The 71,608-nt window shown below is 45.6% G+C and overlaps 1 protein-coding gene across 3 annotated transcripts; it reads left to right on the top strand.

The window, feature by feature from the left end:
• The first annotated feature begins 19,926 nt into the window (after positions 1-19,926).
• C2H10orf143 (chromosome 2 C10orf143 homolog) lies at positions 19,927-42,295 on the top strand. Of its 3 annotated transcripts, none has more exons than XM_031957039.1 (4): positions 19,927-20,055; positions 34,043-34,210; positions 34,307-34,369; positions 41,723-42,295. In XM_031957039.1, the coding sequence occupies exons 1-4, from the start codon at positions 19,981-19,983 to the stop codon at positions 41,750-41,752; spliced, it is 336 nt and encodes a 111-aa protein (XP_031812899.1). In that variant the 5' UTR covers positions 19,927-19,980; the 3' UTR covers positions 41,753-42,295. The 3 variants fall into 3 exon arrangements, 2 of the variants coding, with proteins under 2 accessions (XP_031812899.1, XP_031812900.1); XR_001121416.3 differs by lacking the exon at positions 19,927-20,055 and adding an exon at positions 21,167-21,583; XM_031957040.1 differs by lacking the exon at positions 34,307-34,369.
• Positions 42,296-71,608: the final 29,313 nt, after the last annotated feature.

Raw genomic sequence — 71,608 nt, 5'->3', positions numbered from 1 at the left:
AGAAGAATTACATATCCAGTAAACTAAATAAGGCTTACTGTTTATTGGGGATGTCTGACAGCCCCTCAGAAAGTGAAAAAATTTTTCAAAGCAGTGAATGGAAAATTTATGTGCAAGTTTATTTGTAAAACAGATTTCAGGACATACTTCATCTTGGCATCCTTCTCGCCAATGAAAAAGATTCCATTTCCTTTCTGAAGAAGAGCATTGTATCTGGTGGCTTTATGGGGACCCAGATACCCTGTTCCTGAAACGAATCCAGGTAGATAGATGCTTTCCCAAATGGTCTGGGGCATAATGAGATAAAGCAAACGAGAAACTCCCCAGAATGGTACAGAATAGTACAGCCAGGCTGGCGCTGGCAGATTTTGATTTATCGCTTTGTAACTCAATTGCCGCACTCCAGGGGGTAAAGATCCTCCTCGAGGATCATTTTAGGGCACGTATTTTTAGTATTTAAGTTGGCCAGCTCGAGGGCTGGTATTCTCTGATCCTGCGATATGGCCCCTACTCCAAGGCTGCCAGCGGGGATTGTAGAGAAAGCTTCTAGTCTGTAGATGGCGTCCGCAGCTTCTTCAGGCAGAGAGGGAAGCATCCTTTGTTGAATCCTCTTTATTACATCTAAGACAAGCTGCAATTCCAAATTCACAGAAACCCAGGCCTTTCCTAATCTCTTGAAAACATCCACCTTGGATTTTTTTTTTCCTGTCGAAAAAGCTAATGTTCTTTTCAAGGCAGAGAACAAGTGTTGGAGCCGACGGGGTATCAGTGGACTAGGGTTTCTGTTTGCTTTGGGATTTTTCTTCTTAAAGTGAACCTTCCTGCCATCTAGAGAAAGCTCTTCCGGCTCCTCTCGTTCCATCCACAGGGCACTGATCTTGTCACCGCCTGCACTAGCCGCACCCTCCCTCTGCCAGAAGGAGAGGGTCCTTGGGGGCTCCCTGACAGCTATGGGAAGGCTTGGGTTCAAATTTCTCATTACAGTCTAAGTGACCTCAGCACATCGCAGTCCCTTGGTGAACCTCAGTTTCTTCATCTGTTAAAAAAAAAAAAAAAAAAAAAAAAAAGACTTAGAGCTGCACTCAGCTGCCCTGAAGGTCTGCTCCAGTCTCTGGCCTACAACCATGGAGGGTTAGGCCCAGCTCCCAGTTTGACTGTAAACTACAGAAGGCGCGTAGGAAGCCGGACTGGGGGGAGGGGGGAATGTCATGGTCTTGTTCCGTGGAAGCCAATATGGTGCCTTCTCCCTGAGAAGCCCAGGGAGAGGAAATATTAACCACGCACTGGTTCTCTGTCTCTGGGCCTGGTCCCCTTCCTCCACCGTAAGCGCCACGGAAGGCAAAGACTGTGTACTCTGCACACAGGAAAAATAAGTCACTGCCATTGGCAGCAGCCAGAGACCTGGAGGCAGGAGGTTCCCCCTCAAATGTAGCCTCAGGCTCGGACTAGCTGTGTGAACCTGGGCAAGTCACTTAGCCTCTGACCTGGCTCAGTTTCCCCAACTGTATCATGGGGAAAATTCCAGCCCCTCCATCCCAGGATTGTTGGGAGGAGCAGATGATGGCATATTTATCTTTTTTTTTTTTTTTTTTTAATAGCCTTTTAATTTACAGGATATATACATGGTAATTTACAGCATTAAAATTGCCAAACCTCTTGTTCCAATTTTACCTCTTACCACCCTCCCCTAAATGGCAGGATGACCAGTAGATGTTAAATATATTAAAATATAACTTAGATACACAATAAGTATACATGACAAAAATTATTTTGCTGTACAAAAAAGAATCAGACTCTGAATTATTGTACAATTAACTTGTGAAGGAAGTCAAAGATGCAGGTGTGCATAAATATAGGGACTGGGAATTCAATGTAATGGTTTTTAGTCATCTCCCAGAGTTCTTTTTCTGGGTATAGCTAGTTCAGTTCATTACTGCTCCATTAGAAATGATTTGGTTGATCTCGTTGCTGAGGATGGCCTGGTCCATCAGGACTGGTCATCATCTAGTATTGTTGTTGAAGTATATAATGATCTCCTGGTCCTGCTCATTTCACTTAGCATCAGTTCGTGTAAGTCTCTCTCCAGGCCTTTCTGAAATCATCCTGTTGGTCATTTCTTACAGAACAGTAATATTCCATAATTTTCATATACCACAATTTATTCAGCCATTCTCCAACTGATGGACATCCATTCAGTTTCCAGTTTCTAGCCACTACAAAAAGGGCTGCCACAAACATTCGTGCACATACAGGTCCCTTTCCCTTCTTTATAATCTCTTTGGGATATAAATCCCAGTAGTAACACTGCTGGATAAGGGTATGCACAGTTTGATAACTTTTGAGCATAGTTCCAAACTACTTCCAAAATGGTTGGATTCGTTCACAACCCACCAACAATGAATCAATGTCCCAGTTTTCCCACATCCCTCCAACAATCATCATTATTTTTCCTGTCATCTTAGCCAATCTGACAGGTGTGTAGTGGTATCTTAGAGTTGTCTTAATTTGCATTTCTCTGATTAATAATGACTTGGAGCATCTTTTTCATATGACTAGAAATAGTTTCCAATTTCTTCATCTGAGAATTTCTGTTCATATCCTTTGACCATTTTCAATTGGAGAATGGCTTGATTTTATAAATTAGAGTTAATTCTCTATATTTTGGAAATGAGGGCCTTTATCAGAACCTTTGACTGTAAAAAATATTTTCCCAGTTTATTGCTTCCCTTCTAATCTTGTCTGCATTAGTTTTGTTTGTACAAAAACTTTTCAGTTTGGTATAATCGAAATTTTCTATTTTGTGATCAGTAATGATCTCTAGTTCTGCTTTGGTCATAAAACCTTCCCTTCACAGGTCTGAGAGGTAAACTATCCTATGTTCCTCTAATTTATTAATAATTTCATTTTTATGCCAGGTCATGAACCCATTTTGACCTTATCTTGGTGTACGTTAAGTATGGATCAATGCCTAGTTTCTGCCATATTAGTTTCAATTTTCCCAGCAATTTTTATCAAACAGTAAGTTCTTATCCCAAAAGTGATCTTTGGGTTTGTCAAGATAGTTGCTATATTTGTTGACTGTTTTATCCTTGAACCTAATCTATTCCACTGATCAACTAATCTATTCCTTTAGCCAATACCAAATAGTTTTGGTAACTGCTGCTCTATAGTATAGTTTTAGATCTGGTACAGCTAAGCCACCATCATTTGATTTTTTTTTATTAATTTTGAAATTTTGACCTTTTGTTTTCCATATGAACTTTGTTGTTATTTTTCTAGGTCATTAAAATAGTTTTTGGAGTCTGATTGGTATAGCGCTAAATAAATAGATTAGTTTAGGTAATTGTTATCTTTATTATATTTGCTCGCCCTATCCAAGAGCATTTAATATTTTTCCAATTGGTTAGATAGACTTAATTTGTGTGAAAAGTGGTCTGTAATTTTGCTCATAAAGTTTGATTTTCCCTTGGCAGATAGATTCCTAAATATTTTATATTATCAGTAGTTACTTTAAATGGAATTTCTCTTTGTAACTCTGACTGTTGGATTTTGTTAGTGATATATAAGAATCTTGATGACTTATGTGGGTTTATTTTATAAATCCAGCAACTTTATAAAGTTGTGGATTATTTCTAATAACTTTTAGCAGAATCTCTGGGGTTCTCTAAGTATACCATCATGTCATGGAAAGAGTGATAATTCGGCTTCCTCATTTATTCTTATTCTTAATCTTTCTCAGCTCTTATTGCTATAGCTAGCGTTTCTAATACAATATTAAATAGTAACGGTGATAGTGGGCAACCTTGTTTCACTCCAGATCTTATTGGGAATGGTTGCAGTTTGTCTCCATTACATATGATGCTTACTGATGGCGGACGGAGCCAAGATGGCAGAGAAGACACACGCGTCTTTCTAAGCTCTTCTCTTACCCTCTTTATCAATATTATATCGAGCCTCAAAAATAGTCTTGACTGCAATTCGTAAAGATAAGAAGTAGAACAACTCACCGGGCAAGAAAATCTGCAGTCTCGCCAAAAAGGTTGGTTCGGGGCCAGGGGAGTCGGGCAGACGGGAGAGAAATTAGGTTCCGAGGAGAGTCTCAAACCGAGGGTGAAGGCACAGATCTCAGCACAAGCGCGCAGCCCCAACCCGAGAAGGGCTTTTCCTTGGGTTGTGGATCCTGCAGGCAGGAGGACACAGGCCTGGTTAGCCTCCAATCTGCGCAGGGGAGCTCGGCTTGGGCCATAGAGCTTTTCCAGGGCGATTTGCTTCAGGCAGAGACGCTGGGCAGAGTTTGTGGCTGTCTGCATTCTGCGGTCTGCGCCAGCTGCTAAACTCACAGTCCCACAAGAGGCTCCGCCTGGGCGGTGACACTTCACCACTTAGCCAGCCGAGGGCAATCGATAATCCACTCAGCCCTACTAAGCAGTTTGATAGCTCGGCCAGTGCTGAATCCACTTCCTGTTGGGGAAGGGAAAACTTCTACCCAGAGACTCCCATACCTCGGAGCCGGAAATCGGTTTACATCTTTCCCTGCTCTGCAGAGGAAGCTGGTAAACCCCTTGCAGGAGACCTACCCTAAAGGCTTTAAAACATGAATAAAAAGATGAAAAGAACAATCGACAGTCTATGCAGAAAAAGAGCAGGTCAGCAAACCTGAAGAGACCTCAAACAGCAAAATGCATCAGACTGTCCTCCTTTACATGATGTTTCCTCATAGAAGAGACCATTAAAAGTCCTAAAAGAGAGTTAGAAGATAAATGGGGAAAGGAAAGAGAAGCCTTAAAAGAGAGCAACAACTTCCTGAAATACGAATTGGAAAAGTTAAAAATTCCAGGAAGTGCAGGAAACAAAATTGGTAATTGGAAAAATAAAAAATCTCAGGAAAGTAAGAATTGTGGAATTGGAAAATAAAGAATTCACTAGAAGTAGGATCTGTGAATTGAAAAGACAAAGAACTCAAGAAAGTAGGATCCGTGAATTGAAAAGACAAAGAACACGCAAGAAAGTAGGATCTGTGAATTGAAAAGAAAATAATTCACTAAAAAAAATTAGTGAAATGGAAAAATTTCAGACCAAACAATACATTCAAAAACTCAATTGGACATATACAGAAAGAAGAAAAAAGCTATTGAAGAAAATAATTTTTAAAAATTAGAACTGAACAAATTGAAAACTAATGATTCATTGAGACAGCAAGAATCAGTCAACAAAAAAAAAATGACAAACTGGAAAAACCAGAATTATCTACTTGCAAAAACGACAGACTTGGAAAATAGATCTAGGAGAGATAATCTTGGATTATTGGACTTTCTGAAAACTAAGATGAAAAAAAGAGCCAGATACTATTTTCAAGAAATCATCAAAGAGAACTGCCCAGATGTAATAGAATCAGAAGGTAAAATAGGCATTGAAAGAATTCATCGAACACCTTCTGAAAGAAACCCTAAAATAAAAACCCCAAGGAATATTGTGGCAAAATTTCAGAACTATCAGATAAAGGAAAAAATTTTACAAGCAGCCAAAAAAAGATGGCATATTTATCAAAAGCGCTCAGCACAGTGCCCGCACACAGGAGGCCCTAGAGAGTGACTCCTTCTCTTCCCTTCCCATCATTCTTATATTATCACATGTAATCCTCAAAAAAGGCCCAGGTCTCCCTCCGCACCCGGGCCACCTCCAGTCGTCCTGGTCTCTGTCTCGCCAGGACCCAGATGGCTCTGGAGGGGAAAGTGAGGCACAACCTTCCCCCACTTCCGTCTAATTCACTAACAAGCTCCAGTGCCATAGACCTTCAAGAATGAAGGACAGACAAGAACACACAATCCTCGCAACAGCCTAGGGCATTATCGTACCCAATCTGCAGATGAAGAAACTGAGATTTGGGGGCCTTCTCTTGATCCCCAGAAGTGGGATCTGGTCCCCCCAGGTCTCTCCTAGTTCCAATTCCTTCCTTTCTTCATTATTGCCACCCGAGGCCCACACAAAATGGGCACTTTCCTAACCCCCTCTTTAAAGTGGGGATTACAAGCACTTTCCTTGCAGGCTGGTGGTGAGGCTGCAGGGAGGCAGTCTGTGTGAATAAAGTGCTTTGTAAACCTTAAAGCCTCAGTCAAGCAGCCAGTTTTTATTGTTGTTAATAACGATCCTTTGGAAAATTAATGTTGAACCGTGGCTCCCCCAGCATCCACCCAACACACCTTGAAGAGCAGTTCAGTTGTCCACACTAACTCTAGGGATAAGCAGGCCACCAGGAAAACCAAGCAGGGCCTAAATCCCAGGGTTCCCAAGAATCTAGACTCCTGAGGGCAGAGACCGCGTCAGTCTTTGCGTTGGCATTCCTGGTGCCCAGTGTAGGGCCTGGCACAAGCCGGGCCTCCCCTACTGCCTTCCTGTCCCCACAGAGAGGGGAGCTGGACGGTAATCGTTTGGCCACATCGTCACTTATTTTTACAAGAGTCACCCTGAGCCATAGCAAAGGATCCTAACCCTTTCCATAATTGCGCAGTGACTAGAGCCAGCTCTGACAGGATTTCCAAACTGACGGCCCATTGCCAAGTCCCGTGGCTGAGGCGGATGCTTCCCCTGGAATCGCCCTGGTCAGCAAACAAGCCTCCAAAGACTGCTCCGTGCCCTCAAACTCGGCCCGGGCCCCCAAAGTCCCCGTTCCTTGGGGGCTCCCACTTCCGAATCTCTGGAGCCTGGGCTTCTTGGAGAAGGAGGCAAAGCCCAGTGGGACCCAATTCTGCGTTACTCAGTTTCCTAAACTCACTTGGGTTTGGCTGTTTCATGGGGGAGGGGTTCTCATTGAGGATTTACATCAATTTCATCAACTTTAGTAGTTTTTTTTAATCTGCTGATGGGATGAAGAATTAAACAAAAGGACTCCCTGCAGCTGCAGCTCAGCTCCCGGGCCTGACCTTCCACAAAAGGAGCACAGATCTGAGCCCTGGGGTCCCAGCCCCCATCATTCTGGCACAGAGCCTAAGGGGCAGGTTTCTGCCCCTGGGACAAGTGGCCCCGAGGGGTAGGAAGTTGGGAGAAGAGACTTGGTGGCTAGAAAACAGCTCCTTGAAGCCACAGGAAGCAGCAGAGCAGGGGGACTCTTTTCTAGTTCAGTGAAGTCATGTAACTAACGATATGCCAGCCGGTTAGAGTGTGTGAGGAAGATGCTCCCAATTTCGGCAGCTTGGGGCTTAGCACTGGCTGCCTTACCCTGGTTACAGATTCGTAGTGGAGGAAAGAAAAGGGTGCTCTGGGTCAGAGCCTACTTAAAGCAACATAACGCCCTCCCCCCTCTCCCCCCCATCTGTGGTCCTGACCTTGGGAAGGGAGGTCTTAGCTTCATGCTCTGGAGGTCAGAGTGGATTTCCACTTCCCAGAACTTCCTTGGCCCCAGGGCAGCCTAGGATCCTCCCAGAAGACAGGAAACACTTCTGACTTTTTAGTCTCCTCCAGGTCTGAAGTGCCCAGTGAGGATCCATGCTGGATGGGAGCCAGCGGTCCCAGAAATCCCAAGAGGGCTCTGGAAGAAGAAGACCAAACCACCATATCCCACCAGAAACCAGTTTCTGAAGCAAGGTCACTTCTCTGGACACCATCATTCTAGATCTCTTCATTCTTTTCCGGCTAAAGGCCTAGAGAAAGCCATCGAATCTAGACACCTGCATTTCCTTTCCTCCCACTCTAAAATTCTCTGAAGTCCAGCTTTTGAATTCATCATTCAACTGAAACTGGCCTCAAAGCTACTCACCAACCCTAATGGCTTTTTCTTTATCCTTCTTGGTCTCTAGGTGCCTTGGACAGCAGTCAATCACCACCTTCTTCCAGCCCAGAAAAGGATGGCAGCCTAGCCAACCCCTCCAAGGCTCATCTCCAGGTAAACTGATAGCTAATAGCATGACACTGGTAGGCCACCCAGGGAAGGCTTTTTTGGCCCTTCTGAAGACTAAGGAGTGAAGATGTTGAGATCAGAACCAGAGGAAGGAATAGTTAGAGATCCTTGAAGGAGCAAAAGACAACTTCAGGTGGTCCTTTTAACTCCTTTCCTTTCTTCCTGCTGTTGAAAACACTGACATGCTTGCCTGTCTCATAAAGCCTTTTGTTTCCCATAGATAAATTCCTATAAACTCCAATTTAATTTTTTCTTGGTTGTGCCTTATGGCACGGTGGAGAGTGACCCTAATTTGAGGAGCTAGATCCAAACCTGATTCTGCCCTGCTTGAGTCTAAATTTTTTCTCTCTAATAAGAGCCCATTGGACTCAAAGGCCTCTGAAGACTGTCTCCAGTCTGATTTGATGGCCCTATGTTTTGTGGCTCCTTGGCAAGAACTTAGCTCTTGGTGGACATAACTACTTTGGCACTACCCAGTGATGCTGTTATGGGGCATTCAATGACACCCTGCTGGAACGGCTGGTCACAAACCCAGCCTGGGAACAAGTGGGCTGGGCCCAAGCTAGAAACCAAAGCTAAACCCTAACTTTGTTTTCCCTGAACCATCATTTTTTTCCTTTATCATTTTTTTTTTTCATTAAAAACATCACCCGTCTTGAACATTTCCTTTATTCCTTCAAGTTTCTGTTCATCTGCCACTGCTCCAAGCTCACAAGTTGCTAGCATGTATGTACGTCTGTTTTATAATTCAGACAGCCTCAATGTCGTACTTGCCGGCTATCAATTTATTTTGATTGATAAAAAGGGGTTAATAAAAAACACCTTAGAAATAAAAACCAGGTGACGAACAATATATCTATCATGATGCCTTCTTTAGGCTGTGCATAAAGAGAGCGAGCTTTTTTTACTTCTCCTCGATAAGTCTTCTTATTTTCTATACCTAGTGTGTCATTTATAATCCTTTTTATTTCCCACCCCCACACTAATGCAGCATCAGTCATATTTCCACATGGTATTTCCCCCTTACTCTGTGGTGAGAGCTGAGAGGCTCGAGATTCCGACTATAATTTATATGAAAATACATGCAAAAAAATGGATTAAAATAACATGCCCAACCTGGCTTCAGACTCCTGGAAATAAAGGCTTAAATGAGAGATAAAACCTCATGCTAAAAGTGCTCTTTTGCTCAGTGTATGATGTGGACACTGGACATTGGGGATGTAGACAAAGTAGTCACAATCAATATTTGACTATGGCAATGAAAAGAGGAGCTGAGAGTTCATTTTAGAGACACAGCTTGACTTTTTGTTTGGTTGGTTGATTGTTTTGTTTTTAGTTTTTAGTTTTTTTGTTTTTTTGTTTTTTTTTTAACAATGACTGTTAGAAAGTATATGAAAGAGAGCACACTGCACAATCCTTGGGTTTTCTAAGCACTGAAGCATTTTCAGCTTGAAGTTAACAATTTAGACAGTGCAAGGGTGCTGGTTCAGCATGGAGGCATAATCCCTTGTGCAGTCTTGTCAAAATCTCCAGCGGGCATCACAAAACGTGCCAAAATCTAATAACTCTGTGTCTTTGCTAATTCCTAAGAGCTCCTTAAACACAACAGTAAGAAACAGAGTAACCCAGGAAGCTTGGCTTGAAATGACAAAGACAGGGAGCTTCTTGCTTTGAATTTCCCAGTGGCATCTCCCAACTGAAAAGATTTACCTTAACCTAACTAAGCATCACAGTTCAGGAAATCCTACACTAGTTTATGTCATTAAAAATGCACAATCTGAAATTGTTTTGCAAGAAGTTGCCGATTCTTGCCACATATGTGGTTTGCCATCTCCAGTGGCAAATCTTCAACTTTGAATTCTCCTGGGCTAAAATCATCTGCTCTAGTCATGGTTGGTTGGTCGCTATCCCTGTTAGAGTTGAGCTACAGCGTGTCTAACTGTGGCTGACCAGACCAATATGGGCTCGGAATGCTCTGCACAGACTGGACACAAATAGTCCATGTGAACAATTGGGGTGGATTCTCTAACCTTGCACATCTCGCATTTCTTCTAGGCTACTTCAATTCTGCTTTGCTCTTAGATCACAGGGCCTTCTCTGATGAGGGCGCGTCATGCTGGGCGATGCGGTGTCTGTGTCTCCCATATCATAAAATGAATTCTAAAGTTCTTAAGAGAGACTTTGAAAGTGTCCTTGTATCGCTTTTTCAGGCCACCTTGTCAGCGCTCGCTCTGTGTGAGTTCTCCATAAAATGATCTTTTTGACAAGTGTACATGTCGCATGCAAATAAGATGGTCAGCCCAATGGAGTTGTGCTCTCTGCAGTAGAGATGGAATGCTTGACAGTTCAGTTCGAGAAAAGACCTCAGGGTCTGGTATCTTATCCTGCCAAGTGATCTTCAAAATCTCTTCATAATTACATATCCTATTCATAATTACCTAAGTCCAGAGCCAGGATCAAAAGGGAGAAAAGTAGCCAAGGAGCCATTTTAGGCTTATTGTCCTAGCAATGAGAGAGGTCTCAATGTGGTATGGCTGCCTTGGGAGAGAGCAGCTTCTCCATCCTTGGAGTTCTTCAAGTAGATGTTAGATAAGGAGGATCCTTTTCCCATGTAAGTTAAACTAAGCCCCAGAGACGCTGCTTCCAACTCCCAAATTCTATTGTTCCACTTGTATCCACAGTAGTGATATGGCATTGTATCCTAGCACTGATAAGCCTCTATTAACATTTGTTGATCAGGTGAATGATACGGTCAGATATAGAAAGGTCTATTTGGCATCTGTGTGAAGAATGACTGGAAGGGGGAGATGTTTGAGGTAAGGAATTCTAACAGGAAACTTCTACAATCACTCAAGCAAGAGGAGATGAGGGCCTAAATTAGGGCAGTGGATATGTGAGCAATGAGGAGACAATTATTGGAGATGTTGCGGTGATAGAACTGATGAGTAGATTTGTGAAATGAGCAAGAAGGAGGAGTTGAGAATAACAGTGAATAACAATAAATTGAGTGGTAGAAAGGAGGGTTGTGACATCAACCAAAACTGGAAAGTGTGAAAGAATAGTGTGGGTTTTTTTTTTGAGGCAATTGGGGTTAAGTGACTTGCCCAGGGTCACACAGTAGGAAGTGTTAGTTGTCTGAAGCCAAATTGGGACTCAGGTTCTCCTAACTTCAAGGCTGGTGTTCTATCCACTGCGCCACCTAGCTGCCCCAAATAGTGTGTTTTTTAAGAGACATTTTTAATTCTGATTTCCAAATTCGCTTTCTTTCTGGTCCCTCCTTCATCCACTGAAAAGGCAGATAATATGATACCCATTATACATATGAAGTCATGTGAAACATTTCTAGATTATCCATATTGTAAAGACAAACACAAGGCAAAGAAAGTTTGAAAAAATATGTTTCAATCGGTACTCTGAATTCATCAGTTTTTCTCTAGAGGTGATTAGCATTTTTCATTATAAGTCTTCGAGTTGTCTTACTTAGATCATTGTATAGATCAGAAAAGCCAAGTCTTTCACAGTTGATCATCATAACAATATTGCTATTTCTGTGTACAATGTTCTCCTAGTTCTGCTCATTTCACTTTGTATTAGTTCATATAAGTCATCCCATGTTTTTCTGAAAGCATATTCCTTGCCATTTCTTATAGCATAATAGTATTTCATCACAATCATATCCCACAATTTATTCAGCCATTTCCTGTTTGTGGACAACCTCTCCATTTCTAATTCTTTGCTCCTACACAAAAAGGTGATATATATATATATATATATATATATATATATATATATATATATTTGTGTGTGTGTGTGTGTGTGTGTGTGTATATATATATATATATATATATATATATATATACATACATATATATATCCTTTTCCTTTTTTCTTTGATCTCTTTGGGTAGTATTGTAGGATAAAAGGCTAGGTACAGTTTTATAGTCCATTGGGCTTCATTTCAAATTGTTCTCCCTAATGCTTGGACCACTTCACAAATTGACCAATAGTACATGTATTGTTAAGTCATTTCTGTCACGTCTGACTCTCCATGACTGGTTTGTTTTTGTTTTTTTTTAGCAAAGGTACTAAAGTGGTTTGCAATTTCCTTTCCCAACTCATTTTAAAGATGAGGAACTAAGGTAAACAGGGTTAAAGGACTTGACCAAGGTCATACAACTAGAAAACATCTGAGACCAGATTTGAACTCAAGGTCCTTCTGACTCCAGGCCTGGCACTCTATCCACTGTGCTACCTAGCTGTCTTTACAGTGCATTAATGGCCTTATTTTTCCACATTCCCTACAGCATTTGTCATTTTTCTTTTTTGTCATTTTATCCAATCTGATAGTTATTAGGTAGTACCTCAGAGTTGTTTCAATTTTCATTTATCTACTTATTGGTAACGTAGAACATTTTTTTTTCATATGACTAGTGATAGGTTTGATTTCTTCTTCTGAAAACTGTCTGTTCATATTCTTTGACCATTTATCAATTTGGAACAGCTCATTTTTATAAATATGGTTCAGTTCCCTATTTATTTGAAAAATGAAACCTTTATCAGAGAAATTTGCTGTAAAATGTTTTTCCCCATTTCCCTACTTTCCTTCTAATCTTGGCTATATTTTTATATACAAAGCTTTTAGTTTTATGTAATCAAAATTATCCATTTTATTTGTTGTGGTTCTTCCTACCGCCTTATTTGGTCATAAATTCTTCATTCAGAGATCTCACAGTGAATTTTTTCTATATTCCTCTGCTTTGTTTATGACATCACTTGATGCTAAATCATGTGCAATGTGAGAGAAACTGAGGCAAGATAGAGATTAGAGAGTTTTTAATATTTTATTAATTGGAGAGTATAATTGCTGGACAGGACTCTCGTCTCAAAGTATCCAGCGATGAATGGGAGAATCCCAAATCTTTTTATACCTTTCCAAACAAAGAAGGGGAAAGAAGCGGGAAACTTCTTTACAGAGCCATTTGGTTCTGTCAGGATGGGGAGAGGCTATAAATTCTTACTAAAAGCCAGAGTCAAGATGTCTGAATAACCAGAAGTAAAGATGTCAATGAGGTATCCAGGATAGTCTTATCTTTTGGAATATTTTAGTGGGGGTAGTGTCATAAATTCTTGAGGGCAGAAGGAGTTAGGAGTCAGGAAGTCTGATCTCCCCCTCTTGTTGAGTCTCACATTGACAATTTATAATCTTAGAGCAAATGGTACTCAGTCTTAATGGACCAGAGTGGGGTTTTACAACTAAGGGGATTAAGGCAGAACAGTTAAGGAAACTGAGATAGAATAATTCAGGGAAACTCACTTAGGACAATAAGGGAAACCAGTGCAGGGAAACTGAGGTAGAACAGTTCAAAGAGACTGTGGCATAGCACATGCACTCATTTTGACTTTATCTTGGCATATGGTGAGAAATGTTGGGCTATATCAAATTTCTGCCAGATTGCTTTCTATTTTTTCCAGCAGTTTTTATTGAATAGTGAGTTCTTGTCCTGAAAGTTTGGATTTGGGGGTTTACTAAACACTGGAATACTATGGTCATTTACTTTGTATAATTATGTACTTAATCCATTGAGCTACCACTCTATTTCTTAACCAGTACCAAATTGTTTTGATGATTTGTAATATAGTTTTGAGATCTCGTTAACTGAATACCTTGATACTCTTGATCTCTTGTCCTTCCAGATAAATTTTATTATTGTTTCTGCTAGCTTTAGAAAATAATTCTTTTAAATTCTTTTTTGAGTTCTTCTATAAATTCTCTCTGAGCAGGGAATCACTTCACATTATTCTTTGGAATAGAAGTTTTTTGTTTGTTTGTTTGTTTGTTTTACTTCAGTATCCTCCTCTGAAGATGAACTCTGGTCTTCCCTCAACTGTTCCCTCTCAGAACTTGATAAATACAACCAAAAAATAAACAAGAAAGAAAATAAGGAGGTAAATAGAATATTAAATACCATAAGCAAGTTAGAAGAGCAAGAAATAGTCTACCTGAGACTATGGGATCTATGGGAAGGAGGAAAACTGACGACCAAACGAGAAAGAAAGCATTACAAAATGCAAAATAGATAATTTTGGTAATATTGAATTAAAAAGCCTTTGTTCAAACAAAATCAATGCAACCAAGATTAGAAGGAAAACAGAAAGCTGGGAAACAAACTTTATAGCAATATGTAGAGAACCGAGTCGAAAATATAAGAATACAAACCATTCCCTAAATGATAAATGGTCATTTTCAGATGAAAAAATCAAAGCTACCTAAAGGCATACAAAGAAGTGATCTAAATCATTTTTGATTAGAGAAATGCAAATTGAAATGATTCTAAGATATCACCTCACATATATCAGATTGACCAATATGACAAAAAAGAAAAGTGATAAATGTTGTAGGGGATGTGGGAAAACTAGGACACTAATGCATTGTTGGTGGAGTTGTGACCTGATCCAACCATTCTGGAGAGCAATTTGAAACTATGTCCAAAGGACAACCAACCTGTTCATACTCTCTGATCCAGCAATGCTACTACTAAATCTGCATATAATACATATAATTTTACCATTTATTAAAGATAAGAGATAAAAGCATGCTAATATCATGGATGTGCCTATTTATTTTTCCATTAAGAATTAAATTTTGGCAGAATATTTAATACCTTTTACTGTTGCCAAATTGTTATGACCCTCTCACCTTCAGCTACACAAATCCCTATGAGGTCATGACCCACATTTTAAGAAGCTTTATACTATATGAGTGTAATGTAATATTATTGTACAATAAGAAATAAAAGGGCAGATTTCAGGAAAACCTGGAAAGACTTGTACAAACTGATGCAAAGTGAAATGAACAGAACCAGGAGAACATTGTATAGAGTATCAGCAACATTGTGTGATGATCAGCTGTGATTGATTCAGCTCTTCTCAGCAATACAAGTTATCCAAAACAAGTACAAAAGATTCACCAAGGAAATTGCTATCTATAATTGGATAAAAGAACTGATGGACTCGGATTTCAGATCAAAGCAGATCTTTTTCACTTATTCTTTCTTGTGTTTTTTTTTCTTTCGATCCAATTTTTCTTTCATAACTGTGATTAATATTGAAATATGTTTTACAAGATAGCACATGTATAATATCAAAATGCCTATCATCTTTGGAAGAGGGGACAGGAAGTGGGAGGGAGAAAATTTGGAGTTCAAAAACTTGTAAAAATGAATGCTAAAAATTTTCTTGATACATATATCTGAGGGAAAACAAAATATTATTTTAAAATTTTTTAAAATACAGCACGGTGTAAAGCTGAAAAAAAAATACTTAAAGAAGTCTCCTGGGAAGGTGTCATGTCTATCTACTGCTTGGTGCCAAAGGCAGAATCTGGAACAAGGTATGAGAGCTGCAAGGGGGCTGGTTGAGGTTGGGCAGATGCTACTGATGTAAAAGAAACTTCCTAACCGTGATACTGATGCCAGTCTCCATCTGCCCCTGTATTTGAAACATCCTCAACTCAAGATCCCCTACCTTGATCTTGCCCTATAGAACTTGAAAAGACTCCTAGAGAGCACAGGCTGCCTTGGTTTCCTACTTGGTGCCCAGTGCTTGGCACATGGGGTTTAATAAAGGTTGTTTATTCATTCATTCATTCATTTATTCAAGGAACCACATTCTCCTCCTAAAAGGCTTTTAATGGACTATTTCTCTGGCAGAAGATGTATCATGAAGGCAGATTTTCTTTTGTCTTTCTACCTCCAGAATCTAGCACAAGGCTTAGCACACAGTAGAAAATTAATGTTTATAATCTTTTAAGTTATTTGGTTATTATTAAGTTTAAGTTATAATCTTTTAAGTTATTGGAATAATAACAATAATATTGAATAAAGTCTGATGAAGTCCGAAATCCAGCAATTTTAAGTACGAGTTCTCTGGAGGTGAAGGGAATACTGGAAAACATCTCATTTGGTGCCAAGGTAAAGGGATTGGGTGGGATTTGAACTCAGGCTCTTTCCACTGGACCACATTGAGTCCAGATTCAAACTGGTGACCCAGCAAAGTAGTCACAAAGTCATTTTGAAAGTACAGCACTGAGGAAGAAACCACCCAGGACTCCAGAAACCAAGTTATCTCAAAGCACCTCAGGAAGAGTGTCTGAGCACTGTCTACCTCCGGTGGATTAGAGGTGGCCTACTTGTTTGACCAAAGCTAATCAAACCCTTCTGGGCCCTTTCTCCTGAGTTCTGTCACGTTGCCCTGGTTTTTCCTCATTCTAAAATGAGGCACAGAAATAGCAATTGAATCAAATTTAAAAAGTCCTGGTAATTAATACCAAATATTAATATTAAAAACAAAAATGAAATAAAACTCTCAAAAAGCTTACCTTCTACTGCTAATCAATCACTAGTTATTAAGTGTCTAGACTAGTCGTGGGATCATGGGCAAGTCATTTAATTCTATTTGCCTCAGTTTCCTCATCCATAAAATGGCCTGGAGAAGGAAATAGTAAGCCAACCCAGTATCTTTGAGGTCATGAAGGGCTGGACATGATTCTATAACAACTACAACTGTGTGTCAGGGACCGTGCTAAGTGCTGGGGATACAAAAAGAGGCAAAAGACAGGGAGATTCGGTATTTACACAGATTAGTAAAGAGAAGGTAACCTGAGGATGACAAGGAGGAAGTCAAGAGAGGCTTTCTGGAAGATGGCTCCAGGTCTGACCTCAAAAGGAGGCAGGGACCAGGATCCAGAGAGACAAATGCAGATTACAGCTCCAGGGCTCTGCCTCCATCCTTTTGTATGCCAGATTTGGGGACAGGCCAGAAGAAATGAAAAAATAATGATGAGTTCCAGACATGGTACCTGGAAAGTCTCCAAAAAGCAACAAAAAGCTTTCAGGAAAAAAGTCCAGGAACCGAGGAGAATTTCAGAACCTGAGATAGCTGCTTGGTCAAGAATCAGTAAATGATTGCTTTGGAGGAGAAGGGGAAAGGCAGCTCCCGTAGGGGAGGGAAGTGACAGGAAGACACAAGCCTGATGGGCCTTCATGTAACCTGCATGTAACCCTAGGAGCGGGAGGTCTCTGGGCAGAGACCGTTGGCAGGGGAATCAGTGAAAGACTGGATTGTGTGCCTACCTGGACACAGCTACCTTTACTTGCAGCAGCAGCATCTTATTAAAGAATAAAATGTTGGGAGAATTTCTCAGTCCAAAGATCCTAAGACCCTCCAGGAGAGTAATTCCCCCCACCTAGGCCCAATTGACTTGAGATCAACAAATGAGGAAGCGGGACTAAATTAAAAATTAATTAACATTAGTTGTAGGGGCAATGGCCCCAAAGCTAACAACTCCACCAAAGGGTCTCAGGGTAGCCATGAAGACGAGCCACTTTCCTTATTTGGGAGGCTGAATGGTACAAACAATTCTTGCTTTATTTAGGTAAAGCAGTTTTTACTAGTTTGCCCTCAGACTCGGGAGGAAGGGAGGAAGGGAGGCAGGAAGATGACCAGGCACAATGGAGGGAGAAGGCCCATACTGGGTTCAAGGACCCATTTGGTTTGGAGAGAGATCCCAGAGTTGGAAGAAATCCAAAGTTCGGATCAGCCACATGGGGACTGGGGAGAACAGAGAGGAAAAGGGTGGGGATTGAGAGAGGGGGGAAGGGCAGCCACGTGGGGACCACACCCTGTCACAAACTGACAAGAACCAGGCAACAAGTGGGGCTGAGAGAAAAAGAGCACTCGCTATACAGTAAAATCAACATAAGTTTGTTGGGACTTTTTTGAGGGATGTGAAGATTTCTTTCTGAATTTTTTTTAACATAAAGTGAAATGTGCATAGAGAGAACTGTAATAGGGACAGGATGACAGGTGATTGGGAATGGGGGGCAGAGGAAATGTCCTAATTTTGGAATAAACTTGGTCTTCTAGATAGGGATGGTTGCCACAAGTTAATTTCTTCAGGGGGTAAGATATTTCTTGTCATGCCAGAGAAACTGAGGCAAGATAGAGAGTAGAGAGTATTTAATAATTTATTTAAAAGGGAGAGATATACTGGGACCAAATGGATCCATGGTTTGGTCCCAGGGCTGAATGAGACTGTGGTCTCCAAGAATCCAGCCAACAATGTGAGTTCTCATGCATATAGCTGTGGCTGGGTCAGGGGTAGGATTGAGGAGGGGCAGAGTCGGGTGCGAGGGGGAGGGACGGAAGGTGGGGTGGAGTTTTGGAGAGGGGGCGGCGGTTGGGGAGGACGGGCTGGGCAGGGGTATTTGATAAGACCGTATTTGATTTTTGGCTTGGATGGGGAGAAGTATTTTGGGTATAAATATAAGACTTTTGCCAAATTTCATAAAGAGGGAGGGGAGGTGAATATAAATTGGGAGAATTGGAGAAATTGGGGGATTAGGTGGGATAGGGAAATTGAGTGGATAAAATGAGAAAGGTAAATACTTGGGTGATGGGACGGGTTGAGGGACTTGAATGGAATGATGGAAAGTTAGATTTGGCGGTTCCATTTTGCGGTTTGGTTGGGGAGAGGTTGTTTTTATGAGTTTTTCTATTACGGGGTTTTTCTGATGGAGTTTTCGGTGGGACCAGCGGTGGCGTGTTTGTTTTATGTATGGGGTTTATGGAGAGGGCGGAGTGGGGGAGTTTAAATTTCAGTTTTGGATTTTCTTGGGAATAAAGGGAGTGGTCGTTGGGGAGATGCCTGAGTTGAGTTTAAAAGTGAGCAAGTTTCCAGTTGCATTTAAAATGTCAGAGGTGAGGGGGAAATTTGATTAGGGGAGCGGAGAAAGGGGGCGGATTAGTAGGGTTTTGGTTTTAGCTTTTGTGGCCAGATGTGTGACGGAAGTTTTTCCTTTCTGGGATTTGCATGGGAGCGGTTCCGGAGTTGTGGGGGTTTGGACTTGGAGAGTTTGGTGGAAGTGGTGGAGGAGGTTGAGGGAAAAGATTGGGGAAAGAGAGTTGGAGTTTGTTTATGTAAATTTGGATGCGGAAGGGTGGGCTTGGGGTTTTCCATTGGAGTTCGCAGGAAATTGGGAAAAGGTTTTTTGGAGCGGGGGGTTGAGGAAAAAAATTGGAAAGATGTGGGGAGGGGAGGGGAGTGAGAGGGGGGTGGGAGGAGGAAGGTGTGTGTGGGTAGTTGGGTGAGTGTTGTGTGAGGGAAGAGTTGGTGTGGATGTGGGGTGTGTGGTGTGGGAAGTGTGTGGTGTGTGGGGGTGGTGGAGATGTGTGTGTGGAGTGGGTGTGTGATGGAATGGTTGTGTGGAAATGTGTTGGGAGGAGGGTGGAGTGTGGAATGTGAGGTGTGTGTGGTGTGTGTGAGGAGGTGTTGTGGAGGTGGGAGTGTGGGTGGATGTGGAGTATGAGGTGTTGTGGGAGGTAGAGTGAGGTTGGAGGTGAATGTGGGTGTGGAGTGTTGTGGGAAGGGGAGTGTGGGAGGTGAATGTGTGTGTTGTGGTAGGGGAGGTGTGATTGTGTGTGAGGGGAGGGGGCGGCGCGGTGGGGAGGGTGCGCGGGTGGGGGGGGGGCTCCTCAAGGTCATCTGCCCCCACTCCCGCTTTTTCAAGGGGAGGAAGGGCCTTCCCCAGGGGGCCCCGCCGGCAGAAAGCGGGCTTCCCTGCTCAGGGAGGGTGTCCCTGGGGCTGCCTGGCAGGGCCGGGAGGGGAGGGATGCCCCCGCTGCCCCGCGCCGCCCGTGCCAGGCTGCCAGGGCCAGACCCAAAGCCCCCGCCCGCTTCCACTCAGCCCCCGAGGATGCCCGTGCCAGGAAGGGGCGGGAGGGACGGGGGCGGGGGCGGCTTGGTCCTTCTGTATGGGCCCTGGGGGCGCCAGCCCGCTCCAGCACGAGAAGGGGGACTGGCGGGAGTCGCGAGATGGAGGAGGCGCCTGGGGGGGCCCAGGGGGGCCCCGGGGGGGGCCCTGGGGGGGCCCAGGGGCGGGGGCCGCGGGGCGGGGGCCCTAAGGGGGGGGAAGGGGCGGGGCCCAAGGGGGGGCCCTTGGGGGCGGGGCCCTGGGGCGGGGCCGGGCCCAGGCGGGGCGCGCCCGGGAGGGCGGAGCCCAGGCTCGGCGGGCTCCGGCTCGGAGCGCATGGAGGCGGGCGCGCTGGCCGGGCTGAGGCGGCGGCCTGCGGGAGAGGAGGAGCGGGGCGGCCCCGGGGACGCGGTGAGGCGCGGCGGGGCCTCGGGGTGGAGGCGGGGGGCCTGCGGCTGCGGGGGCGCCCCTCTGCTCCCTCTCTCTCCTCCTCCCCCTCCCCCCGTGCTCCTCCCCCTCCCCCTCCTCCCCCTCCTCCTCCTCCTCCTCTTCCTCCTCCTCCTCCTCCTTCGCCCGCCTCCCGCAGCACGCTCTGAGCGCCCGGGGCGGGGGAGGGGGGGAGGGGGCCGGGCTCTTGCTCCTTTCCCCAGACCGGGGAGGGGCCGTCCCGCAGCTTGGCCGGCCTCTGGCTGGGGGCCCCGGTCAGGGGAGCTTCCCGTATTTCCTGCCATTCGGGAAGCCGCCGGTGACCCTCACCCCCCACTTGGGGCTGTGCCAGCCCAAGCTTGCGGAGCCTGTGCCCCCGCTGAGGAAAGCCCGTGAGCGGTGCGGGCGCCCGTGGTGGGGGGTCGTGCCCCCGGAACCGAGGAGGCTGCTTCGGGGGATGGGGGAGGGAGGGAAGGGAACGTTTGGAAGGACCCCTGCCCCCAAGCCCCGCAGTCCTCCCCCTGAGCCCTGAAGTCCTCCCCCTGAGCCCCACAGTCCTCCTTCCAGCCCCACAGTCCTCCCTTCCAGTCCCATAGTCCTCCCCCCAGCCCCACAGTCCTCCCCCCAGCCCCACAGTCCTCCTCCCAGCCCCGCAGTCCTCCCCCCAGCCCCGCAGTCCCCCCCCAGCCCCACAGTCCTCCTCCCAGCCCCGCTGTCCTCCCCCCCCCCCAGCCCCACAGTCCTCCCCCCAGCCCCACAGTCCTCCCCCAGCCCCACAGTCCTCCTCCCAGCCCTGCTGTCCTCCCCCCAGCCCCGCAGTCCTCCGCCTGAGCCCTGCATCCTCCCCTCCCGAGCCCCGCAGTCTTCCTTCCAGCCCCACAGTCCTCCTCCCAGCCCCGCTGTCCTTCCCCCTAGCCCCCGCAGTCCTCCCCACAGCCCCGCGTCCTCCCCTGAGCCCTGCATCCTCCTCCCGAGCCCGCAGTCCCTTCCTTCCAGCCCCCACCTCCCCAGCCCCTAATCCTCCCCAGCCCCACAGTCCTCCCCCAGCCCCGCTGTCCTCCCCCCAGCCCCGCAGTCCTCCCTTCAAGCCCCGCAGTCCTCCCCCCACCTTCACAAATTCAGGGAGGGCCTGCCCTTCAAAGGGGAATCAAAGGGGAAAGACACAGGTGGGCACCTGACTAAGGTGCCAGGCCTGGCAGACCCAGGGAACGGCCAAAGGCCAAAACCCCCGATGGACTGGGCTTCAGCACAACCCCTTGGCAGCAGGGCAGGGCCTTCTAGCCTGCCCGGGAGGAAACGGCCCTTTTAAGATGCTCCTGCCCCTCAGCCCCCTCCCCATCCCCCGGTTCCCTTCTGGCGGCAGAGCCAAGGTCTGACTTCTTTGTCTGGCGTTCAAGGCCAAGCCTGCCTCTGCCTCTGCCTGGAACACGGAGCTTCGGTTCCGTTCTCTCCGCCGGGAAGCCCTCTGGGACTGAGCGAAAGTTGGGGAGCGGTGCCTTCCGCACCCTGGAGAGTGAGTTCTGTTTGTTGTGTGTCCGGTGGAGTGCGGACTGAGCCTTGTCCCGGCGGGGGAGTTAACGAGGGGTCCGAAATACTTGTCAACTCCAGGGAATGGCAGGACTCGAGAAGCGGGGCTGGGTCTGACGGGTGCAAGTCAGCTGGAAAAGGTGAAGGGCCTCCCTTCGAGGTCGAACTCTGCTAGCCGGGTTGGAGTGAGAGGCTTTGAATTTGTTGGTGAGCGCTGGAGAACAAGGAGAGGAAGCGAGCGGGCCTCAGCCGTTGCCCTGGGCTGGATTCAGCACCTAGCCATTGACCGTCCCCACCCCTACCCCCCAGTGCTTGTCTGCTTCTGGGTGCCAGCCAACTTCTCCATGCCTTAGCGGCAGGACAGGCTGCGGGAGAGAACAGAAAGTCGTTTTGCCCACATTCGACAGGCCCCCAGAAAGGCAAAGGGAGGCTGCTAGTGAGCTGGACAGCCCTCGGCCCAGACAAACTTTTAAATATTGCTTCACCTGTTGCCTTGACTTGCTGTGGATAGAGGCTTGGAGTTACCTGCCTCTGACACTGATTGCTAGCTGTGTGATGCAGAGGTACCTCTCTGAGCCTCACTTTGCTCTTCTGTAAAATGGGGATATCTTCCTCAGAAGGGGATTATATAAGATACAACTAACTTTTGTTTTTTCTAGAATGTTCAAAGTCTAAATTCTTTTAACGTGGACATGAGATCTTATTTATTTGAAAATAAGCAGCTAATGAATTCCTGCGCAGTCCCAATCAATGTATATTGATAGAATGAATAATGTACTGGTGTATTAATGTATTATCTACATTATAAAAATGCAAAACTGGCCATTTAAAAAGCTGGCATAAAGTTGTAATTAACAGTATTTAAAAATGTTCAGTAAACTTTTCGTTTCAAATGTTTTCAGTAAAATAGAATTGACAATTGTATTCCTTAGAACAATTTGATCAAATACACTTCGTAATTAAAAAAAGAAAAAGCCAGGGTTTGTTCTGAGGGATAGGGAAGAGTTTGTAAGCAAAAATTGTTTGTTAATAATTTTTTATTCAATTAATTTAATCAATGTAGCAAACCAAGCAGATATATTATTTTCTTTCTCTCTTTTTAGGTGCTGTTTTATTGAAAGATACACAATAGTACTAATAAGAGACTGCAGCAGTCCTTGAACAGGATAGCTTTGTGGTTAGATCCAAGGCAAAAACAAGAAAAAATGATATTGTGTCTGGTTTTAACTTGGCAGAAAGTTTTCCGTGCAAATCAGTTCGTGTTTCATTATCCTAATTATGTCTTCTTGGGAAAGTGAGAAGCCCAAGCAGATGTTTGGTAGGACATGGGAGAGAGGGGAGTGTAGGGGGTGATAAGGGTAGGAGTTGGGACTATAAGGGGGTTGAAAGGGGAATTGTCCTGTAAGGCTGGAAAGGTAGGAAGAACCAAGTTGAGAAGGGCTTTGAATGCCAATGGGGACTTATGTTTAAACCTGGAGGTGATAATAGAGAGCGATGGAATTGATGCATCGGAAATGGGGATGACCTATAGCTTAGGAAAATAACTGTGGGAAGGATAGATTGGAATGGTGAGAGGCTTGAGGCGGGACCATCCCAATGGTCTAGACAAGAAACTGTGAGATCCTGAACTAGATCAGTGGGTGTATGAGTGGAAGGAAGGAGATGTTTGTGACAGTGATGGTGGAGAGAAAAAAGATAAGATTGGCAGCAGCTTCTTGGTTCTATGGAGTGAGGGATATCAAGGATGACACCACATTGTGGACCCAAGTGACCAGAAGGAGTGCTGAGGGGAGCAAAGTAGAGATCCAGACCAGCTAAAACACCTCACTAGGGAGTCTGATTTGAGGCATAAAATCCTTCATAAATATGCCCTTCCTGGAATGAACATGAAACCTGCAATAGGAAAGGGAGCCATTTCATTTATTTACTTTTTGCTGAGGCAATTGGGGTTCAGTGACTTGCCCAGGGTCACAAAGTTAGGAAGTCTGCTCTGAGACCAGATTGAACTCAGGTCCTCCAGACTTCAGGGCTGGTGCTCTCTCCACTGCGCCACCTCGCTGCCCCAGGGAACCATTTATTCTTAAAGAACATCCCCCAAAAAATCACCTGATAATTCCATATTGCAGTAAATACTGGCAAATTTTCACTTTTCCCAAATGACAACATTTTTATCATGCTACAAAGGTAAACTTAATTAGCCACAAAATATAACTAAATTTTTTTTTCTAGAATGTTCAAATTCTAAATTCTTTTAACTTTGACATGAGATCTTGTTTATTTGAAAATGAAAATACAATTTACAAATATTTTTAAAATAAATTATATTGGGGGATTTTTTTGTGTTAAGGCATTTACCCTTTTGTAATTAAAAAAGACAGGAATTTTAAGATATAGTATTTATCATAACAAAATTATATCCCAAAACACCAAATTGCAACTTGATTAATAAAAACTGCATTTTGAAAGCAATCATTGTTGAGAAAATACAGCTGCATACAATCAGACAGGTATGGAGTTGGAAAAACTCAGTTCATGGTACCAGTTTGCAAGATGATATTCAGAAATGTGCATGCATCAGATGTGAAATATATATAATTTAGATGTAATTATAATCTATAATAAAGGTGATTGGAGTCTATATTGTCCAATTAATGATAGAATCTTGTGAATTATAATATTTGAATGTCCCCAATTTTTACCTGTATGTCTAAAACAATCAAAATAACAGTATCACTAAGAGAAACAAAAATGTAAAGCTTTTTATGTTTAAAACCTGTGCACGGATAATTTTTCAACATTGACCCTTGCATAGCCTTCTTGTGTTTCAGATTTTCCCATTCTTCCCCCCATCCCCTCTCCTCGATGGCAAGAAATCTAATATATGTTACACATGTTAAAATATATATTGAATCCAATATGTGTAAACATATTTAAACAGTTGTCTTGCTGCACAAGAAAAATCAGCTCAAAAAGAAAAGAAAATGAGTAAGAAAACGAAATGAAGCGAACAAAATCAAATAGAGTGAGAATGTTGAGTTGTGAACCACATTCAATTCCCACAGTTGAGAGCCAAAATTTTTTTAAAGGTGAAACTTGGGTGATGTCTTCCAAGACAGCGAGGCTGGGCTATCCCCACTGGCTTCCTTTGACCAACTACAAGTCCTCCTAGAATTGAGGGGTTAGGGTTAGGGTTAGATAATGCCCTCCGGTTTCCAGGTCTTTATTGGTCTGGAATAGGAACAAAGTATCTATTTTCTTGTTATAAGTTTTCTAAACCAGGTCTAGAGTCCAATTGCAAGAAAGTATCAAAAATTGCATCTAGGACTGTGTGCTGAGTCCAGACATTGGGCAGAAAATCCATAGTTCCAACCCTCATGTGCTTGTGATCCAATGCAAGGAGAAGTTGTTGGACAGAATTTCTACATTGGAGTTACTTGTAGGATCAATCAGAGTATGTGCCAGGCACTGAATTAAGTGCAAGGTGGATGGGAGAGATGGGGACTGAGAAAAAGTAGGACCAGTTCCTGTACTCGAGCTTCTATTCTAATTATTCTGTTCTTTTTTTGAGGCAGCCAGATGTGGGGGGATGAAATTCTGAACAGGTGTACTTGAATCCGAGACACTGAGCACTTAAGGCTAATTACCCATTCATGTGAGGGTTCTATATACATATACTTAGATGAGATGGTGATGTAATGGCTCTCCTCACAGCTGAATGTGTGGTGCTGGCTGAATGTGTGGTGGTGAGGTTAGGCAAGGATTGGAGGGCCAGGGGAGAGAGGTCAGGATCACTCACCTGCAGGACGAGGAGGAGAGAGGCTTGAGACTCCGAACTCCAGAGTCCAGGATTCATCTTTGCAAGCCAAGTAACAGCTTACCTACCTCCTTCACTTCTCCCCCTAAAGACCAAGGACTTTGATTGATCCAGACTCTGACTGATCCTGAGGCCCTCCAGAGAGTTAACCCGGACTTTATAGCAGGGTTAAGTGACTTAACTAGGGTCACACACCTAATAATTGTCAAATGTCTGAGGCAGGATTTGAATTCAGGTCCTCATGACTTCAGAGCCAGTGCCCTATCTACTGCATCACCTAGCTTCCCCATTCTGGTCTTAAAAACAAAATCCTAAGATGGCCTAATTTTCTAAAAGAGAGAGTCAACAAACAAGACACATACAGAGTAGCTGGAGGATAAACTAGATCTTGGTTTGTCCAAAGAATGAGATCTCTGAAGTGGGTCCATTTGAATGTGCACTGCATGGTGCCATGGAGCTGGAACCAAGGATCATATTTTGTACATCTCTAAATTGGAATAGCCCAAATTTGAATACCACTTTAGGGGGTTGATCCCTCAGCCTAAACAGGACCTAGTTCAGACCTGAGAAGAGGAAACACTGGCAGCTTACGGGGCCAGGGAAGATTTCCTGTAGAAGCTATGTACTTCAGCCGAATCTTGGAGGGTGCCAGAGATTCAAAGAGGCAGTTGCGAGGAGGGAGGGCATTCTAGTGTGAGGCGCTATCAGTGCAAAAGTGTGGAGAAGGGATTTCAAGTTAAAGCACAGGAAGCAGGCCAGCACAGCAGGGTTAGGAGCTTTGAGTTCCTAGATGGAATAATTTGTAAGAAGGCAGGAAAGTGGGGTAGGGAGGGCAGGAAGCCATTTGGGCAGATGATCTAGTTGAGACGGGCTAAGAGCCTGCCCTCAGGTGGTGGCTGAAATGGACAAAAGATTGGCCCCCTCAACCAAATTGCTCTATGAAGTGCTTGCTCAACCATGTTCAGAGAAGTGTTTGTTCTATGGAATGCTTGCTATTGTCAGTTGTCAATGCAATGTCAGTTAACCCTGACCTGTTTCATTAATCCATGTCAACATCTGCCATTGTGCATTCTCCTTACATCCTTTAAGCTCCCCCTATTTCCCCTTTGTAAACGGGAAATCGAGTCAATGTTTACCGTCAAATGTAACCCCAAGGCTGAACGAGAATGCTTAGAAGGCCGTCTCTACTTCTGTTTGGGGTGGAACTCTACTGAGAGCTCCTTCCTGGCCGGCAATAAATCCTTTCAAATTACTAATACCTTGGCTGTCCTGAATTTTGTCGCCTGGGCTATTTCATTTGGAGGTCCCACCGAGATAGCCTTTGGCCCGCTCTGACGGCCAGTCCCTCTCCCTGGAGGGCGAAGGAGGTTACGGATCCTAGGGGTTGGCCACCGAGAGACATCCCTCTGGCCAGTTTCCAGTAATTTCTTTCTGTGGAACAGGAGAGCGAGATCCAAATTTTTGAATTCGGTTCAAAATTGCCATAGAGCGTTCTAAAAGCCAGTTCTGGTTGATAAGATTTTGAGGGGCCCCTGCAGCTGTCTGGTCATTTTAGCAGCCGCCTGTCTGGTCTGGTGAGTACTTTGTATCTGTAGCAAGTGGCTAAGCTGGACGCAGCGCTAACGCCCTTGCTGACCTCCACGGGATGCCGTGTGACGGTCCTGGGTGTCTATTTTTCATGGAGATTCAAGAAGGTAGAAACATTATCACCTGCCTTGCTGTTGCCCCTGAGGACCAGGAGACCCCTCCATTGGACTTGCAACTGAAATTTTCCCTGTGTGCTCCCTCATTCCCCTTTCTCCCCCAGTAGAATGGGAACTCTTGAGAGCAGCCGGGTCTGATTTTGCGAGCGTATCCCCAGGCTTTGGCACATGCTTTTTAGCCAGTGAGTATTGGTAACTGCTCTATTCACTCCTTCCTTCCTGGCTGCATTCTTTGGGGTCCTCCTTCAGTTCTCATCCCTGAATTTCTAAAAAAAAAAAAAAAAAAAAAAAAAGGCTTTCAACAACCTTCCTTTCCCTTTTTTTGATCTCTGAGACAGAGATGCAACCCCCTCACTGTTCCTGAAAATATGTGTTTTCTTCTGCATTTTGAGTCTCTTCATCAGTTCATGTAAGTCTGCTCCGATTTCTTAGAAATTCTCTGTCATTCATTGCAGTTTGTCGAGCCATTCTGCAATAGGAGGACAGCCTTCTCCTAGTTCTGAATTCTTTGCTTTCCCACAGAGAACTACCCTAAGTGTGTCTGCCCATAAAGAGCCTTTTCCTCCTACTGATCATTTTGGGATGAAGGTCCAGGAATTGTACATCTGGATTGAAGGACATGCACAGTTTGGCAAATCCGGGGGCCTCATTCTAGTTATTTTCCAGAGCATGAGGACCATGTCCCCAGTTCCTCCAACACTGCAGCCATACATGCTTTTTCCCAGTCTCTCTAACAAACAACTTCCACTTTCTATTTTGTCATCTTTGTCAATGTTACGGGTGAAAGGAAGAATATCAGTGTTGCTTTAATGTGCACTTCTCTATTAGTGATTCACAGCTTTCTTTTACATGTATGTTGATAGCTTAGATTTCTTCCTTTGAAAACTGCCTCTCGATGTTCTTTAGCCATTTATCCGCTGGGGAACAGCTCTTTTTTGTGGAGGTGGGGAGTTCTTGGAACTTAGCAAGCCTCAGTTGAATCTCTATGCCGTACCTGGAGCCTCCTCGGTTTGGTAGGACCCATTGGAACTGAGGAGCAGCTGCCATCACCTTTACGAACCTCTGACCTCTTCAGACTATTGCCAGTAAGGCAGTAGAAGAGGATTCCCTATGACAACTGCGAAAAACTGTGTTTGGTAGAAGCCTGGGACCCTGAGAAATCCTGAGGCGTCTTTAAATTCCCTGTCTTTGTGAGTTTAGATCTTAAGAGAACTGCAGGTTCAGTTGGTAAAAATTAACCCTCTATTTTCTGGCCTGCTTAATTGAGCATTTCTGTACTGTTGGAAAACTGAGGATTTCTACCATGCCTGCTTGTGGCAAGTTCAAAGCCTTACCCATTTTGTAGCCCCTCTGTAACTTATGTGCTGCTAGAGAGACAGGCACCCAGATACAGAAAAGGAGTTTGGCTTCTCAGGGGCTCCCCGCCAGTGGAGGGGCCCTCATTAGACCTTAGTGCTCTGAGCCCGCCGCCGGAGCCCACAATCTCTCTCATGTCTCACTGGGATTTGCTCACGTGCTTTGGGCTCTCCCTATCTGAATTTTAGTGTTGATGCTCTCGTAAAAATGTAAGGCAGGCCTTTGAATTGAACTTCCAATATAGTCTTAAGCCACTTGTAAACTTTTCCTTCTCTTGACTATTTCACTCATTAAGTTCATTCATGTAGTATCACTTTCAGTAACAGGATGTCACCTAACAAAAGGCCAGTGGCATTTTCCCCACTGGACGGTGACTCGCCTTGCCGGGACCTTCTCCAGGCTTCTTTATTTTCTTTTTGGTCCCATCCCTCGGGGGCCATGATACAAATTTTACATGTTAGTGTCGGCATCTTATCAGATTTCTTCTGTTCCTTGGCTCCCACCCACTGTTGGTCAGTAAGGTCGCTGTTCTATTGATCTCCTTCAATTATTTTGAAGTAATGGGATCTTTGTGTAGATGCAGGATTTTCATTTGCTTTATAGACTGCAAGTGTCTCCTCAGGTTGGTGCTAAATCTTCATCTGCCGTTATGAAGTCTGGCAGATCTCCAGTAGAAGTGATTGGGACTCAATAATCTATTTACCACCCACAGTCCCCGAGTTAAATGTTTATGCAGGATCCATTAACGTTAAGCCAGGCCGGGTCATGGCTTCTGCTGCTCCAAGCGTAGAATTTGAGAATTCGACCCCAGCAAGCCACACATGGGGCAGCTAAGGGACACAGGGCGTGGAGTCGAGAAGACGAGTTCAAACGTGACCTCAGGTAACTTACTACGGTGTGATCCTGGGCAAGTCACTTGAACTCTGAGTGTCTGAGTTTCCTCATCCATAAAAGTGGGGATAAAAATAGCACCTATTGAGATAAGTTATTGTGAGGATTAAATGAGATAATAATAAAGAAAGGAAGGAAGGAAGGAAGACAGAAAGAAAAAAGAAAGGAACAAATGAACAAGCAAACGAGGGGGAAAGAGGAGAAAGGAGCATGCATAATTACAAAGGACATGATCTCAAAGAGGAGATATGGAAAGACCCTATATAAACACCATCTAAATATTAGTTGTTGATGTTAAATTCATTCAGCAAATCCACATGCACACTACATGCAAAGGACCTGAGCTACCAAAATAAAATGTGCAACAATCCCTGCCTGCTGGAAGCTTAAGTTCTGCTGGGAGAGTGGGGAAGAGGAGATTTGCGTAGACAGGTAGGATATAAAGCATAATGAAGACCAAAGGGAAAACAGGCAAAATTGTCCCAGGCTATTTGAAACAGAAGAGACCCTGTCAACTGGGGTGGGTAAATATGTGTGCTTATATATACCCAGATGTGTGTGTGTGTGTGTGTGTGTGTGTGTGTGTGTGTGTCCAGAATAGGTTCATACATCGCCTCAGAGACATACAAGGTAACAACTACAAAAGTGGCAGCCAAGTGGAGGTTTGTGGAAGATGGGGATGGAGCTGAGGAGGGCATAGGTCCCAGGTGTGGGCAGCATTTAGGGTACAGAGCACTTGCGGGGCTGTGCAGAAGCAGGAGGTGGGGTGGAGAAAATGTGCCATTGGAATCGAGCACTGGTGTCACACACAAATAGAAACAGAGGCTATTAAACCATATTAACATTAACATCTACGTTGGATTGTGTTTTCATTTCTTGGATTTTGTTTGGTTCTGGCCACCCTGGGGAGTCTTGTGGTGGGTATTTGACATTTCTGGGCTAGACTATTGAGTGTATGAAGGGAACTAAGGCCAGCCTGGGCTGGGAGAGGAGCTAGAGCTGGCTCGGCGAGGGCTCCGGATGTTTGGCCAAGGAATCCTGAGGCAGTGGGATTTTGTCCCTAAAAATCATTGAATATTGTGGAGTTAGAACGAAGTTAAAGGTTGGAAGAGCCATTCAGAGGCTCTGACAAAATCCTGCTCCCTGCAAAGATAGTGATTCCATGGAACAGCCCAGGCTAGTGACGCTGGAAATCTGGCCATGTTTCCTCTCGAGTCTCCTGAAATGTTGTCATCTGATTCTTACCAGGATGACCTCTTCCCACTATGAGGAGTTTAGATGACTCACTGGGCTGGTCATTCTGCTTTTTGGAGGACCCCTTGTTGCTAGAAAATTCTTCTTTATCTCCCTGTACCCCACTCAGCTCTCTTTCTCCTATCAGATCATCAGAAGACATGAATCATACAGCTTTCTTTGCCTTCCCAGGCCCTTCAGCTCTTCCTGGTGCCTTTTTATTTCTCTGCTCGACTTGGGAGCTCTTCTCTGGGCACAGTCCAGTTCGCAGCTATAGCCACAGAAATCACGGCCGTGACAGCCGAGCAGAAGGTCTCAGGAGTGACTGAGCTTGTACAGCCCTTGTCTTTTTTTTTCTGCATTCTTATTCTTCACCCTATACTTTTACTGCAGGCTTAGATTGCTTTGGATTTTCAGTAGCTAACACACTGCTGGTTCATAGTGAGCTTACAGTCGGTGGAAACCCCTAAGTCTTTTCATGCGAAATGATGTCTGTTTTTGAAATCTAAACATAGAATTCTCTGTTTAAGCCTGTTCAGTTTGCTCCATCATCCCAGCCTGTCAGGGTCCTTTTGGGTCCTGATTCTGTTATCCACCATATTAGCTCCCCCTCTTTGCTTCCTATCATTGACCAATTTGATAAACTTGCCTTTTGGGTCTTCATCTGAGTTACTAATTCAAATGTTGAGTATATCAGGACCAAGGACAGCATCCTCCCATGTGCCACTAGAAGCCTCCCTCAGGGACATTGATGTTGATTCATTAATTAGCATATGTGGAGTACAATCACAGAGCCGATTCCAAACACAACTTCCTTGTCTCATGATTCTCTCATTTCTGGAGAAATCAAGGCACATTGTGTCTTAATAGACTCAGGCTAGTGACTATCTGAACTGAAATAAAAGGAAGCTAGCTTGACACTGGTAATTAGTGATGAGCCCTTGCTGGCTCCTTGGACTCACCTGAGTGCACACTCTGTCCATCTCCGTGCAGTTTTGCTCTCCATCCTATAGTTTTCATGATCTACAATTTCTTCCCCTCAGAAACTATTATATTAGCTAATCAGGCTTCAGGCTTTGACATTTCATTTCCCAGCATCCCTCACAGATTACCAATAACAATGCAACAAGTATGTTTGCAAGCTCTATCAGAACCCGGTAATATAATGCTCTGGACTGGGAGACTTAGACACCTACAGTAGGTAACGCATCGACAAGTCCCCATCCGACATGGCTTTCGTTCCCTCATAGCCAAATTGGAGTGCCCTTTCCTCTCTGAAGTTCGTTCTTGAAAACAATTATAACTCAACCCTCTGATTTTGTGCCTATTTTTTTTTTATTCCATTACCATTTTGTCTTGTATGCCGAGCAATAGGGCCGACTCTTTCCTGGCTTTTCTTCTGACTGAGAATAGACTGCTTGAGATTGCCTCATCCTAATCAAATACAAGCGTCACGTATGGGAACAAGCACTGACTTGAGTTGGGAGCTGGACTCCAACCCCAAATCTGCTGCTCCTGATTGGATCCGACTTGGAGGAAAGCACTTAATGTCACTGAGCCTCGGCTTTCACCTCCAAAAATAAGTGGATGGGCTAGATGCCCCCCTGAGGTCCCTTAGAGCCGTGACTTTGGGATTTTGAGGCTTAATTGATATTCTTGGAGCCATCAAGCTATACCTGGCTGCTGTTCATCCTTTCCAGATTTTGCCCTGTTCTTTCAACACGGTTGGCCTGGTTGTCTTCTATGTCTGGAACACACACACACACACACACACACACACACACACACACACCTCTTGGAATGAAATCTTCAGAGCCTGGTTCAGCTGCTGCGAGATCCTACATAAACACTTTTCCTTATTTCTTCTACTCTCTGCTATGGGAAACATCTTTCTTCCTTCTTGAGTCTTTCAAGCTTCCTTCTTTGGGCCTGTCCTTCTGGGTATATCTATATTCTATACCTTCCCATATATTCATGCCCATGTACAGATATATCTGCTGGTCACGGGGCCTCATTATGATTGGGCCTGTTCAACCCCCTTCCCAGCCTCTGCTTTCTGGATTGGGGATTGGAAGCTCCTTGGAGTCTGGGACTTGGGCCTCGTTTCATCTTTGATCTTTGCTGCCTGGCACAGCCCATCCATTGAAAGATCACATGCTTTTAAAAATGTCATTTGAATTGAAATAGAATATTTAATCTGGAGAAATAAGATGAAGCAGGAGAGCACATCATTCACTCAGCCTTCAGTTGGCAAAGATGGAAACTGAGGCCTACCTTGAGAGCTGTGTGCTTGTCATAGTGTCACACAAGCCCCTTCCAGGTGAAATCTTTTTTTAGCATCTTATCTTTGTTGATATATTTTTTGCAGTAGTTTCATTTCCAAGTTTTATATCTATTCATCTATCTCCCCTTCCAATTTCCCTTCCCTATCTAGCAAGACCTTTCATAACAAAGATTTAAAGAGCGGAGAAAGGCTCAGAGAAGCTAACACACCAACTATTCCTGGCAGTGTGGGCACTATTCCATATCCATAGGCCCTTATCCCCATCACTTCTGGAAAAAAGATTGAAGGCTGGAGACAGATCCAGCTTTATCCTCGATTTTGCCCTGGGGGCATTTTTGAGCTTGTCTCTTCTCCACTCCTCCTCTCTTACTGCCCTACTCTCCCTCTTCCCTTCCCTGCCCCCCCCCTTAGTCTTCATGCTCTGTCTCTTGCCCATCTAAAATTCTCTGGTCCTCTACCTATGAGATGCTGCCTGTTACACACTTTGCAACCCATACAGCACTACGTATCAACTCTTGTTGTTATTATATATTATAATCGTGGCTGGCATTAACTGTGAGGACCCGCAGCCAATGCTAACAGGATATTTTGTGGTTAAATGGTTCCCCCTCCCTCCCATAACATTAGAGAATTCCTCCCATTTATCTTTTAAAATTGATTTCTGAAAAGAAAACTGGAATGCTGGCTTTCCCAAAGATTAACTGAGCATACCCCGCTAGTAATTCACTTGTTCCTTGACTTGCAGGAAGCAAAGGAGGGGGCTTCTTCCTGTTTGCTCTCTGTCCAATCCTTTCTGAACTGACATTTAAGTAAAATGGTGAGAGCTGCTCACGGGACGTCTTGAACAAAACGAATGGCTCTGGCCCATTTTCAATATCAATAATCTAATGACAGTGGTTTGTTGTCGGAGCTGCAGAGAAGGTACTTGGAAGCGCCTTCTTCGGTCCTATAAAACCAGATATCCCGGCAGTGCTGGAAATAATAACATTATGTATAATTGATAGTTGTTGTTTCTGAAAAAGATAAAGTTTAAAGCGAGCTCCTCCCATGCATCGCCAAGTTTTCGGGCTCCACAGGGGTCTGGGGTTATTGTTGGAGTTTTCGGGAAGCAAATTGAGTTAGAAAGGCTCACGGTTTATGAGCCGGTTTGCTTGTTTGTTTCAGAAACGGGCACGCAGGAACATCGAAGCTGGTGCTGGGGAGGACACTGACCAGGGACCAAATGGACTGCCCCGGGCGGGCTGGACTAACTTAAACGGGCTCTCCGAATCAAAGGGCATCTTCGCCCAGGAAGTCCTGCCTGGAAATGTGCAAGGCAGACAGAGCTTGCTGGTAGGTACCCATTCTCCCCAACGTGATTTTAACTATGTTAGCAAAAAGCATCAATAATCATGGTTCTGATTCATCCCCGTGTGATTTGTTAAATAGATTTCTGCCAACAATGGAAGGGGGCCCACCCAGCCTTGCTCACGCTGTCTCGCCGGCGAGTCTGTAAGTGCCTTCACCTCCGTACTGTGACATCAAAGATGGGCTCGTTGCTAAATATTAGATCCATAAAGCAAAGTTAATAAAAACCACAATTATGTTTCCCAGGAATGAGGAACATCAATAAAAGGAGGAGAATTGATAGAGCCTTTCTGGAGCCGGGAGCCTACACTGGGTGTCTGGCTACGGCTTGGGAAAAAAAAAAGAAGTCCCAGAAGCCTCTTGCAGGCTTCCTAAAAAGTGTAGTTGGGAAAGTAGGCAGCTGGCTTTGGAGACCCAGGAGCCCTGGCCCAACTGCCCCGAGAACTGGCTAAAAGCAGGTGGCTTGGAAGAGTGTCCCAGAGGAAAGGACCTAAGCTGTTTCCCTAAGGTTATATTAGCAAAATCTAGAACTGTTTATGACATACATGTACATATCAAAACATACCTTTTTACATCTACGTATGGGTAGGTTCGGATCCACACATGTAGGTCTGCATACACAGACACGTATGTTCAGATACACGTATGTGTGTCTGCACACCGAGACATTTTGTTCAGAGGAGCTTCTCCAAACGCCTCCCCCCCCCAAAAGAAGGCAGATAAACCCCAGGTTGGGCAAGGAAGAAGACACTGAGCCTTTTGCTCATTCCAGGCCCCCCAGTGTGAGATCTCAGCCCCCCCCCCCCCCGTTTTGCACACTGTATGATAAAGGGCCCAGAAGAACAGTTCCCATCTCTCGAGCACTCTGAGGAGCCAGGGTAGCCTCTGTCAGGAACTTGGAGGGGACCACAAGCTATTTTATCGCCCTTGGACTGAAGAAGGAACTGAGGGAGATGGAGGGGCTTGTGTTTGTCCCCTCTGCTGGTTCTTTGTGTCTTATACCGGGGCTCTGGATTCTTCCCATCTTGCCCCTATGCCTCAAACCAAGGACGGGAGGCTACGGCGCTGCCGTGTATCATATTGTTACCATTAAAATGGCCCAAAGAGCAAATTAATGTGTGTGTCCATGAAAATATACAGGTATATGTACGCTGTGCGTTCATGTTTACATACACGTATAAAACATACATGATGTGCACATTACATGTTCCTGTTTGTATACACATTATGGCAGTGTCTTTGATACCTGGCCCATGATTTTATTATTAATGGGAACTCCCTGTGAGGAACCTTCCTACTCAACAGATCTTTGCCCTTATGTACAACTGAGAGCTGTGGGGAATTCCCTGGGCTGCTCAGAGACTCCATGACTTGCTCAGGGACAGGGCAGGATTTGAAACCAGGACTTACTTCTTGTAAGAGCAGTGCTTTCCCTTCAGGGGCTCCCTGCCTCCGCTGGTCCATGTTTCTGCAGTAGGCTAGAATGATGCATTCTGCAGCCCTTCATTAATGCTGGGCCTAGTCCTGGGGCTGCAATGAGAAATCACAAGTATCTCTGCCCTCAAGAGGTTTTGACCCTTTCCCCTCAATTTTTAGGTCAGATGCCTCAATATTAGGTGATTGAGTCTTAACCTGCCAAAGGTCAAAGGGCATTGAGGGATCTAGTGCTGAAATGGACTTCAGAGGCCTCAGGTCCAGCTGCTCCATTCTAAATATGAGAAAACTGAGGCCCAAGGAAGTTATCTGCCCACCACAATCCTAGATACTCTAGGCCTCTGATTCAGATGCTCTTTTCCCCAGAAGACAAGGTTTGGGATTTTCTTTGAAAGATTTCCCCTAACAATCCCCATCCGCAGAAAAGAGGCGGTTTTGTGTTTGGTTCGGCAGAGTGGCGAGTCACCAGGTTCTGGATGCTCTCCCTTACCAGGTTCTGCGTCCTCTGGCTTCCTCAGAAAGACAGGCCAGTTCTAGGAATGGCCCGAGGAAAGAGACCCAGGAGAGCTGCCTGACAGCTGTTACCCAGCCATAATTCCATTCCCCTGGGGCGGAGAAAGGGCTTTTTGCCCCTTTGCAAGAAGAAATGAGCTCAGGCTGAACTCCCTCTGGCCAAAGCCAGGCTTCCTCCTTCCTGGAGGCCAATTCTGAAGGCTTGTCCAGCTGGGGAAGCTGGAGAGGAGGCCAGGGCCAGGCCGAGGCCCCTGGGGTGGGCTTGGCTAGTCTCGCTGTGCTCCATGCTGAGAAGGGAAGGGGAGACCCCGGAGAACCTCCTCATGTGGTCTGTGACCGAGTAACATTCTGCCCAATCCAGTAAATACTTAAGCAGCTGCTGGGTGCCAAGTGCAGAAGCTGCAAAGGAGGAAGGGACAGCTCCCCTTCCCATCTCTCCCTCCACCCTTGGACTGGCTTTTGAACAGTTTCTCTTAAACATAAGAGACATATTTTGTGCAGCCCACTCCCCTCATGATGGCAAGAGCTGTTCTGAGGACAGAGACCGCGGGCCCCTGGGTACGTGTCCTCCACTGCTGATGGGGGGATGGGGTGGTCGAGGATCCCCCTTTCCACCTGTTCTCAGATCTCCCTTATTCAGAGTTACGTCAGGTTAGGAAGGGGCAGTCTTTGTGGTTAACTTCCCATTTGCTTTCCTGTTTCCATTTCCAAAATCGATGCTTGAGGTACATGAGGGCGCTGGGAGCCTTGCATGAATTTTTTATGGCTGTAGCTATTTTCAGCACAATTTGACCCAGGCAGGAATATCTCAGTGTTTGCATCCACTTGTTCTAAATCTTATGTAAATAAAGCTGGAAGTTTAAATTTGGAAAGCAGAAGAGATCGCCTTATATCTTCTTCTGTTTGGAGCATGGCCGCTTTCCATGGCGGGCTCCGTGAGAGGGAGCTTGGAGGCCCAAGGGAGTATATCTTCTGCTCAGACCATGGCCGCTTTCCATTGCGGGCTCTGTGAGAGGCAGCTTGGAGGCCCAGGGGAGTGAATGGCAGGCTTGGAGCGAGGCCCTCTGTGGACGTGGGCTCGCTTTGGGGTCTTGGGCAAGGGTGTGGGGCAGAGAGTGCCCGGGAGGCTGATGGAGGAAAGCAGCCGCCGTGGCATTTCATAAAGCGCTCGCCCTGGGCCGTCACGGCTCATCCTCACAGCCACCTTGAAAGGCCGGTGCCGGGATAGCCCTAACTTCCATGTAAGAAGAGTGAGCTTGCCCGGGATCAGGAGCGGGATCGCAGCCAGTGTCCTTCAGACCCCTGACCCAGGGCTCTCTGCACGGCCCCACCTTCCTGCGAGAGAGAAAGGGAGGAGAGGCAAGAAGGAGGAAACCGGAGGAGCCTTTGTCGGCTCTTGGGATAGGGCGGCCCCCCGCCAAGCCACGGGGAGAGTGTGGAGAAGCTGCTCGGGCTGCACCCAGAGCTCCCGGCCTCATCGGGGAGGTGATTCATGGGAGAAAGCTCAGCCACAGATGCTGTACGGGAGCCCGGGACTCCTTAGGGTCGGCAGGACAGACGGGCGGGCACAGAGGCCTTGCCTCAGTAATGTCCGGAAGTCCCTGGGCCTCAGCAACAGCATGGACAGTAAGGGGCCGTCGCCTCACAAGAAACAGGATTGCCGACCATGGCTGTTTGTCCGTGTCCCATGGAAGCCATGCTGATGAAGGAGCCGGGGGCAGGGCAGAGATGAATCCTCCCACCACTGGATCATCGTAGGGGGCATCTCCCCACATGTCCCGTCCAACTCAGTGACCAAGTCTGACCTCCCAGTGGTTGCCCACCAGGTGATGAATCTCAGGGTCACAGGCTACAAGTGTTTGTTAAGTCCTGGATTTGATTCGTTACCAGGTGCCATTTTCTGAAATCTAGCACAGAGTAATGGGGGAGGGGTGGGGAAGATGGTGGTGGATTGAGGCTCCCCAGTGGAGACCGAGGTTGTACCTGAGCTCGAAATCTTTTGAAGTTTAAAAGCACTTAATTCACAGCCAGAGGGGGAAAGTCTGGGAGACTGGGGGCCTGCAGGAGACTCAAATCAGAAAGCCCAACCTGTACTTCCAGAGAAATCACGAGGGACAGAAAATTAAATGTTCTGAGGAAAAGGAATAATGGAGTTCAAATGAAAACTTAGGGCGTTTGGGGAGACAAAAAAGTTAGAATGCAATCAAAAGTGTTCAGACTGGAAGCAGAGAACCCCAGCCCCTCCCCATTCACCCTACACCAGGTGCAGGCCGGCTCTGGGATGCGGGCAGCTCTCGGCCCTTCGCCCAGCCTCAGTTTCCCCCTCTGTAAGATGGGGTCTGGGTGAATTTGCTTCCAAGGTTTCCTCTAGCTCCCTCTCATCTGCTCTCTCCAAAGAGGGGCAGGGTAATGGAGGCCCAGTGCCACAGCTTCTGCTGGGGGTCTCCGCAGAGAAAGGCACTTTTGCTTTGTGGCTGTGGGAGCCTGTGCTAGGGTGCACCAGTTGTAATGGGATGGGGGGGGGTAGGCGCAGGTTGGCGAAGGTCTGTCGGTGCAAAGAATCATCAGCCCCATGGAAGGCGAAGACCTAGGGCAGAGGGCAGAGCCAGGCAGAGGGTAGTTCTGGGTATTGGTATGGGAGCTTTTTGGCAAAGCAGCAGCCACCTGGCTTCCCGGACTCAGGAAGGACGGCTGGAACCATTCTGGGGATGCCCTCAAAGAGCACGTCCTCTGGGGACGGTCATGCCAGGAGACGGGCATTGATCGGGTGTGACCATTGGGCAACAGAGACAGGCTCTTTTCGGAAGCTCAAGATCATTGAGGGGGCCGGAGCCAGAGTGAGCATAATCACCTCCTGTGTCTGAGGTGCTTTTGTCATCTCTTATATTTTTTTCTCAAAACAAAGGAAATGATTGTCTCTCTGCAAGGATTTTCTCGGGAGAAATGACACATATGTGGTTAAGGAAATCCAGTCTGACTGGGGGGGGGGGGTGGCAAGGGAGAGCGGGTGTGTTCCGGGCTTGGGGGACAGACTGTACCAAGATGGAAGATCAATAGGTCACGGATGGGGAACCAAGATGGACGGGAGATTTTATGGAAGGAGAGTGAGCAGGCCTTGAAAATTGATTGGCTGGAGGGACTGAGGAAGTCCAAGGAGCGGAGCATGGCGCTGAGGGCTCTGAGAGAGACCTGAGGCGGACCTGGGAATTCACTGATCTGCAGAGATCCTGCACGAGGGGACTCTCCACCAGCGCCTGTAGCCATCTTCTCCATAACATAAAGAGCTTTGGAGAGTCGTCCCGGAGCGGGGGCGAGCTGCCTGCTGGACACTTGTGGTTCAGGAACTGACTGACTTCCCTGGGCTTGTTGGAATGCCATAGGTTGGACTTGAACCCATCTCTTTCTGGCTTTGAAGCCGGAGTCTCCCCACCGTGGCAGCCTGCCTCTGCTTTAAGTGGGAGCTGGGTTTGGGGGACCACTGGAGGCCTGACTTCTCTTTAAACTCAGAAAGGATCACACTGAGGAATTGTTTTCTCTCTCAATTAAAAAAAAAATCAACCAACCTTTATGAAACGCTACCTCTGTGCCAGGCATGGTTCTAGGTGTGGGGCACTCAGAAAAAGGAAATGAGCCCCTGCTCCCAGGAGTTCCAGGGAGAGAGAGCAATGGCCAAGAGGGCGAGGGGGCCTGGTGGGGGGCAGTTATCCCTGCTCGGGAGCTCTGCAAAGACATCCAGATGCACCAATAGTCTTGGAGCTAAAAAAAAAAAAATGGCAGGTTAATGAGGTGCCGGCAAAACATGGCCTTCCATGGCCCCTCGTCTGAGCTTTCTTAGAGATGAACTGAAATGTGTCGGGCATGGCAAGTAGTCATGTCAACCTACTGTGTGCTAGCCTCTGGGCATACAAAGAAAGGCAAGCCCATGGTCCCTGCCCTGGAGGAGTTCAGGGGGGATGGGTGGTGGGAAGCAAGTCCATCTGGAGCAGGGGAACGATCATGGAGGTCTGTACTCAGCTGACTTGAAAGCTAACGATTGGGGAGTTGAGAGAGAGCAACGCCCACATTTCAAAGGATGGTGGGTGTGGGGATGATTTAATAGGTGCACAAGGTGACTTCTTACCCAGTCCTTCCTTCTTGGAGATTTGGCAAGTTTGTGGATCATTCCTGAAGTCACACTTTTAAAAATGGTAAGAGAGACTGCAGGTGGCCCAGTGGGCAGAGCATCAGCCCTCAAGTCAGGAGGCCCTGAATTCACATTTGGCCTCAGATGCTTAGCACTTACTCAGTGTGTGACCCTGGGCAAGTCACGTAACCCCAATGGCCTCACCATATAAAAATTAAAAAAAAAAAAAAAAGACAAGCAAATCTCACAGGGTTGCTATTGCTAGTTTTAATTGTGAAGTCAGGCTGGGACTGCCCTGGGGGGCCGCGCTTTCTAGGCTGCCCTTCTCTCTCACATTTCTTTATCACGGATGGATAAGATCCTGGGCTGGCCCTGCCCCCTCATTCTTCGGGCCCACCCGGTTCCCAGGACTTGGCTGCTAGAGGCAAAGCCTTTCCCAAGGCATAGTTCTTCCCCGTGGCAGAGGATGAGGAAGGAGTTCAGGGCAGGGTGCTTTTGGGGCCTGTGGTTTTTAGCCATCTTTTTCTAGGAATTGAGCCTCCAGAAAAAGCAGAGCGGTGGCTCCCACTTGTATGCGAATGGCTTTTCTAGCCACTGTCATTTGCTCCTCACGGGGGAGATTGGCAAAGCAAAGGTCCTCCTGCCCATTCCCCAGAGGAGGAGCCCGAGCCTCAGCAGGCCACGGGATCTGACCCCTCCAGCAGTGCTTGGAAGTCGGGCCTCCTGACCGAATCACGGCTCGTGCAGGGGAAGGAGGAATCCCCAGATGCTGATTTTGAACTCCTCCATTTCTTGGGTGCTTAGGAGCTTTGTGCTGGTGCTATTCTCACTTGTTGTCTCGTGGACACATCAGTTACGGATATGTTCCATGCTGTGAGGAGCAGGAGGGCCTGGCAGTAAGACCCTGGTCCTGCTTTGCTGCTGCAGTCATGCTGGATGTGTGACCCTGTGCAAGTCACTGCTCAGAGCCTGAATTTTCCCATCTGTAAAATGGGCCTAATCCTCCTCTTCCCAGGACTGTAGGGAGAAAGTGTCATATGGTCTCGGGCACTGGTGCCTCTGGAGCTGTCAGCCTGAAGCAATGAACAGGGGCTGGCCCCAGTCCACCAGGTTTTCTGTTCTTCAGGTTATACTGCGGTGGGTTCTACTGTATATCCCTGTAAATTCTGGATTTGTTCTGTGGAGAACGTCGCTTTTATGGCTGCTCTGTATTAGGGGTAATTGACACCTTCACTCTTTGTCCTGATGAATAATGATGTGACCTTTCAGATTAAATGATGACAAATGGAGGTTTGGGCGAGAGATCCCCACGAAGGCCCAATCGTCCATTTTTCCATGCGAGCTTGGCCGTAGCCATCATTGAATTATTCTCCACGTGAAATCTGTTTTAGTGACGCGTGCTTCTTTCTTTTCTTTCATCGTTGCAGGGGCATTTTAACCACACCGTGAACTGTTAGAAGCCGCGAGTTGGCAGAGACGGCCGGATCCCAATCTCGGGCTTGAATCCTCCACATGATGATGAATGTAAATATCTTACGGGTGGATTTAAGACCCACCTGTTCAAAGAACAGCTCGATGTTATTTCCTGGGAAACTGTTTGCTCTCTCGTTCGGATAATCCCACAGTTCTCTGTTCTGGGCCCAGAAGAGCAGCGCCACTTCACAATAGCCTCCACATTGTCACTCCACACTCTTAAAATATGTCTTTTTACAGAAGAGTGCAGATTCATTAAATCATGATCAATTTCTTACTTTTGTAAAAAAAAAAAAGAAAAAGTTGTCGGGGGGACAGTTCCTCCACGAGAAGGAATTTCTTAGAAATATGGCGGCTTCCAGCCTACGTCCCTGAGTTAGCCCGCTTGGCTCCTGTTAGATTATTTTGTCAAGAGCACTGAATTGTGTATGTTCGAGATCGCTCGTGTCCATTTTTAAGAGGAGACAATGTTATTTTCATATAAACATGAAATTCTATTCTGCGACATAAAACTGAATTTTATCAAATGGAGAAATCCCCCTAGCTTGTGATTCTTTATTTGGCTGATGGCAGAAGACCATGTTTATGGTCATATGGAAACACCAGATTGTGCCAGGGCTTCACTGCTCCCATTTCCAATGTTCCCATCTTAGGGACTGGTTGGGGGAGGCCTCGGTGTGAGCTGAGTGGGAGGTGATTCCATCAGCCTCAAATCCCTGAGACTGTATCAGAAGAGGGAAGGAAGAGCTCGTACTCACTGGGCTGTTGGGATGGAATTCCCAAGGGGCCATGGTTTTGTATTTTTCAAAGCCATCTCTACAGCCCACAAGTCATCCCTGATGACCTTTTCATGTTGGGAAAAGGGGAGAAATAGAGGCAAACCATTGGACAGGAGGGAGTCTGCCATTGTTTGTGATCAGGATTCGCTAACATTACAAAGTGTTATAATCATCAAGAAAAAGACAAGTTTCGGTGCCAGGGTTCTGGGTCACTGGATGGATTTGAGTTTGGGAGATTTTTTTTAATTTTAGTAATACTTTTGATGATATAGGACCAAAAAAGCTGAGCAGGCCCTGTGTGGAGAGAAAGGGATAACTAACCTCAGGACAGCCCATATGTTCCAGTAGGATCCTTCCCATGTCAAAGGGGATCGAGGAAAGCCCTCCTTGTGGGAAGTCTGGGGAAGGATCTGGAAAGAGGCAAGAAGATGAATAGATGTTGATGGGCTGAGGTCCACATAACAGGAGGCCATGCCCCGAGGGGGATCATAGATCCTGGAGTGGAAGGACATGGTTCTCAAGGCCATTGTGATATGCTCCCATCCCCATCCCCATCGTCCATGAACAGATCGAAGCAGGGTTCCACGCTCATTTTATTGTAACCCATTAATGCAGGAGGGAGACAGGCAGAGGAGCACTTACCACTTGCTATGGTATAGACAGAGCTTTATGTTGCTGCCTCAATGTCTCACAGTAGTATTGGTGATTCATTATAACCAAATCGCTGTCTTACCGAGAAAATCTGTTGTACCACTCCACTAATTATCCATGTGTATATACACGTTTCCACACACAGCATATGTAGCCACAAATATACAACATATGCAACCATGCACACATGGAACATATGTAGCTATACATATAACAAATGTAACCATCCACACATGCAACATATATAGCCACACATATAACATGTAACAACCCACACATGCAACATGTTTAGCCATCCACACAATGCAACATGTGTAGTCATCCACACACATGCAACATATGTAGCCTTTTGTTCTGTGGTGTTCATTGCCTGCCCTCATAAATGTATTTCACTGAGTCACTTTCTTACAGCACCAATTCTTTTTTTTTTTTCAGAGCATTTTTATTAAAGCTTTTTTTATTTTCAAAACACATGCACAGATAATTTTCAACATTCACCCTTGCAAAACCTCATGTTCCAAATGTTTTCCCTCCACTCTCTCCTCTAGACAGCAAGTAATCCAATTTCCAGAAAATCAGGTCAAAAAGGGGAAAAATGAGAAATAAAACAAAACACAAGTAAACAACCTCAAAAAGAGTGAGATGCTCTGTTGTGATCCACCTCCGTCCTCTCTCTGGGTGCCGATACCTCTCTTCATCACCAGACCATTGGAACTGCCCTGAATCACCTCACTATTGACAAGATCCACTTCCACCCAGAATTGATCCTCATATAATATGGCTGTTGCCGTGTACAATCATCTCCTGCTTCTGCTCACTTCCCTCAGCTTCAGTTCATGTCGGTCTCTCCAGGCCTCTCTGAAATCACCATGTACAGCACCAATTTTTGATGGTAGGGAGGCTACACTTGTGCTTCAAATACACTCAAATGGTTATTTTGATTTCTCTGCTGAAAAAATGAGAAAATGCAAAATTCTCAGATGACATAATGTCTCATTTTCACACATTTTAAATGAATTAGCTTCATGTAGTGTTCTCTCTAAATTATAATGTTCTCTGTTTTGGTTTCCTTGGGGTGTCTGGGAGTAGCCTTCCTTTCAGTTCAGTAATCACCACACGAGTAGCCAGGGGTTAAAGTCCAAATCCTTTATTGTCTCCTTCAAAGTCTTGCCTCCTTCACTTGGGACTCCACTAGTTTTTCTGGAGACCTTCCGGATCTTGGTTTCAGCAGAGAAGCGAAGAGAAGTTCCACCACTTCTCTGTCTTCCCCACTTCTGATTCTGGCTGAGTTTGAGCTTATATGGTCTTTTATCACAGGTATGAATCTAGTAGAACTATAGTAAGTACTAAGTACATGTACTGAGCTAGAGAACCATTAAGCTCCAGGCTAAACAACCATTGTCTCTATCAATTCCACTGACTTAGCATCTTGTAAGCATCCTTGTTTCAAATTCAGATTCTGGCCCCTAACGGCTTCAGTTGTGAAAGGTAAATCGTGACTGCAAGGCCATCTTTTAAAAAATTGGGATCATAAGATCATCAAGTTAAAAAGGGACCCCAGACACCAGGAATCCCAGGTTAGAAGAGTCGCAGTGACTTGCCTGAGGTCACACAACTGCAGCTGTTTTGTAGCTTGTGACTTCACAGCTGAAGAAATAAGGCCTCACCAGACACGTGCTTGGTCATGGAGCTGGTCAGTGACACAGCAAGGGCAGCACTTGGACCCTGGACACAGCATGATGAGGCTGTGAATAGGGACTTATGAGTTCATTTGGAGCTGGGGGGATATTCGGGAGTCCTTAGTCCAACTCCATCTTTTACAGATGAAGAAACCAAGCTTCAGGGACTTGGCCGGGGTCAAAGTAACAAAGAGGAACAGAAGCACAAGCAGAGACCAGGTTTTCTCCATTCAGAGAGAGAGAAAGAGAGTGTGTGTGTGTGTGTGTGTGTGTGTGTGTGTGTGAGAGAGAGAGAGAGAGAGAGAGAGAGAGAGAGAGAGAGAGAGAGAGAGAGAGAAGGAGTTCATAAGGACTTTAAAAAATGAATATTAAAGGTTATATAATAAAAATCCATAATCTCTCTCTCTCTGTCTCTGTCTCTCTCTCCCCCCCCCTTCCCCCTGCCCCAGGGAAGATAATCTGTCATGGAGCCAGGGATGTATTCCCTGAATTTCAGAGTTCTGAGTTATCATTTTTCCAATCATATACTTAGGTCTTTACAAATGTTATAGTATATATGTATATACATACACACAGAGGTCCTACATTGGCTGGGCCATTTCATCTGAATCACCCAGAATCCTAGAATTTCATGGGATCCTCAGCGGCCTTTTCCAAGCTGGACCATCAAGTGGTCATCTTTGCCTGAAGCCCTCCCTACCCTCACTACTTTTTAAGGCAGCTCATTCTCATTTGAGATAAATTCATTGTGAAGAAATTTTTCCTTACATCAAGCCACAATATCCTCTGAAATTCCCACTTAAACGCTCCCATTCTGGCCTCTGGAGCTCAACAGAAAAGGAAAAAGAAAAGGCTCTTTTTTGCCCCCTGGGAGAACTCTGCACAATCTGGAAGAGTCTCTGCTCAGGCTTATCTGGGCTAAACGTTCCCAGTCCCCTCCCCTACTCACAGGGCAGGAAGGTCCATCTGGCTGGGGCCATGGAGCACCTAAGGGAAAAATGGGGTAAGGCAGCGTGTGCCAGATGGGTCAAACCACTGCCCCTTTGTCTCCTATCTCCCCTTAATTCTGTTGGAGATCCCCTGGGATGTTATACCCAAGAATAGGCCTTCAGAGATGATTTTTGGGAGACGCAGCCCAGCAATGGCTCCCATGGGGGCTGTGGCCACAGCTACTAAAGACCCTGAAAAGAAAGTTCTTTAGAATCCTTGGCTCTGTCAAGTGGCTCAGCATCTGAAGCTGAAGCCAAAAGTCAGATCCAGACTTCGAGAGGAACGGGACATTGGAGATCACTCTGTCCAACCAGCTTTCCCATTTCCATTTTGAAATGGAAGTTCCAAGAGAGTCAATGATTTATTCAAGGATCCACAGAGTTGGTTTGGAAGTGAGTTCCTCCAGATTCACTATTCTCCCCACGGCCTCCATCCTGAGGGCCTGGCTAGTCAGTGGGGAACCTCCTTAAGAAGCCTGTCCCGTGTCACTGCTTGATACTTTTGGGGTGCAGCTTCTAGGGGAGATGGAGCAAGGTCTCCTGCCTACCAAACCACTCCTCAGACCAGTCTGTAAGCCATAAAATGATCCTATAGGTGACATAAAACACCCGGTCTCTAACTTTTTCCTATAAATTTCTCCTCTTGCTCCTGGTTCTTTGCTAATTCCCTTTTGGAACTTAGCCCACCATAATTGGTATTTGCAATTATAATAAGAATACTGCCTACATCAGGTGAAAATATAATTGGGAAGCATTTAGAATGTAAATGAAAATACAATACAAATAATGGTGATTTGTGGTTACGAAGGCACAAAGTGGGTCTAGTTGAAGGTGACTCCACTACTTTTGGCCACCTCCCCATCTTTTCCACAAGAATAACATCCAGGATTTTGAACAGGTTATTAAAATCCTCAAAACTTGCTGTGCAAAATCTGGGCAAATGGTATTTTCAGTATCTGCCAGACAAATGCACTTTAATGAGACCTAAAAAGTCTGGAGCGACCCGTTCTCGCCGACACTCTGCAGGGCTCTCTGGAGTCAGTATTTGTTTTTCCGATGTCTGCTAACCATGCCCTGGGTTGCGTTCTTCGGTTTTGTCCAGCCAGAGTCAAGTTTGACGACCTGTGATTCACAGTCGTTGCTCTCTTACTTTCTGTAACAATCAAGACAGCTTTTGCCCTTCTGCCTCCTGGGGTGTTTCTCCCCTTCTCCACGATCCTTCTGAGACCCGATCAGGAAAGAGCTTTTATCCTCAGAAAAGGTGCCAGTGGGCATGGCCGCAGTTCCGAGAGGGCAGTGCTTTCAAGATTCTGAATGGAGGCTGGTTTGCTGGTGGTCTCATCAAGCTGATTATGGGATTACCTTTTATGACCCCCCCCACATTAATGTTCCCCCTGCAGTAACCCTGCAAACCTTTCCCTCTGTGGGTCCTTCCAAATAAAGCACAAGGTTCCAGGGAAGCCGTCAGGAGTCAGAACGTTCTACAAGGGATAGAACAAGCAGCCGATTTGACAAGGGTAGAGGGAACATGGAGGGGATTCCCGATTGAAAGAAAGGTTTGAACCGGACTAGGAAGAGCTTTGAAGGCAAAACAGATGATTCTGAGTCGGTCCTAATGCTAATAAGGAGCTGTGGAAGCTTCGGGGGCAGCATGTTGTGCGGGAAGAGTGGATATATTAAAATGTAATTGTAGCTTTTTAGGCAGGAGGGGTGGGTGGCATTTATTCACAGTGACCAAATTGCAGGAAAGGAAACAAATTTTTTTTTTTTAATTCATCCTGAATTCTCCCTCATTTAGTCTCCAAGTGAATTTCCTTGAGAAAAATTGTGTTGTATAATGGGAAGAAATCCAGAGAGACCTGCAGGTCTTGCCTTTGACCCGTACTAACAAGTCTTATTGTTTGTCATTTATTCTGGAAGAAGTCCATGACATCAGGGAGGGGAAGCTATGAAAATTCACGCAAATGAATTGGGCCTGAGTGAGGGTTGTGTAAGGTCAGCAGCCTCACTCTCCCCATGGCAGGACGATTGGAGATGACCTTGGACATAGTGGGAGATCATGGCTTTTTAAGCCAAGGTCTTTAACAAGTTTGGCTGAGGTTAACGCCCAACCAGTGATGAAGGCTGGACAAAAAGTGAGACAGAAAATGGCCTCTTTTTCCTGGGCCAAAAAAAAAAAAAAAAAATCAGGGGTAGGGGGGAAGACTCTCAAAGTTGGCTAAAATAGAAACAATTGTGACTTAATTTCAACTCTCAGCCAATCTGGTCCAAAGTGGGGCCTGACCTGGGACCTCTTGTTGGCCAGTCAAAGAGAGCCCAAGTGAATTGGGTTTAAGGCATGGTCCTTCAGAAAGAAGTCAGCTGGTAAACCCCAAGAGAACTTGTTAGGAATCAAAATTGACACTCCTTTGGGCAGAACACCCAGAGGTGAGGACATGAGACTCTACACTTACAGACAGATTATTTAACCCCTTACCGCTCTGGGCAATGTAGTTCCTGAGCCACTGTCCTGCTTGGCTACAGATGGTTTCTTTGATTGGAATTTCCTTGGGGATGAGTCCCTACCCTGGGTAGCTCAGTGGCTAGAGCACCAGGGTTAAGTTCAAATATGGCTGGAGATACTTACCTTCTGTGTACCACTAACAAGTCATTTAACCTCTTTGCTTCAGTTTCCTCATCTGTAAAACGGGGATGATAATAGCACCCACCTCAGGTTATTGTGAGGATCAGATTGTAAAGTGCTTAGCACAGATCCCAACACAGAGTGAGCACTATATATGGTAGCTATCATTATCAATCTATTTATTATCTTTATATTACTCAGTGTATAATAAATATAAAAGGGAGATAATAATAGTGGCTGCCTGCCAGGTAATCATGAAGATCAAGTGAGACCTTATTTGTAAAGGCCTTTGTAAACCGTGATGCAGTATCCAGGCAGGCACTTAAATGCTCCCTCAGTTTCCTCATCTGTAAAAGTGGAATAACATGCCCACAGGCCAGTCATTATAATGACTTCATTCAGATGGTACATTTCTAGACCAGTAAACTAGAGCACACTTTCTCAAAACTCAAAGAAGCAGCTTGTGAACAGGGCCCTCCCTTGTCCACATCCCCAGCATCACTGCTGCTGCTGATTGCCCACGGCATCAAGAAAAGCCACGTTAGACAAATGTCACCCGGCATCAAGAGATGCTCCAGGTCGTTCAGATACTGGGGCCACAACCACGATCCCATCAGAGCCAAACTACAGTCCTGGGCCACATAAATCCACTCCTGTTTTTTTGTTTTTTTTTTTACATGACCAAACCGTTATTTTGCTGTACAAAAAGAATCAGACTGAAATATTGTACAATTTGAAGGAAATCAAAAATGCAGGTGGGCAAAAATATAGGGATTGGGAATTCAGTGTAATGGTTTTTAGTCATCTCCCAGGGTTCTTTCGCTGGGCATAGCTGATTCAGTTTATTACTGCTCCACTGGAAATGATTTGGTTGATCTCATTGCTGAGGATGGCCAGGTCCATCAGAATTGGTCATCATATAGTGTTGTTGTTGAAGTATATAATGATCTCCTGGCCCTGCTCGTTTCACTCAGCATCAGTTCGTGTAAGTCTCTCCAGGCCTTTCTGAAATCATCCTGTTGGTCATTTCTTACTGAACAATAATATTCCATAACATGCATATACCACAATTTACCCAACCATTCTCCAGTTGATGGGCATCCTTTCAGTTTCCAGTTTCTGGCCACTACAAAGAGGGCTGCCACAAACATCCGTGCACATACAGGTCCCTTTCCCTCCTTTAAGGTCTCTTTGGGGTATAAGCCCAGTAGTAACACTGCTGGATCACAGGGTATGCACAGTTTGATAACTTTTTGAGCATAGTTCCAAACTACTCTCCAAAATGGTTGGATGTATTCACAATTCCATCAACAATGTGTTATCCACTCCTGTCTTAATCTGCTCCCTGTTGACCTGTGACCCTGAAGGATTGACCTGTGACCTTGAAGGGCTGAGCCGTGACCTTGAAGAGCTGATCTGTGACCTTGAAGAGCAGACCTTCATATTCTGTGTACCATGTTTGAGGGTGGGGAATGCGCGCTTCTAGCACTGGACAGCTAGTGTCTTCGAACTCTCATTTGATGTTTTCATACTGAGCATATAAAGAATCACTCAAGACAAGAAGAAAAGCAGAGGTTCCCAGTGCACTCTTAGCAGCTAAATAGGAATAATGTGTAAAATAAACGCTTCGGCTCCTCTTCCCCGCCCTTTTCCGGCAGTGTCCAGTTTTACCACAAAACAACCACTGGCTTATATCACTTGAGAAATATTGATCGGGGCCTGTGCTAAATGATGGAGACCTGTGGGAAGGCAAAAGATGGCCCTGGACTTTAGGGAACTAACGGGGAGACAAGGGGACAAGCTCTAAGCAGGTGAACGTGGAGCCGAAGGCACCAGCACTGGGGCATTAGGACAGGCTTCTGCTGTCTGGGGAAGGTGGGCTTTGAGCTGGGGCCGGAAGGAAGCCATGCAATGGAGACGGGAGGGACAGCCAGAGCCAGGGAAGCTCCCTCGCCTGCCCCGTGGAAGGTTTGGCTCAAGGAGGAGTAGGGAGCATGTCGGGAAGGAGCAGCATGGAAGGGAAGGGGAGAGGGAACAGAATGAATGGCTTTAACTGCCAATGCAGATGTTACGTTTAAGCTAGTCTTGGTTCTGATCCTTTCTAGCTATATGACCCTGGACAAGCTAGGAGGGCTGCAGCAGAGAGAGGGCTGGGCTGGGATCGGGAACATCTGAATTCAAATCCGACCTCAGACATTTACCTGGGGTGTGGGTCACTTAGCTGCTACCTCAATTTCCCCATCTGTAAAAGTGGGATAGCAGCACCCACCTCACAGAGTTTGAGAACAAAAATAATCTTTACAAAATACTTAGCACTGTGCCTAGAACACAGCAGGCACTTAATAAATGCTTGTTGATTGATTTGAGAAAACTCCCACATCAGAGAAATCTGGGATCTCCTGAAATGTTGCATAATAAAAGTTGTTGCATCAGCAGCACTTGGTGATTTACTAAGAATTTTCCAAATAGACCTTGATTCACTTGATCCTTGCAAAACTCTGTGAGGGAAAAAGTACAGATATTATTATTCTTCCCATGTTACTGATGAGGGGAATGAAACCCAATGAAACGAAGCTCCTTAATCAGCATCAGGAAACCAGTGGGGGGTGGGGGGGAGCAGTACCAAGATTCATAGCCAGATCTTCTGATCTTAAATCCAAGGCTAGATCTTTTTTTAAAGGAGAAAGGATAAGGGAAAGGAGGAAGAAGAGATTAGAGAGCCAACAAGCTCAGCACACAGTGGCAGCTACAGTGAAGAAGAAGGAACATCTGAGAGTTCCTAGAAGATAAACTTGGAAAGGAGCCAATTGGCAGGAAGAGGCCCTGGGCTGACATGTCTGTCCACAAGTGCTCAAAGTTCAGGCAACAAATAAGAGGAACTTGAGACCAGGAAGGAGAAACAAGGCAGGAAATAAATTAAAACTTCATGATCGATGATGTCTCTAGTTGGATCAACCTTATTCAAAAAATAAAGGGGGCTGCGGGATAAGCTTGTCCATTGAGAAGAAGTATACACCTGCAAGGAAATAAAGAGGGTGACTGGATAGTGTCGAGAAATTAAGTGAAGGTCAAAAGAAGGAGCATCAGGATAATAATATCACCTCCCTCTCCAGGGGTTGCCTGGCTCATGCTCGATAATATTTATAGAGGCTTCAGCCCAATGCCTGGCACATAGTCCAATTTAATTGCTCATTTCCTACCATCCATTAGAATATGTTTCTTGTAAGCAGGGACTTTTCTTGCTTTTTTTCATTGCAACATTGGCTCTTAAAGTATAGTGCCTGGTATATAGTAAGCATCTAATAAATACTTGTTGATTGATTGATGAACCAGTCAAGTCAGCTGATTCAAATGCATTATATTCTTTCACACTGAAAGAACTTGAATTGATTACTGAGCCCCTATCAGGGATATCTCAGAGTTCATGGAAGCTGGGGGGGGGGCGGATCCAAAAGGGAAACCCCTCCTCTCCCAGAAAAGGAGACAAAAACTTTAGACCAAGAAGTATGAGTTGGATTCTTGGGGAGATTCTAGAACATATTATTAAGCAAGGGGTTAGTGTATCCCCAGAAAGCAAAGCAGTGACTGCCAGGGCAATCTTTAAGAAGAGCCATACCAGATTAGCCCTTTTTTCCTTGTTTTCATAGAGTCACTGAACTGGTAAATAAGGAGAATGCTGCAGATATTACCAATATCTTGGTATAGATGGATAGATAGATAGATAGATGGTCAATCAATTAATTATTAAACATTTATTAAGTACCATGTGCTGAGTAGCAGGCCTTATGCTAAGTGTTAGATACAAATGATTATATAATTCAATGAGATTCAAAACTAATGGAATGGCCAGACTCAGAGAGTTGGAGATGGTTCAATCTTAATTTAAGAGGAAATCTTCAGGGAAAAGGTCCCATGCTATAAACCTGCGCTTTTTAATATTGTGACTTGGAGAAAGACACTGACTCATTAAATTTGTGGATGGCACAAAACATGGAGGGAGAGGGAGAGTTTACGTGGTCAATGTTGGCGTCAGGATCCCACAAAATCTTAAGGGCTGACAGGACGGTGTTAAACCTGCTTCCTGGTCCCCAAAGTCCTGATTGCAGCCAGACACAGATTTGGAAGATGTAGAGGAATATTTAACAAAACACATAAAAGGATAATAGAACATAGATAATGTTAACGTGGTTTTCTAAGTCACTGTGCGACCCCCAGGAATCCTTATGTACAGCTCAGTGTTTCTATTTGAGTTGGACATAACTGGGCTAGAGCATTGGACTGAATTAAGATGAAGTCTGATCCTTAGGTTCAAAAAATCAATTTCACAAATATATATTTATATAGTTGTCTGAAAAAAGACCTACAAAAGAAATGATTTTTGTTATTGTTTAGTCAGACTTGACTCCTCAAGACCCAATTTAGGGTTTTCTTGGGAGAGATAATGGATCCGTTGGCTATTTCCTTCTCCATCTCACTTTTTCAAATAAGGAAACTGAGGCAAATAAGATTAAGGGACTCACCCAGGGTCAGACAGCTAGTAAGTGTCCAAGGCCAGATTTGGACTCAGGAAAGCTCTATGTCAGACATTCTATCTACTCTCCCATTTAGCTGTTCTAGAGGGATTGGAGTTAAATCCTTACCCACAAAAATTTAATGATTATATGACTCTGAGCAAGTCATTGAATCTCTTGGAACAGAACCTCATATTCCTTCTCTTTAATACGGGATGCTAATATGGGATAATATGGGATGCTAATATGGGAGAGTCCCTCCCTTAGAGTGTGGTTCTGAAGATCAAATTAGGTACTTTATTCGTGGGATCTCCAAAACATTGGAGGTGATGGCCTCAAGGACATCGGGGTTTTCCTATTTTATGCTACAGCAATGTTCCAAAGCTGCAACCCCAGGGGAAGGAGATGCTGATGGGAAAAGCACATGGACTGGGAGCTGTAATTATCCTCCCACAGTGATCCCGGCTGTGCTCCGTGATGGACACCCGACTTAAAAGCTGCCTGTGGTGGACCTGGCTTCAGACTGGAGAATGTGGTTGCTGTCTTTTTTTTTAATTTTTAAAATTTTTAAAATTTATTTTTTATTTTTGGTTGCTTTCTTCCTGGTTCACTCCTGCCCAAGAGCCTGGGCGGTGGGATTGCCTCACACCCTAACCCTCAATTTTATTTCACTTATATCACAGAGGAAACAAAAGTGATCTGTGCTCTGGAGACCCAGAGAGTTTTGGAGAGTTTCCAAACCTTCCCTCAATTCTGTTCTTTTGTACCTAGGATTTCCCTAACTCAGAAGTGGGCTGGCTTGCTGGAAACAGTTCTAGCAGCAGGAGAATAAGAGGCAAAGGCAAATTTGCTTGGGTCTCCATTCAGCCCTTCAGGAGTTATGATGGCAGGAGACTTGGATCAGGTCTGGAAGATCTCTCGGTGCCCTAACATTTGAGGGCCTGTGCAATCTGTGACTCAGGTGGAGGAGAGCCCAGGGATGGGATGGCACGTTGGGCCACTTGTATCCATCTCCTCCAGGGGAAAGATTACTTTACTTTTTGTCCTTGTACTTCCAGGACCTGCCCTGGCTCTCCAGAGTAGAGCCATTTCACAGATGTTGGGTACCTGAAGATTATCAGCGCTCAACAACTAGCCCCCCCAAGGGGAAATGGAGCCAGATCACTGGCCCTGGCGCGAGAGTGGGCGCAGAGCTGTGCTGAGAGCTGATGGGGGTGGGGAGGTGGGGAGGGGGGGTAAGCACTTGTGCAAATGGAGCCGTTACAGTGGGGAGCTGAAGCCAGAAGTGTCTTTTTTTTAATTTAAATTCGGGTTGAACATCCAGGTGAAATGTCACTTTATTTGTACTTTTAAAAATAAGCTTCTTAAAAACAATACTTCAATGGGGGAGGAGCACAGAGTTGTTTCTTAGTTGATATGAGTCCCCTTGCCCTTCAATGGAAATGCCCCCTCACCCAAGGACTCACTGAATTTCTATGTAAACTTTGTGGGGGGAGTAATTATAGAACAAAGAGAATGAAATCCACCTTTGGGGGTCATTTAGTTAGAAAAAGATCGTACGGTACCTGAGATACATCTCCATGTGTTACATATGTAGTGGCAACCCCAGTCCCAGGTATGTTCTCCCTCTCCCTCCCTCCTTTTCTCCTTCCTTCTTTCTCTAGCTCAATCTCATTCTCTTCTGCTTCTGTCTCTCTCTCACTTTCCAGATATATTCCATTTCTAGGACCTAACCAGACCACATGGGCAGGTATGAGAGTGAGTGTGAGTGTGAGTGTGTATGAGTGTAAGTGTGTAAATGTGTGTGTGTGTGTGTGTGTGTGTGTGTGTGTGTGTGTGTAGCTCTCTGGGCGTGATTATCATGTAACTTAAAACAATAGTGTCCCAGAAAGCCCATGTGGCGTTTGTGGCGATACGGGGCGTCACTTGCGAGTTACACCGAAATGGCAGCTTTCCATATTTAAAAAGAACACGGACTGCTTCGTGTCTGAAGTATGTTCCCCAGGAGACAGTCATACCATTTGATCTATTTTTGATTAAAATGTAAAAATTAAAAATTAAATCAAATGGTAGTATAAATCTTTGGGGAAAACATACTTCAGTTATGAAGTATTCCCCACAGTAACCTTGAGTCTTGCAGCTGTATTGTCTCATCTGTAGGTGGTCTTTTTATGTGCCACATAATTAAGATAAATTGCTGTTGGAGGGCCTTTACTTGGGCACACAGATTTACGAACCTTCTGGTGTCCGCATCCAACGCGGGCCCAGATTGGGAAGCTGACGGACCGGAAGCTGCCTGCGGGCAGGGCAGCTGGCGGCCGCACGAGGAGCTTCTCGTCGCCGGTGACCCGGGCGGCGGGCCGGCCAAGACTCCGGAGGGACTCGTGTGAGGGAGTCTCCTTGCTCCCTCGACCAGACCACCGGCTTCATTATTCTCCATCTCAGGATAAAGTAGCTCTCTGCCTCCTCCAGCCCAAGCAGGCTAAGTACATTTGCTGTAACATTACTGAGTGACTAATATTGTGGCAGAAACAATCTTTGGCGAAATTGGATTTACTAGGGAAATGTGCTTTCCACAATCTAATATACAACTTATTTGTATCAAACTACTTTATCAGCCTGCCTCCGAAGAGGGGAAGGAGCCTTTGATCACATTAGCTGGGAGTCGGATCAGAGAGGAGCTCCGTGGGATTAGCATTCCCACTTTCCCAAATCTGAAGGACAAGCTGTCAGCCTCGCTTCCAGACGTGGAGGGGAACTTCCCCTGTATGTTATCCATTAGGCGAACTGGGACTCTGGCCCCTCTCCATGCTAAGTACTAGCTCCGTGGACCATCCTGGGAAGCCCAGAGGCACAGATCAGACAACCAGGGACAAATCATTTGCTGCTCTGAGCAACATTGGGGGTGACCAGGAAGTTGCTATTTGGGGTCCTGTGTGTTTCCCTGAAAGAAGTGGGCTCCAAGCCTCCTCCTCCCAAATCTGAGAGGAGATGAACTGGACGAATCCCCACCTTCATGGGAGAAGAGCTCCTGATTTCAGTGATACAGATGAAGTGAAGGATGAAAGTTATGGTCATGTGACTTGGCTCCCATCAGGAGGCTGGGGTCACTGCCTCAGAGAAAGAAAGAAATAAAGAAAGAAAGAGAGAAAGAAAGAAAGAGAGAGAGAAAGAAAGAAAGAAAGAAAGAAAGAAAGAAAGAAAGAAAGAAAGAAAGAAAGAAAGAAAGAAAGAAAGAAAGAAAGAAAGAAAGGAGGGAAGGAGGGAGGGAGGAGGGAGGGAGGGAGAGAGGAAGGAAGGAAGGAAGGAAAGAGAAAGAGAGAGAAGGAAAGAGAGAGAGAGAAAGAAAGAAACAAAAAAAGAAAGAAAAGGAGCCACAATGTTTCATGGGATGTGCTTATGGTGGGCATTGAACTCAGCCCTGGCACCCAGGGTTACTCGTGTCATGTTCTGGCCACTTCACCCCCTTGCTGTGTGGTCCAGGTTAACCAGATTGTTTGTCCTTGGCTCTCCAAGAGGATCATGACCTCAGGGAGCTGATGCTGTGACATGCAAGTGAATTAAATGTAAGTGAGGAAGGGCTGGACAAGGTCACCGGCCTCACTTTCCCCTCCAGAGCCATCTGGGTGCCGTGGCCAGATATAAATCAGAAATACTGGGCATGGCCCAGGATGCAGTGAGAGATGTTGGTCTTTTAAAGCTAAGTTCAACAGGTTCAGTTTGACTGAGGCAACACCCATTCAGTGATAAAGGCTAGATGGGAATGCAAAGAATGGCCTCTTTCATTCAGTTAAAAAAAAAAAAAAAAAAAAAAAGAAAAAGAAAGAAAGAAAGAAAGAAAAGAAATCTAAATAAATAAATAAATCTGGGAGGTGAAAGATCTAGGAAATAGAAGTTGATGCATCCAGACTGGGTATATGTCTGGGGGGGGGGCGGGGAGGGGGGCTTTAAAATGCTTGCTCCATTCAACCCTGACAAGCATTGGTCTCTCTCGAAGGCTGGCCTCTGGAGAAGGCACAGTCCAACTCTCCCTCAGCTTCTTTAGAAAATTCCCTTGCCCGTGAGTTCTTTTAGACTTTCTTAGAAGAGGAGCTCCTTGGCCCCTATGGGCTGCTGGGCCTGATTAGGCCCAGGGGACAAGGGAAGCCAGCCCTACTTGGGGAAAATACCTAGAGGGACCAACAAGTCAAGGGGAGACACGAAGCGCTCACTATGTGCCGGGCACTGTGCCAAGTATATATAAATTTAGGGGATATAAATACAAATAAAGAGAAAAGCAGTTTCTGCTCTGCTGGGGGAAATAACCCAAAATGGGGAGCTGACCATTGGTGGGGAGATGGGAGGACTGATGAGACAGAAGGTACCAGAGGGTCAAGTCCAGCTACTGCATTTCACAAATGAGGAAATGGAGCCAGATGCCTGATCTGTCCTGATCCCCGATCTCTGCTGATCCCTGATCCAACGTTACCCAGGGCGGCTCGGAGGCAACACTACGGGGTGAGCCCGGCCCAGCCACCCCTCCCGGCATCAGCTTCTGAAGCCGGGTGCAGGCAGAGCCATGGAGCCGGAGCGATTTGGCGATGCTCTCCAGGTGTCTCTGGCACCTCGCTGCCACCATGTCCACTTTGGGGATGAACTTCTCGGCTTTAGCTGTTTCCTGAGGACTTGATTAGAGCTTCGGGTCCCACCTCCCATTTAAATTGGAATTAAAACGCCCAAAGTAATTATGGAAATGGCAGCAGAAGGAGACCTGAGCCCAAAGCCCCAGTGACTTTGTGGCTTCCCATCTGGGTGACTCTGAGCAGGTCGCTCACTTCTCTGGACCTCGGTTTCCTCCTCTGTACGATTCAGAGTTGGGCTGACCCCTGAAGTCCCTTCCAGCTCTCACACTCTGCCTATTTCTATCAATCTGACCTTGGGCACATTGTATAAAGAGCATTGTGGTGGTGAAATGGAGAGGCTGCCAGACTCAGAGGCAGAAAGCCCCGAGTTCTAATCTCAACTCAGACACTCTCTAGCTATATGGTCTTGGACAAGTCACTGAATATCTGCCTGCCACAGTTTCTTTGACTGTACAATGGGGATAACAATAGCACCTTCCTCTTAGGCTTACAGTGAAAATCAAATGAGACAACGTACGTCAGTGCCACATAAACATACAAGTATTATGCAATCATTCGAGAGAAAGAAGTCAGAGTCATACCTAACTCAAGCCCTAAAAAAGTTCTTGAAGACTATCTGGTCCATCTTCCTCCTGCCCCCTTATTTAACAGATGAGGAAACTGAGGCCCAAGTAAGTGGAGTACTTTAATTTTTCAATGAAATTCATCAAACATATGTTAAGTACCTACTATGTGCCAGATACTCTGCTAAGTGCTGGAGAGACAAAAAGAGACTAGACACATTTCCTGCCCTCCAGGAGCTTACAATGGAATGAGGGAGACAAAATAAATATATACAAAACAAATTATATACACAATAAACAGGGATTGATTAAGAGAGGGAAGTAACTGGAATTAAGAGGGGTTGGGAAAGGCTTTCTCTAGGAGGTAGGATTTTGTTGTTAATTTTTTGTAGCCCCATTTGGGATTTTCTTGGCAAAAATAGCAGTGTGCCATTTCCTTCTCCAACTGATTTTACAGATGAGGAAACTGAGGCAAACAGAGTCAAATGACCTGTCCAGGTGTCACATAGCTGGTAGGAAGGTAAGGTTTTAGTTGGGACTAAGGAAGCCAAGGAGGCCAGTCATCAGAGGGGAGAGGGAGAACACTCCAGGTGCGGGGACAGCCAGATTTGACAAGTTTGTACTCCTAGCATGTGTCTGAACCTGGATTGGAACGCTTGTGCGTTCACCCCCACTGTTTCAGGTTGCTTCCTTAAATCACAGGAAGCTGCCCCAGACTGGGAACCATGGAGCCCAAGAGATTCTGGACCCAAAGCCCCTTAACCTTCCTCATCTGCAGAATGGTCCAAATAATGTCTGTTCTGTCAGGAGGCCCTTGGGAGGCTCAAATCCTCCTATCTGGTGTTTTAAAAGATGTTAAATAAAATGGAAAAAAGTGAGCAATGGTTTGTTGTCCCAAGAAGGAAAAATTCAATCCAGAATGGAGATTCTGTTTCAGAGCCCCCCCCCTTTCTCCAGGGAGCGTCAGGAGTCTCCATGATGTCTTGTGGGGTTGGACCTTCCAGTGGGGCATCCATTCCTGAAAGATCACCTCTCTGTCCCCCTGCCGAGGTGCACCAGAGAAGGGCTGAATTTTAGCCAGAGACCCCTGGGAACGTGTTAACTAACCCACTGGTTTCAAATGTAAGGTGCCATTTTCCAACAAGATACCCAAGCTCTCGGCAAGAAGGGATCGGGGCGTATTTCGGAGATTTGTACATTCTGTTTCACTTTAATGGCCACATCACTTTCGGCCGTACTCGGGGGCATCTGGGTCCTGGAGGGGTCCCATCAGCACGTTTCTCTGCAGCTTACAAAGAAGGACACGTGGATTCCAAAGCAGAAGTATTTAATGAGGACAGAAAAGCACAGTAAATCACAACGAGCTAACTCCATAACTAACACCGCTAATATCCGTACATGACAGTGGTTCTCTCCTACCCCTCCAGTTCCCCAGAAAGCCCTCTCCCTTCCACTACCGTGGGAGAGGGTCAGAGGAAATACTAGGTCTGAGCTGGTGCTTTGATGTCAAAGCCATTTCCACTTAATCAGGCTCTTCCTCAATATTCAAGTGGAAGCTCAGAGACCTCCAACCCTTTGTGGTATGTTAGTGTTCATGTGTGTATACCGCAACATGCGAAACATGCGTGTTGATAAGATCATCCATCCGTCCATCCATCCGATTGTCTGTCTGGTTTGCATGTTGTCTCCCCTCCAGTCCCTGCGCCTCCTCAGCTCCGAGCACGGGAGAATAAGCTCACGGATGCCCTGCTGACTGACGCGCCTCAGGATGGATGCCCACTGAGGTCTCCTGTTGCAGCACCACAAATGATTATGGGAATAATACGGGAATCTAGATAGGTGAGTTCGGAGAAACCCGCAGGTGATAAATGAGGAAAATCGTATCTGAGAGAATGTCTGGACAAGGAAGATGGGGTCAGCAAAGCAGGTTTTTAAACCTTGGGTTGCCTCCCCATATGGGGTTCCATAACTGAATGTGGGGGGCATGAAGTCATGCTTTATTATCAGTGTATGTCTGTTTGTGTTTCAATATATATTCATACATATACCTGTATGATACATGAGGTCGTATAAAAATTGCTTGGGGTCACGTGTGGGGAAAGTTTCAGAAGCTCTGCCTTAACTCAGAGATGTTGGTTGCTCAGAAATGCTGGTTTTAATCATGGACATGCTGCCGGCCCTTTGCTAGCTTTTCTCTCTGCTTTTACATCATCCCTACCCTCCATCTCATGTGTTTGGACTCCACACAAGACAACTCATCTGCAAACTCCGGGCATTTTCCCTGACTGTCTCTCCCATGGCTGGAAATTACCTCCCTCCTCATTCAGTCAACCAATGAACATTTATTAAGCTCCCACAGTATGCCAAATACTGTGCTGAAGCACGTGAAAAACAAAGGAGTCTCTGGGAAAACACACAAAGAAGTTGAAAATAGGATGGGGAAGAAGGGAAGGTCCTGGAAGGGGACCTAGTGGAGCCCAGTATAAAGAAAAGAAGAGCTGGTAAGCCTGGAAGCCCTCTCTTCAATAGAGGCTTGAGAGGAGTTCTCTTCAATCATAGAAATAGAAGGGGCCCAGCGTACCAGGTGGGGTAGGGATGGGGGAGGCAAGTGCAGAGGCTGATGGGATCTGACCTGAGAGGAGCCAGAGGAACGGAGCTCCCAGGAACTCAGTGAAGGGATCCAGTCCAGGGGAATACAGCCAGGAAAAAGTCTGCCCAGCTTCCTGGGCTTCCTTCGAGTGCCAGCTCTGATCCAGTCTCTTCAGAAAGCCTTTCTCACCCTCCCCTTAATGCTGGGGCCTTCCTTCTGCCAGGGAGCTCCCCTTTATCCTGCTTGCAGGCTGTGATCACCGTTAGACTGTGAGATCCTCAAGAGTGGGGCTGTGGTTTGCCTTGTGTTTCCGGCACCTAATGTTGTACTTGGTACCCATGAAGTCCTTAAAAATACTCGGGGATGACCTCTTTATGTAGTGTGCTTTAAAAAAAAAAACTATGCTTTGTCATACCCTGGCTATTCCATTAAAGAAATGCACCAAGAGGGAAAATGGATGGAGTGCTGGGCCTGGACGCAAATCCAGTCTCAGACGCTTCCGGTTGTGTGATCCTGGGCAGGTCACTTCAGTCTGGTTATCTCAGTTTCCTCATCTGTAAAATGAGCTGGAGAAGGAAATGGTCAATGACTTCAGTATCTTTGCCAGGAAAACCCCAAATGGGGTCATGGAGAGTGAGACACATCTGAAAAGGCAGAACAAGAAGAAAAATTTCTGGAAATTACCCTCCCGCCTTCTACATAGCAAAGCAAAACAGTTAAGCAAATAGTCTCCAAATAATGACTGCTCACTAATCCTCCAAAGCTGACTCTCACCCTAACCTGAACCTTATCCTGCATTCTGCCAGAGTTGTCCCATTTCTCTGCTGAGGGGAGCGAGATGTGTTTCATTATTTCTTTTCTAAGAATGTTCATTATTGGTTTTTCATTTACTCAGAGTTGGGCTTCCCTTCCATGATCTCTTCAGAGAATTTTCAGGGAAGTTAATTGAGATAATTAGTAGCTTCAATAAAATAGCAGAATATAAAGTAAATCCATAATAAAATCGGGATTTCTATATAATACAAATAAAACCCAGGAAGGAATCATAATAAGAGAAATTCCATTCAAAATTCCTATGAAAGTTATAAAATAAGTGAATGTTAACCATGACCATTCCCAAGATATAGGCAAACATAAATAAAAGATATTTTTGGTAGAAAGAGAAACAAATAATTGCAAATATATTCAGTGCTCTTGGTTGGGCTGAGCCAAAATGATGGAACCACCTAAATTAATATACCCATTTGTTTCTATACCAATAAGTTGCCAAATGAGTTTACACAATAGAATGAGACAAAATAAATTTTTAAAATTCATTTGGAGGGGGAAAAAGTGACAGAATCTCAAGGGATATAATGGTAGGAAAGTTGTAATAAAGGAGGCATTATATTACCAGGCTTCATACCGTAATAATTTAAACTGTAAATCATTAGAACTTTTTGATATTCATTAAAAAATAGAAAAACAAGTCAGTGGAACATACAAGATAAGCAAGATTCGGGAATAATCAAAAAGTACCATCCATTGTTTGATAGGGACGTGAACATAAATTAATTCACGAACATAAATTAACTCACCTTCCTTTTTATGAGAATTGTGGGAAAACTGGAAAGTAGTTTGCCATATATTAGGTTCTTACATCATATACCACAATAATTCCAAATCAATATGGAATCTAAATATAGAAAATCACAATCAGGCATTCTTGTTGTGAAAGAAAGCACAAAAAACCCACCAAAAAAAAAGTAAAGAAATGATTCAATCTGCATTCAGATACCATCAGTTCTTTTTCTGGAGGGGAACGGCAGCTTTTATCATAAGGCCTTCAGAATTGTCAGAATATGTATTATTGAATTGTTGAGGATAGTTAAGTTATTCACAGATGATCATTATACACTATTGCTATTATTGTGTATAATGTTTTCCTCATTCTGTTTACTTCGCTTTGTATCAGTTGTATCATTTGTATCATTTTGTATCAGTTTGTATCATTTAAGTCTTCCCAGGTATTTCTGAAAGCATCTTGCTTGTCATTTCTTAAAGCACATAGTATTCCATCACAATCACATCCCTCAATTAGCTCAGCCATTCTCGAATCGATAGGTATGTCCGCCAATTCCCAGTGTTTTGCTGGACAAAAAAAGTTTGTTTTTATTTTTGTAAATATGGATCCTTTTCCTTTAAAAGAAAAATCCCTTTGATATACAGACCCAGTAGTGGTATTTCTGGGTCCAAAGCTATAGTTTGGGGTCCTTGGGGTATAGTTTCACATTGCTCTAGGAAGAGAATTCTTTTTTTCCCCCTGAGGCAATTGGGGTTAAGTGACTTGCCCAGGGTCACACAGCTAGAAAGTGATAAGTGGCTAAGATCAAATTTAAACTCAGGTCCTCCTGACTTCAGGGCTGGTGCTCTATCCACTGTGCCACCTAGCTGCCCCTAGGAATAGAATTCTTGATCAAATAAATGTTACAATTGATCATGATACAAACAGAATTTTTTTATTATATTAACTTTTAAAAGTTGTGCATGAACAAAATGAAGGCAGATAGACTAAAAACCTCATGGGATTTTTTTCATCAAACATTATGGATAAAAAATTGATATCCAGGATATATATGAAATGGCCCCAGATTTATAAGACCAAGGCCCAGTTTTCTGTGGTCAAAGGATATCAAGAAGCAGTTTTCAAAAAAAAAATCAACCTAACTTCCTAAAAAATATTATTGGGGGGGGGCAGATAGGCATTATGATTATTCCTGATATTGACTCTGGTCCATCTCCCTCCAAAGAATCTAGTTTTATAAAAAATGAGAAAATCCTTGAAGCTGATTTGACGTAGTGGAAACCTCCTCTCCCCCAACTCTTTACCAAGAGGAAGTATTTTTTATCACCTGCTTTCTAATACCAAGGCTGGGCATATTGCTTCAGCACAATCTGTACCAGTATCTTACATTCAAAAGGCAACATTTGCATGGGGAATGAGAAAAATGGGAGCTGAGAGTTTTGGAAGTTCTAGTGTCAGACACCCATCTGAAGCCATCGGGGCCACTTTCAACATCTGGAAGGCTGAAGCTCAACACGGACCCCTTTGGGTTGACAAATTGCCTACTTCATTTGTAAAGGACAGTCCCTTCCGAACGCTGAAGGATCCAGTCTGGACCGTTGGATTTCTATTTGCATTCTACTCACTTAAAATGAATAACACTAATTAAGAAAATAATTCTTCTCCCTCCCAAATCATCTCTCTCCCAGCTGAAATCTTGTATACTGAGTTAAAGCCAGAAGGGAAATATTAACTCAGACTAATAAAGTCCTTAGCTGAAGCTAGGCGGGAACCAACCCCCAAAGCTTGTCGTCGCTGATGGGGGCCATGACAAAGACACTTGGAAACAGAATCACACCAAAGTGAAGAGAGCCGGCTCGAAATGACAACTGAATAAGTTTATATTCTCCAGTGATACACAAATACGCACAGTTAGCCTGGGACTTGAACACTTATTTCTAAACAACAAATTAGTCACTTAGAAATGAGGGAAAAAGTTAACGGTTAAGAAATAGCTCTAAATGGGATGTTTCTACCAAGGTCCCTTTTGCTTTCAGATAATTTCTATGTACCAACACATATAAGTTTATATATATATGTGTGTGTGTATGTGTATAGGTACATGTATATGTATATGTCACCTGTTGGTTAACTAGGCTAACTCTTGCTTCTTATTGTTATAAAAAAATTAAATGCAAAATCTTTGGTAGGAAGCAATTGTGAAGTGTGGAAGTTTCTGGTCAGGCAAATAAATTGGATTTAAGTATATTACAGTCATAATCTTTTTCTGCCTCTCTCCAGACAGCCTTTGTACAAGGAAAAATGAGAATGTATTCGCAGACAAATCTTGACCTGAGGGAGAAGGCTGCAGGAATCTGGATTTTCAATAACATAAGACAATAAAGCTTAGACTTCTAACCTGCCGCAATATGGTAAAAGTATAAAGAGCTTAGCAACTAATAAAAGGAAAGGGTCTTCCAACTCGTATTTGAGGATCTAGACCCCCCACAAGGACACTTCATAAAGATCATAATGGGTTAGTCCGTATCGAGCCGGTACAAGGTAGCTTGTTGACCAATTGTCTGACAGTTGTCTTCAGCGGGGCTGGATATTAATAAGACTTGCGGTGATTTCCTTGGGGTATTTTTGCCCTCATAATTGCACATCTGCTTGTTGTGACACCGCACTTGGCCGGGTGTTGATCTAATATTATTCCAATAACGCAATGCATGTATACGATTGAGTCTTTAAGTGGTAGCCACACGTTGCAGATTTTGCCTCCCTCTGTGGCTCGGGGAACCAAAGGGTCATGGGAGAACAGAGAGGACACGATCTCGAGGCAGAGGGGGAAACCAGAGGTGCTTTCATTTGCAGGCAAGCACTCCTTCCCTTTACACAGTGGACAAAATATGACCAAATCAATCTAGCAGCCATCCTTATATTTTTATTCTTGTGACTAATTTCTCATCCCATTATTTATTAGTCTATAAAAGGCCTCGAGGCAGTAAACAACTACCAGCTCATTATGGGGAGGAAGCCAGTATAAAGCAAGTGAATGTATTTTTTTGAAGTGTAAATCCCATCTTGGCCATTCTCACCTCATCCCTGAAATATTTCCTGTGTCCTGTTCTTTTGAGTCATTACACGATCATCTGCATTTCCTTGAGCTGTGCGGTCTTTCTTCAACAACAGGGGATTTTTTAGTCTTTATAATCACATAAAGCAAGATCATAATAAAATTAGGAATCCCGTGGAAAAAAAATCAAAGGCCAGGTTTTCCAAGAGATTCAGATTCCACTTCTTCCAGATCTTCTGCTCAGTCAGCATCAGGGTAGAGCCTTCAGCAAGTATCCATGATGGGAGACATGGTGAAAAAGACTTTTGCTTAAGGGGAGCAGTTTCTTCTAAGAGGATGGATTGAGAAAGAAGAAAAGTCTCCAGGATTTGTGCCTAGAGTTAACAAAAGTAGGGAAAAAAAGAGGAGTCTGCTGGACACTTTGTGTGTGGTCCAAACCTGTGATTTCATCAGTGCAAGGAGACTCCACAGGCCCTGTGTGATCCTGAGCAACTCACTTAAACTGGGTCTGAGCCTCTGTTTTCTTCTCTGTGAACTGGGGTTAATAATAACTTCAGTTTGTTTTTTTAGTTTCTCCACATATGTATTTTTACTTTATTTTTTACATGCATATTGACTTTTTAGTTACACATTTCTTTATGAATCATGTTGGGAGAGAAAAATCAGAACAAAAGGGAAAAACCACAACAGAAGGGAAAAAAAACAGGAAAAAAAGAGAATATAGCATAGCATGCACTCATTCATCTTCATAATTCTCTTTCTGGATGCAGATGGTGTTTTCCATCCAAAGTTTATTGAGATTTTCTTGAATCACTGACCCGCTGAGACAAACCAAGTCTTTCATAGTTGATCATGTCACAATCTTGCTGTAACTGTATACAGTGTATTCCTGGTTCCGCTTCTTTTACTCAGCATCGGTTCGTGTAAATCTTTCTGAAATCAGCCTGTTCAGCATTTTTATAGAACAATAATATTCCATTACTGTTCTGTAAGAAATGACCAACAGGATAATTTCAGAAAGGCCTGGAGAGACTTACACGAACTGATGCTGAGTGAAATGAGCAGGACCAGGAGATCATTATATACTTCAACAACAATACTAGATGATGACCAGTTCTGATGGATCAGGCGATCCTCAGCAACGAGATCAACCAAATCATTTCCAATGGAGCAGGAATGAACTGAACCAGCTACGCCCAGAGAAAGAACTCTGGGAGATGACTAAAAACCATTACATTGAATTCCCAATCCCTATATTTATGCACACAGGCATTTTTGATTTCCTTCACAAGCTAATTGTACAATATGTCAGAGTCTGATTCTTTTTGTACAGCAAAATAACGGTTTGGTCATGTATACTTATTATGTATCTAATTTATATTTTAATATATTTAACATCTACTGGTCATCCTGTCATCTAGGGGAGGGGGTGGGGGGGTAAGAGGTGAAAAATTGGAACAAGAGGTTTGGCAATTGTTAATGCTGTAAAGTTACCCATGCATATATCCTGTAAATAAAAGGCTATTAAAAAAAAAAGAACAATAATATTCCATTCCTTTCACATACCATAACTTATTCAGCCATTCCCCAATTGATGGGCACCCCTCATTTTCCAATTCTTTGCAGCACACAAGAGCGAATAGCATTCATTCTCCCAATTTTCTGTCTTGTTTGTTTGGGGACAACGACCTAGGAGAGAGTTTCTTAGGCCACCGGGAGTCTCAGTAACTTGGTCTTGGTCACGAAGACAAGACGTGTCCCAAGGTGGAGTTGACCCTAGACCTTCCCAAGTCAAAAGCTGCCTCTGTCCCAACTCTTTCATTATATGACACTGAATGATTAGACTCCGGTTAGATACTGTGCGTAAAGCACTTTGTAAAAACTTAATTCTGTAAACATGAACTATTGTTGTTCTGCCTTTTTTTAGTCAGGTCCTACTCTTCCCCAGCTTCTCCTCCAGGACGCTCTGGGCCTAGTGGGAAGATGGTGGCTACATGGCAGAGCTCAGCTTTCTAATGTAAGGGCTCTGCAAAGGAGGGTAATGGCGGTGTAGGGCAATTCGGTGGCATCCAACTCTTCGTGATCCTATTCGTGATTTTCTTGGCAAAGTTTGGAAAGCCATTTCCCATTTCCTTTTCCAGCTCATTTTACAGATGAGAAAATAAACGGGGTTCATTGTGTTGCCTGGGGTCACAAAAGTATGGAGCAGGCTAGTCAGGGGATTTCTGGCCACATCCAGAGGACCCCTCAGACTCAGTTAAGGGGGGGGAGGGTGTCAATTTCCCAGTTTGGTTTTCGTTTTCATTCGTTTTGGTTTCTTTTTTCCCTCACTTGCTGCCCTCTCCTCTGGGCTTCTCTTACAGGGGAGGGCAGGTGAGTTCCCCTAACATCCATGCTACCCCTGGGAGCCGGAGCCAGAGCCGGGCACAGGGCGCCCCAAAGTTCTGAGGAGCCCGGGGAGGGATTTAGCGACATCGGAAGGAGGGGGAGGAGGGGGGACCTGGTGGCCCCGGACCTGGTGGCCCCTGCCCTGCGTCCCTGCGTCCCTGCTTCTAGAACAGACTATCCTGTTCCACCTCAGCAGGGCTTTTCATTGGTTTTTTTTTTTTTTTTTTTTTTTACAAAGTCATTTGTTAATGGCTGGATTTTGTATTCCCTTCACCTTCATTGCCAACTACATCCCCCTCTCAACTCAGGAGAGTCTTTCCTTGCAGCAAAATGTAAAAGGAAAAAAGGGGAAAAAGCAGTAAAAGCACCGAGTCACCAGCATGGGGCCAGGCTGTCCCTGCGGGAGGGCGGCCCCGCCAGGCCTCTGCTTTGTGCTCACCCACTCTTGGGGACCGAACCTGTCATTCTAAGGATAGTCTGGGTTTCCCGTGTGTGTGTGCATTGTGAGTGCATAGTGTGTTTGTATGGGTTGGTGTGCACGCACGTGCTCTTTGTGTGTGTCTGTGTGTGCCTGTTGCACGCTTGTATACGTGTTATTGTGTGTGCATGTGGTTATGTGTGCTGTGCCCTGTGGGCACGTGCGTGTCTGTGTGCATGCATGCGTGCTCTTTGTGTGTGTCTTGCACACTTATGTACATGTGTGTTCTTGTGAACCCCGCTCCCATGCGGTTGTGCGCGCGCGCGGGCATGCGTGTGCTGGTGTGCTTGTGCACGCGGGTGAGGGCGCTGTCCATTTTTGTGGGAATAGCCCCCCGACTCTCCTTTCCGAGTCACTCCGGGGCACTCCCCCCCTGACCCCGGCCCAGCCCTGCTCGGGCTCCCCTGGGCTCGCTGCGCCCCCTCCCCATCCGGGGGCTTGCCGCCAGGCGCTCCCCCTCCCCGCCCCCGCCCCCATTCAATCAACCCCAGTGGCTCCCTAGCCCCTCCAGGATCAAACGCCAAATCCCCTGTTTGGCGTTTAAAGCCCTCCATAACCCGGCCCCGGCCTCCTCCCGGCCGTTGCCCCCACGAGGCGGCTCATCTCCGGCCTTCTTCCTGGCCCTCCGCCTCCCCCTCTCCCAGCCTCCCCCTCTCCCAGCCTCCCCCTCTCCCAGCCTCCCCCTCTCCCAGCCTCCCCCTCTCCCAGCCTCCCCCCCCCCCAATCTCAGCCGCCTTTCCGCCCTGGGAGGAAGCCGAAGCCTCGGCCGGCGATTCTCGCCAGCTAATCCGGGGTAGCCTTCCGTTCTGCCCCGGGGTCCGTGCGCCGCCTACGACAGGGTCCGGACTTTGCCGGTCTGGGCAGCCCCGGCACTCGGCACAGAGCCTGGCATACAGTCGGTGCTTGATAAATGCTGGTTGCCTCTCTGAGCCTTGCTTTGACTTGCCCCGGGGCCCCTGGGGGCTTGGGAGAGGGGCTGGGCTGGAGAAGCGGCCCTCCCTCCTGGGAGCACACAAGCACACACAGTGCGTGTACACGTGCACACATGCACACCCATGCACACGTGCAATGTGCACAATGCACACACACTCCACACACACACCCGCACACTGCCCATGCACACAATGCACACCCGCTGCACACGCACACACGCTGCACACGCACACCCGCACACTGCCCGTGCGCACAATGCACACCCACTGCACACGCACACACGCTGCACACGCACACCCGCACACTGCCCATGCACACAATGCACACCCGCTGCACACGCACACACGCTGCACACGCACACCCGCACACTGCCCGTGCGCACAATACACACACGCTGCACACCCACACCCACACACTGCCCGTGCACACAATGCACATATGCTGCACACACACACCTGCACACTGCCCATGCAACACATACACCAGCTGCACCGCACACACGCTGCACAAGCATACCGCAGACACTGCCCGTGCACAATGCACACCCACTGCACACGCACACACGCTGCACACGCACACCCGCACACTGCCCATGCACACAATGCACACCCGCTGCACACGCACACACGCTGCACACGCACACCCGCACACTGCCCGTGCGCACAATACACACACGCTGCACACCCACACCCACACACTGCCCGTGCACACAATGCACATATGCTGCACACACACACCCGCACACTGCCCATGCACACAATGCACACCCGCTGCACACGCACACACGCTGCACACGCACACCCGCACACTGCCCGTGCGCACAATGCACACCCACTGCACACCCACACCCACACACTGCCCGTGCGCACAATACACACGCTGCACACGCACACCCGCATACTGCCCGTGCGCACAATGCACACCCACTGCACACGCACACACGCTGCACACGCACACCCGCACACTGCCCGTGCGCACAATGCACACACACATGCACTTCTGTGTCCTCGGCTTCTCCTTGCCTCAGTAGTGCAGAATGGTGCCGCGCCCACAGCCCCCCTGCCTGTGGAGGCTGAGTCAGGGCTCTCTGATTTGGGGTTCGAGCCCTCCCGGGGGCCAAGTCTCCCAGGGCACATCACCCAGAGAGCGCAGGGCCTTGAGGGGAGCCGGCCTCCATCCCCGGCTCCTCCCTGCTCCCAGGGGCCTCTTGGCCTCCAGGCCTCCGTAACAGGGGCTTCCTTCCCGGGACGGGGAGCTTGGCTTCCTTTGCGGATTATGAGGGACTGGGGACATAGGGTGAGCCGGCCCGGGGTCTGTGGGCCATCTCTTATCTCACACCCTGCTGCAGGGGCCCTCCGCAAAGGGCAGGCATTTAACCAGGAGAGAGGGGTCAGCGTGTGTGTGTGTGTGTGTGTGTGTGTGTGTGTGTGTGTGTGTGTGTGGAGGGGGCGTGTCGGAGTCTGTGCCAGCGGGGGCAAAGTCCCCAGCACCCGAGGGGGCTTCTGGGTCTAAGGCTCAGACCGAGGCTGAATGAAGAGCTCTTGCACTGGCGGATTGCGGGCCATCCCCCCTCCCAAGGCTGACTCATCTCCACCTGCCCGGAACCCGAACCTGGAACTTGTGCCCCAGCTCCCTGTTATGGGGCATCTTTTAAAATTCTATTTCTCCCCTTTTATTCTTACGTATTTATGGAACAGAACGAGCATCTCCATAACACAGGACAATAAAAAAGATGGTTGTACATGAAACTGCGAATCCACCAGGAACAACGGGCTAGGCCTTTCAAATATACAGCACAGCCAGCTTGGCCATTTCTTTTCCCCCCTTCTCTCCCCCCCCCAAGATGGCCACTATTAGATACTAATACCTACACATCCGTATATGTATATACGCACACACACATGTACATTAAATTATCCTACACATTTATTTATCATTTCCCCCCCTAGATGCAGAGAGCTCCTTCCTCCATGGAACTGTAAGCCCTCAAGGACAGGGACTGTCTTTCTGCCGGTATCTGTATTTCCCGAGTACTTGTGACTGGACCCATGACCTGCCCCCTTTTAGAAGGAAATCAGTAACAGGCAGCGTGAAGGCTTTCCTGACTGACACATCACAGCAGAATAAATGCAGACTGGGGAGTCTGGCTGCCTTCTAGCACACCTTTAGATAATTAAATCGATTTACAAATATGTAAAGCAACGCCACTCATCACTAAGCAGTTTTTAAATTTTGTAAAATAATTATTTTTCATAAAAATTTATTATTTCAGTTAATATGTAATGTGTTTTAATTATTTTAATGCAAATTAATAACATTCACTATATTTTAATTTCCTTACCATTATCAATAATCATTATTTTAATTTCTAATAGAATAATATGGATAGATATAGCTCCTATATTTCAAAGTTTT

This window comes from Sarcophilus harrisii, chromosome 2, assembly GCF_902635505.1.
Source record: "Sarcophilus harrisii chromosome 2, mSarHar1.11, whole genome shotgun sequence".
Lineage (NCBI taxonomy): Eukaryota > Metazoa > Chordata > Mammalia > Dasyuromorphia > Dasyuridae > Sarcophilus > Sarcophilus harrisii.
The sequence above is the reverse complement of the archived record's forward strand: the minus strand, read 5'-3'. Positions and strand labels throughout refer to the sequence as shown.

What these genes read in the sequence shown, in the direction of transcription:
- C2H10orf143 (XM_031957039.1), top strand. Translation starts at nt 19,981, where the DNA reads ATGGAGGCGGGCGCGCTGGCCGGGCTGAGGCGGCGGCCTGCGGGAGAG. An exon ending in GGGGCGGCCCCGGGGACGCG is followed by an intron (nt 20,056 to 34,042) that starts GTGAGGCGCGGC and finishes TGTTTGTTTCAG; the next exon opens with AAACGGGCACGCAGGAACAT. An exon ending in GCTGTCTCGCCGGCGAGTCT is followed by an intron (nt 34,370 to 41,722) that starts GTAAGTGCCTTC and finishes TCATCGTTGCAG; the next exon opens with GGGCATTTTAACCACACCGT.